General features: G+C 51.9%; 1 protein-coding gene and 1 long non-coding RNA gene across 4 annotated transcripts; one reads left to right on the top strand and one right to left on the bottom strand.

The window, feature by feature from the left end:
- Positions 1 to 19,210: 19,210 nt before the first annotated feature.
- PDGFRA (platelet derived growth factor receptor alpha) lies at positions 19,211 to 63,243 on the bottom strand. Of its 3 annotated transcripts, none has more exons than XM_068137702.1 (23): positions 62,968 to 63,243; positions 53,476 to 53,536; positions 51,683 to 51,997; positions 49,255 to 49,518; positions 48,309 to 48,439; positions 47,157 to 47,328; positions 46,879 to 47,068; positions 45,799 to 45,914; positions 45,213 to 45,339; positions 43,563 to 43,756; positions 42,499 to 42,593; positions 42,264 to 42,396; positions 33,880 to 33,984; positions 32,491 to 32,601; positions 31,688 to 31,841; positions 30,747 to 30,913; positions 29,229 to 29,344; positions 27,484 to 27,606; positions 26,154 to 26,265; positions 23,925 to 24,024; positions 23,286 to 23,391; positions 22,133 to 22,368; positions 19,211 to 21,207 (listed from the first exon to the last, which is right to left on the bottom strand). In XM_068137702.1, exons 2-23 carry the CDS (start codon positions 53,522 to 53,524, stop codon positions 21,060 to 21,062), a joined length of 3,264 nt encoding a protein of 1,087 aa, XP_067993803.1. In that variant the 5' UTR covers positions 53,525 to 53,536; positions 62,968 to 63,243; the 3' UTR covers positions 19,211 to 21,059. The 3 variants fall into 3 exon arrangements, with proteins under 3 accessions (XP_067993803.1, XP_067993802.1, XP_067993804.1); XM_068137701.1 differs by having other exon boundaries at positions 62,975 to 63,242; XM_068137703.1 differs by having other exon boundaries at positions 29,229 to 29,317; positions 62,975 to 63,242.
- A 172-nt stretch (positions 63,244 to 63,415) lies between these two features.
- Positions 63,416 to 64,369, top strand: LOC137440920 (uncharacterized). The gene is made up of 2 exons (XR_010987253.1): positions 63,416 to 63,784; positions 63,878 to 64,369. It is a non-coding gene; the product is annotated as an uncharacterized lncRNA (long non-coding RNA).
- The last annotated feature ends 5,012 nt before the right edge of the window (positions 64,370 to 69,381 follow it).

Raw genomic sequence — 69,381 nt, 5'->3', positions numbered from 1 at the left:
TTCACCTCTCTGGAAAACCTGAACACAGCAGCATGGGATGGAGTGGTGTGGGGGGCTTGGAGAGGGTCACCTCCAAGGTGAGGGAATGGAGCAAAAGTAGAAGTGGGAAGATTGAGATTGGATGTGAGGAAGAAGTTGTTCCCCAGGAGGGTGGTGAGAGACTGGCACAGGCTGCCCAGGGAGGTGGTGGCAGCCTCCTGCCTGGAGGTGTTTGCAGCCAGGCTGGATGTGGCTGTGAGCAACCTGCTGTGGTGTGAGGTGTCCCTGCCCATGGCAGGGGGGTTGGGACTGGCTGAGCCTTGAGGTCCTTTCCAAGCCTGACAGTTCTATGGTTCTGTGATTCTGAGATCTCCTCATGATATCTACCCAGGCTCAGCTTATGCCCTCTAACAGGGGAGCTAAGGAGCTCCTCCTCAGTTTCCTCAATGTTTTTAATGCCAGCTTCTGTGACATCACTCCCAGTGGCTGCCACAGCCTCCCTCCTGACTGCAGCAGGGCTCAAGGGCCAGCACTTCCCTGAGACCGTGCTTGGAGAGGTGCCCAAAGCCAGGCTGGGCATACCTGAGTGCAGGCATATCCAAGGCACAGGATGGTGGAAACCAGGAGAAATGCCTGAGACACAGCAATCCAGAAAGAGAGGAAGGCAAACAGGAGGGATGAATCACACAGTCACAGAATACATCTGCTTGGAAGAAACCTCCAAGCTCATCCAGTCCAGCCCTCAACCCAGCACTGAAGGGTCAGCACTAAACCATGTCCCTAAGCACCAGCTCCACAGGCTGCTTGGATACCCCCAGGAGTGGTGACTCCAGCCCTGCCCTGGGCAGAACATTCCAATGGCTGAGGATCCTCTCTGTGAAGAAATATTTCCTAGCATCCAGCCTGCACCTCCCCTGGGGCAGCTTGGAACCCTTTCCTCTAGAGTCTTGTTGCTCAACAACAAGAAGAGGTTGCCCCCTCCTCACTCCAAGCTCCCTTCAGGTAGTTGTAGACAGCAATGAGGTCTCCCCACTGCCTCCCATTCACTCAATGAACAGCAGCACAGTGTCTGCCCTTCACACCCTGCACATGAGAGGATGTGACTTGCTGAGGAGAGATCCTGGGCCAGATCAGAGCCAAGCCAACAAGTGACTTCCATAGTAAGCTTACAGTTAAAGGATGTGATGCCAAAACACCCTGAAATGAGGACAGATATTACAGGATAGTTTTAATAACAGATCCCAAACTTCCTGAGGTTGTTTATACCTTCCTTCAGACTGATGAAAAGCTTTGTCTTCCACGTGGCCTGGTGTGAAACACCTTCTAGCCAGTGCCAAAAGATCTGGGGGGGGGGGGGGGGGGGGGGCACAGCACATCCTTTCCCAGCCAAGGACAGAGGAATGGCTTATGGAGCTCGAGACAAAAACCAGTCACCTCCTTACAAGGTTTGGGGCTCATTGCAAAGCCTTCCCTTCTTTCAATTAACCTCTCAAACAGGAGATTGTTTGTTCTTTTCAGAGTCATTTGACTGTGTGGATGTTCTTCTGCCCTTTGTTTCTTTCTCAGGCTTTAGAAAGTCCCTGGGGATTGCATGGAAGAGCTGTGAAACATCAGAGGAAAATCATTAGCCTGGCCAGAAAGAGGGCCAGCTCCACTCCTGCACCCCTGAGGGATGCTCATTCTGCCCTGTGCTCAGCACTGGTGAGGCCACACCTTGAGTCCTGTGTCCAGGTCTGGGCTACTCAACTCAAGAAAGATGTTGAGATGCTGGAACATGACCAGAGAAGGGCAACAAGGCTGGGGAGGGGTCTGGAGCACAGCCCTGTGAGGAGAGGCTGAGGGAGCTGGGGTTGCTTAGCCTGGAGAAGAGGAGGCTCAGGGGAGACCTTCTTGCTCTCTCCAACTCCCTGCAGGGAGGTTGTAGCCAGGTGGGGGTTGGTCTCTTCTCCCAGGCACCCAGCACCAGAGCAAGAGGACACAGTCTCAAGCTGTGCCAGGGGAGGTTCAGGCTGGATGTGAGGAAGAAATTCTTCCCAGCAAGAGAGATTGGCCCTGGGGATGTGCTGCCTGGGAAGGTGGTGGAGTCCCCATCCCTGGAGGTGTTTAAGAGGAGACTGGATGAGGCACTTGATGCCATGGTTTGGTTGATCAGATGGTGCTGGGTGATAGGTTGGACTTGGTGATCTCAAAGGTCTTTTCCACCTTGGTTCATTCTGTATTCTGTATTCCCATGCAAACCCCACTGAGGATGGCACAAAGGAGAAGAGCTACAACCACCACTCAGCCTCAAAAGTCAGTCCAGATTGAAACTAGCAACTAATGAAGGCCTTGTGTGGTGAGCCATATGAACAGAGATGGTGTTTGCAGTACAGATCCTTGAAGACAGCTGTCCACATTTCAGAAATTACTTCCAAACTGGCACTGCTTGGCACTCTGAGGAGAGGGAGAGAGAAAACAACACACCATTTAAAAGAATGCTCTCAGTCTCAAAACATATTTGTGTCTGAACTATATTTAACCACTGTGGCCCACAAGATTCTGAAGGCAAGACTCATTTCTGCAGTCGTGTTGTTGATTGTGGCAGCCTCTAGAGCTCCAGAATCCATTAAAGCATCATAGAATCAATAAGGAGAATACAGAATGCAGAATTAACCAGGCTGGAAAAGATCTCAGAGATCATCCAGTCCAACCTGTCACCCAACACCATCTGATCAACTAAACCATGGCACCAAGTGCTTCATCCAGGCTCTTCCTAAACACCTCCAGGGATGGTGACTCCACCACCTCCCTGGGCAGCACATCCCAAGGGCCAATCTCTCTTGCTGGGAAGAACTTTCTCCTCACCTCCAGCCTAAACCTCCCCTGGCACAGCTTGAGGCTGTGTCCTCTTGTTCTGCTGCTGGGTGCCTGGGAGAAGAGACCAACCCCCACCTGGCTACAACCTCCCTTCAGGGAGGTGTAGAGAGCAAGAAGGTCTCCCCTGAGCCTCCTCCTCTCCAGGCTAAGCAACCCCAGCTCCCTCAGCCTCTCCTCCCAGGGCTGTGCTCCAGACCCCTCCCCAGCTTTGTTGCCCTTCTCTGGACACCTTCCAGCAGCTCAACATCTTTCCTAAACTAAGGGCCCAGAACTGGACACAGGACTCAAGGTGTGGCTGCACCAGTGCAGAGCCCAGGACAGAATGACCTCCCTGCTCCTGCTGGCCACACTGTTCCTGATGCAGGCCAGGATGCCATTGGCCTTCTTGTCCACCTGGACACACTGCTGGCTCATGTTCAGCTGCTGTCAACCAGCACCCCCAGGAAGTTAGGGTTGGGTGGTTGGTTGGACTTGATGGTCTTGGTGGTCTCTTCCAGCCTGGTTGATTCTGGGATTATCAGCACTAATAAATGTTTAATCTTTGCATGCAAAGTGCAACAGCTTTGGCCAGAAAGGCTCTGCACCTGCATGCTCTGCTCGAGCAGGCTTTGAATAGAGTAGGGTAGGGTAGGGTAGGGTAGGATAGGATAGGATAGGATAGGATAGGATAGGATAGGATAGGATAGGATAGGATAGGATAGGATAGGATAGGATAGGATAGGATAGGATAGGTTGGGATGGGATGGGATGGGATGGGATGGGATGGGATGGGATGGAATAGAATAGACCAGACCAGACCAGGTTGGAAAAGACCTCAGAGATCATCCAGTCCAACCTATCAGCCAGCACCATCTGATCAACTAAGCCATGGCACCAAGTGCCTCATCCAGGCTCTTCCTAAACAGAACCTCCCAAGGCACAAGTTTGTGCTTCAGGCAGCTTGCACCTTCAGCCCAAGCCATGAGCAGTGCCAGATCCAGCAGAGCCACCTTGTTCTCAGGCTGGAAGGTTGATCAAAAGCAGAGGCAAGCCTCCCAGCCAGGCTCACCAGGCAGCCTCGCTGCGGAGCGTGGCCCCACCGGCGGTGCCAGCGCCTCACAACAGCTGCTCTCTTCAGCTGTCAGCATGAATCCCTTAGACAGCAGCAGGAAACAAAGCATGAAACTGGGGACAGGGAATTCTTTAGTGACAGAAATGGCAATGACAGGTGTCATCCTCAAGCTACTTTTGTCTCACTTTAGGGAGCAAGCAGGTAGCGTTTTGACAGCACGCCTGTAGCAGATGAAGGTAGAGGATCCCATGGTAGGATGTGGCCTTCCTAGAGGACTCAGGCCCCATCCCTGGAGACATTCAAGATGCCCTCAGCATCTTTGTGGCTCTGTGCTGGACTCTTTCAAGCAGTTCCCTGAGGCCCTTCTTGACCTGAGGGCCCCAGAACTGGACACAATATTCCAGATGTGGCCTCAGCAGGGCAGAGCAGAGAGGGAGGAGAACCTCTCTCGACCTCCTCAACACAGCCCTTCTAATCCACCCCAGATGCCATTGGCCTTCTTGGCCACCAGAGCACATTGCTGGCTGATGGTCAGCCTCCCAGGACCCCCAGGTCCCTTTCCTCTTCGCTGCTCTCCAGCAGGTCAGCCCCCAACCTATCCTGCTCCATGGGGTTGTTCTTTCCCAGGTGCCAGACTCTACCCTTGCTCTCCTGCTCCCTTAGGATTCCCTCATTACCTGGCATCCTTTGCTTTCATTACTCCATCCAAACCAAGTTCTGCACCATGAGGGTGGTTGAGCAATGCAACAGGTTGCCCAGGAAGGTAGTTGAGGTCCCATCCCTGGAGATATTCAAAGTGAGGCTTAACAGGGCTCTGGGTAACCTGTTCTAGTTGAGGATGTCCCTGCTGAGTGCAGAGGGGTTGCCCTGGATGAGCTTTGGAGGTCCCTTCCAACTCAGACCATTCTGTGATTCAAAGACTGCTTCCACACCCACAGACAGGGTAGGTGTAGGAAGAAAAGGACAAACATCAGACCCCCTTCCCCCCTGCAGCTGTGCCTTCACATACACAGCCAAATCCTGCTAGGAAATGACAAGCAGCAGCTAAAGGAAATGGACTTCAGAGATGTGAAATGCTCCTTGCTGCCTAGGAATGGCTGAGCTGAAAAAGGCAGCATCCAGCCCAGGCCAGAGCCTGCACCTGACACCTGTGACTGTGTACACAGAGCCTCCTGAACCTGCAGGAGACAAAGAGCAGACGAGAGGCTCAGCTTGGTGAGGGAATGTGGATATTTATGTTGGGACAGGCTAATGGCTGCAGCCAAGCCAGAGCAGAATCCTGGCCTCTGGGACAAAGGCAAGGGAAAAAAGGCAGATAAATAGAGTTTAATCATGGCTTTCTGGCAGGGCTGCTGCATGGATGTGAGCACTTGGGGCTGCAGGCAGTCACCTGTCGAGTGTAGCCCTTGGACTTCAAGGTTTATTCAAGTTGCTGCTCATGATTAGTTGTTAGTTAATTAAACAATAATCAAGAGGTGCATTCTATTCTAGAAATTATATGATCCTTTTATGTGATAAAATATAGAGTTATACAAAGTGCTCCATCACTGAGATCTAAATAGACATGCAGAGATAAAAAAGCAGATTAGATATACAAATCTATATCAAATCTGTAATAGGAGGTCATGCAATTAACATAATAAAACATCATTAAATAGAAACAGTAGACCAGAATATACAACAATATAATGTAAGGGAATAGACTATAATGTAATATATAATGTGAGGTAATTGACACCGTCCCCCACAGCCCCTGGCCTGGACAGCAGCTCTCTGAGCTGGGTTAGGAACTGGCTGGAGGCTGAGCCCAGAGAGTGGTGGTGAATGGTGCCACAGCCAGCTGGCAGCCAGGCACCAGTGGTGTGCCCCAGGGAGCAGTGCTGGACCCCATCCTCTTTAACATCTTCATTGATGATCTGGGTGAGGGCATTGAGTCAGTCATCAGCAAATCTGCAGATGACACCAAGTCAGGAGCAGATGTTGGTCAGTTAGAGGGTAGGAGAGCTCTGCAGAGGGACCTCGACAGACTGGACAGATGGGCAGAGGCCAACAGGATGGCATTCAACAAGTCCAAGTGCCAGGGGCTGCACTTTGGCCACAGCAACCCCAGGCAGAGCTACAGGCTGGGGTCAGAGTGGCTGAGAGCTGCCAAACAGAGAGGGACCTGGGGGTGCTGGTGGACAGCTGCCTAAACATGAGACAGCAGTGTGCCCAGGTGGCCAAGAAGGCCAAGGGCATCCTGGCCTGCATCAGGAACAGTGTGGCCAGCAGGAGCAGGGAGGTCATTGTGCCCTGTGCTCAGCACTGCTTAGGCCACACCCTGAGTCCTGTGTCCAGTTCTGGGCTCCCCTATTCAAGAAAGATGTTGAGCTGCTGGAACATACTGTTAAGTATGGCTTAGCCTTTAATTAAAGAATTATTCCTATGCTAATTCCATGTTATGAATTATATGCTAGTTCATCTATTCTAGTATATAGGCTAGAACATGCATAATGCATTGTGTTATAAGTGACACAAATGTATTCTGTTGTATAGCATTAGATGTTCTATCATGGTGCATTAATGACATTCTGTTGTGGTGCATTAATGATATTCTATGACATTACAATATTTACTGGGTTTCTTTACTGGATTTGCTATATTTACTACATAATATGCCAGGCTCAAGCCTTGCCCTTGTTGGATTTCCTTCCATTCCTCCCTGCCCAACTCTCAGCCTGCCTAAGTCTCGCTGAACACAACCTTCTGCACCATGAGGGTGGTGGAACACTGGGACAGGTTGCCCAGGGAGGTGGTTGAGGCTCCATCCCTGGAGATATTCAAGGTGAGGCTGGAGAGGGCTCTGGGCAGCCTGATCTGGTTGGGGATGTCCCTGATGAGTGCAGGGGGGGGTTTACTGGATGATTTTTGGACATCCCTTCCAACCCAGACCATTCTGTGATTCAATGATCCTGTGATTGTGTGATCTAGTCCAACCCCAGGAGAGGTGTGCTGGGCAGGGGGATCCACTTCAGGAGCAAGGAGGCAGAAGTGGATGTCAAGAATCAAGCAAGCTGCTGCAGTGTGAGGTGTCCCTGCCCACGGCTGTCGGGGTTGGAACTGGCTGATCCTTGAGCTCCCTTCCAGCCCTGACAGTTCTGTGATGCGATGATCTCAAGCCCAAAGCTTGAAGCTTCCTACATTCTCCACAGTGAGCATGGCATTTTCAGGAGAGAATTTGAATACCAAATCGGTTTGGAGGAGGGGGAGGGGGGAAAGAAAGTTATTTTCTTTCTTTGGCAGCTCAGGACAGGTTTGGGCTGCTCAGTTTTTGACAGTAAGGCAAACTATCTTCTCACCATTTTTTTTTCCTCCTTCTTCTCCTCTTACAGAATGCTGACATTTTCAGATGCATTTCCTCTCTGCATGCAGCCTCTCCTGAACACTTTCAACAACACTTTCTCGTGGTATTTCGTTCTGAGGGTTCCTCACTGCCAGGGGAACAGCCAGGGATCCAGGGAGGAGCTGTGGAAATGCATTAGCTATGCAGACAGACACACTGGAGCAGCCTGGAGCAGCACTGGACCCCTTCAGCCCTGGGCTTTGGTAGCAGCTGCTGCCAGCCAAGTCTGAAGTGAGTCAGGGATCACAAAATCACAGAAACATTCAGGCTGGAAAGGATCCTCAGGATCACCAAGGCCAACCATCAACCCTACTCTACAAGGCTCACCCCTAAACCAGAGCCCCAAGCACCACCTCCAAACACATCCAGGCTTGGGGACTCCACCACCTCCCTGTTGCAGAGCTCCCAGCTTTGCCTCTCGTGGTAGGGGGGAGGTTGAAATGGGTGGGTGGGAGGAAAAAGAGCCCTTTGAACAAACTGTGCAGTTTCAGCAGGACAGCAGAGGGAGAAGCAGGATTTGCCATGCCCCAGCATGCTCTTGCTACCAGCCCAGAGCTGTAATAGAGCATGGACAGCCCCTTGTGCTGGCAGCCAGAAGCCCAAACCTCCATGTCCCTACATGAAGTTATGTCTGGGATTGGTGTAGAGATTGGTATGGAGCTGGGATTGGTCCTCTGCCCATTCCTGCTTTTTCATGCATCAAAGCCAAGCACAGGAAGCTCTGACCCATGCCCTTGGAGGATTGGCAGTGGCACCCTCCTGCTCTGCTCAGAGCAACCTCACTGGGCCATCCAAAGCAGTTGGGGAAGGCATGAGAAGTTCTTGGGAGAGAGAGAGAGAGAGAGGCAAAACACTCAGGTTTAACTGAATTCACCTACAGTTTCTTACTGGATAGAGATGTTATACCTACAGGCAGCTTTCCTCCCTCAGGCCAGTCCACCTCCACTGCATTCCATCCAGAGGAACTCCTGTGTCAGATCCACAGCAGCAGAGATGCTGGGATCAGCAATGCTGTGTCCAGCAGCAGCAGGGAGGGGATTGTCCCCTGGCACTCAGCTCTGCTCAGGCCACACCTGGAGTGCTGTGCCCAGTTCTGGGCAGCTCAACACAAGAGAGATGTGGAGGTGCTGGAGCCAGGGCAGAGCAGGGCAAGGAAGCTGGGAAGGGCCTGGAGAAGAAATCTGAAGGAGAGCAACTGAAGGAGCTGGGGCTGGTTAGTGTGAAAGAGAGGAGGCTGAGGGGAGACCTCCTGGCTGTCTACAGCTCCCTGAAAGGAGGCTGTGGAGAGGCTGCTGCTGGTCTCTTCTCCCAGGTAATTAGTGACAGAACAAGAGGCAATGGCCTCAGGCTGTGACTGGGTAGGGTTAGACTGCACAGTAGGAAGAAGTTTTTCCCATCCAGAGTGGTCAGGGATTGGACTGTGCTGGGCAGGGAGGTGGTGGAGTCCCCAAGCCTGGCTGTGTTTGAAGGTGGTTTGGCTGTGGTGCTTGGGGCTCTGGTTCAGGGGTGAGCCTTGCAGAGTAGGGCTCATGGTTGGCCTTGGTGACCCTGAGAGGCTTTTCCAACCTGAACATTTCTGTGTGATTCTGTGTGTGTGGAAGGCAGCTCCAGAATCCGGGCAGAGAGGGACTGCAACATGTTGATGCCATCCTACTGCCCTGCCCACCCAGCCCATCAGGCTAGAAGTGATGGCTAAGGGGCTTCTGAGCTCCTCTTGAGCAAATACTGTGGGAAGAGAAGGCTTGGTTTGGGGCATGCCCAGAGTGTTGAAGTGATAACTCTTGTCTTGCATGTAAGCAGCTTCACAACCTGATATTTACTGAAGGATTCACAGAGAGGAGAAGGCTGCTTTGGTTTGGGTTTTTTTTCCTCCCAGGTGACAGGCTCATGTTGAAATAGGAATTCATTTGGGAAAGCCCTCTGGTCTGTGCCACACAGCAGGCCAGGCTGGATGATGGCAGTAGGATTCTTTTTTCCACATATAAGCAAAGATTGAATTTAAATCACAGAAAACATCCAGTTGGAAGAGACCTCCAAGCTCACCCAGGCCAACCCTCGACCCAGCACTGCAGGGTCAGCACCAAACCATGTCCCTAAGCAGCACACAGTGCTTGAGCACCCCCAGGGATGGTGACTCCAGCACTGCCCTGGGCAGCCTCTTCCTATGTTTGAGAACCCTCTCAGTGCAGAAATATTTCCTAGCATCCAGCCTGAACCTCCCCTGGGACAGCTTGGAGCCTTCTCCTCTGCTCCTGTCCCTTGACACCCAGGAGCAGAGGCTGCCCCCTCCTCACTCCAGCCTCCCTTCAGGGAGCTGTAGACAGCAAGGAGATCTCCCTCAGCCTCTTCTCCAGCCTGGGCACCCCCTGCTCCCTCAGCCCCTCCTCTAGCTCAGGTTCTCCAGGCCCTTCCCCAGCCTCATTGCCCTGCTCTGGACAGGCTCCAGCCCCTCAATGTCCTTCCTGGAGTGAGGGGTCCAGAGCTGAACACAGCACTCGAGCTGCGACCTTCCCAGTGCTGAGCACAGGGGGATGGTCACCTCCTGGCCCTGCTGCCCACCCTGTTTCTGACCCAAGCCAGGATGCCTTTGGCTTCCTTGGCCACCTGGGCACTGCTGGCTCATGTTCAGTCAGCTATCAGCCACTACCCCCAGGTCCCTCTCCAAGCTGCAGCTTTCCGACCACACCTCCCCAGGTCTGTAGCTTACCACGGGGTGGTTGCGACCCAGGTGCAGGACCTGGCACTTGGCCTTGTTGAACTTGACACAATTAGCCTTGGCCCATGGGTCTGAGCTGTCCAGATCCTGCTGCAAAGCCTCCCTGCCCTCTACACAGCCACCCAGCTTGGTCTCATCTGCAAAAAAACAATCACAGCACTGTCAGGGTTGGAAGGGGGCTCAAGGCTCAGCCAGTCCCAACCCCCCTGCCATGGGCAGGGACACCTCACACTACAGCAGGTTGCTCACAGCCACAACATTTCCCTAGCTCCCACATCAATACAGCAGCAATTTCACTTCCCACAGCACCCAGCACTTTGCATCTCAAGCAGACTGTGAGCAAAACAAAAACTCAGGCTCTGAAAGCAATCAGTCAATGAGCTCACCAATGCACTTGGTCTGAACACAAACACACCCAAACAGGCTTGCTGCTGGGAAGCCACTCCATGGCAGTGCTGCTGCTGGTAGCACACAGGTGCTTGGCTTTGCCTTCAGCAAGGAGGCTCTGGTTTCAAAGCCTTACCTTCAGCAAGGTGCTTCCAATTTCAAATGCCCTGAAGCAAGCATTTCTAAGGCTTGGGCATCAGGTGGCACATGCTGCTGCTGGCAGTGCAGTGGCTGCAACCTGCAGAATCACAGGCTCACAGGATGTCAGGGGTTGGAAGGGACCCAAAGAGATCATCCAGTCCAACCCCCCTGCCAGAGCAGCACCACAGAATCCAGCACAGGTCACACAGGAACACATCCAGATGGGGCTGGAAAGGCTCCACGGAAGGAGACTCCACAACCTCTCTGGGCAGCCTGCTCCAGGGCTCTGGGAGCCTCACAGGGAAGAAGTTCCTCCTCATGTTGAGGTGGAACCTCCTGTGCTGGAGTTTCCATCCATTGCTCCTTGTCCTATCCCAGGGAGCAGCTGAGCAGAGCCTGTGCCCTGCCTCCTGACCCCCAGCCTCAGATAAACATTTATTAAATCCCCTCTCAGTCTTCTCTCCTCCAGGCTAAGAAGCCCCAGGTCCCTCAGCCCCTGCTCACCAGGCAGTGCTCCAGTCCCCTCAGAAGATGTCTTTGCTGAGGCCACTTGGTAGAGCTGGAAATTACAGCTCAATTTTTGGGTCCCCAAGCCTTGCCTCCAGTCCTGGCACAGTCCTGGGTCAGCTGCTCTGCTAAATCCCATGGCCCTTCGGACAAAGCTGGCAGCACTGCTGTGGGGAAATGATAAGGCAGGTGATGCTCCTGCTGGCAAGGAGCAGCAGGGCTCATGGCAAGGTGGATACAGCAATGCCTGGCACATCAAATTGCAGCAGGGGCTGGAGCAGCTCTGCTGTGAGCACAGGCTGAGGGAGCTGGGGCTGTGCAGCCTGCAGAAGAGAAGACTCCGGGGGGACCTCAGAGCTGCCTGCCAGGACCTGAAGGGATCCTGCAGGAAGGCTGCAGAGGGACTTCTCCTCAGGGTGTCTGCAGACAGGCCAAGGGGGAATGGTTTGAAGCTGAGGCAGAGCAGGGTTAGAGTGGAGCTGAGGAAGAAGTTGTTGAGCAGGAGGCTGCTGAGACTCTGGCCCAGGCTGCCCAGGGAGGCTGTGGCTGCCTCCTGCCTGGGGGTGCTGAAGGCCAGGCTGGATGAGGCCCTGAGCAGCTGAGTGTAGCTGAGAGATGTCCCTGGGCATGGTGTGGAGGTTGGAGGAGCTGAGCTCTGAGCTGCCTTCCAGCCTGAGCCATTCCAGGATTCTATGATTTGGAGCAGCTTACAGACTTGAGCCACCCCTCAAGCCAGCACATCTCCTGGGGTTTGGAGTTTGGGGATCTAACCACATGCATCAGACTGGTCCCAACTTATACATGTGGGAGGTTTTTAATAGCACAAAGGGAGATGAATCCAGCCCTCAGCTCAGGAGTGCTCCTGGCTCCTCATCTAACATCAGCACAACACTGAAGCTACAAAAGAATGAGTACAAAGGAGATGGATGTGGTCTCAGCTGAGCCTGGGGAATCTAAGGTCTCGCTCCTCACCATGTTTAAAGTCATGTTTTCATCCTAAACCCCTCCCTCTCTCCTCTAGGGAAGTTTTCTGAGGTAGAAGGCAGAGTGTCCTTCAGCTCCATCAAGGATTCCATGGCAGTTACCAGTGGATTTCCCAGCTTGGAGGAACTTGGGCTGTGTGCTCTCACACAAAGTGGGCAAGGCTGGCCCAGGAAATTCCCAGGCAACCTCCCTGGAGCTGATTCAGTTTTCCCTTTGGTAAGAGCAGACTTGAGCACATCTATTTCATCCTTAAGGAGGGGTGTCAATCACAAGGCTCATCCTATGGAAAGCTATGGCTAGCAGAACAGGATCAAAGTGCTTCCAACGAATACACCTGGAGCTGATGGACATCCTCCTGTGGGAGGGCATTGAGTGTCTCTTTACCTCCTGTTGGAGAGCATTGAGTGTTCCTTTACCTCCTGGTGGAGGGCATTGAGTGCTCCTTTACCTCCTGTGGGAGGGCATTGAGTGTCCCTTTACCTCCTGTGGGAGGGCACTGAGTGTCCCTTTACCTCCTGTTGGAGGGCACTGAGTGTCCCTTTACCTCCTGTTGGAGGGCACTGAGTGTCCCTTTACCTCCTGTTGGAGGGCACTGAGTGTCCCTTTACCTCCTGTGGGAGGGCATTGAGTGCTCCTTTACCTCCTAGTGGAGGGCATTGAGTGTCCCTTTACCTCCTGTGGGAGGGCATTGAGTGTCCCTTTACCTCCTGTGGGAGGGCATTGAGTGTCCCTTTACCTCCTGCGGGAGGGCATTGAGTGTTCCTTTACCTCCTGTTGGAGGGCATTGAGTGTTCCTTTACCTCCTGCAGCTGTAAGGTCTCCAGGTGCTCTGCCTCTGCAGTGGCAGCACAGCTGCCCTGCTGTGGAAACAAAACCCCAGAAGGGAGGAGGAAAAGGACAACTCTCTGACAGATTTTTGTCTGATGCTTCCATCTTGTGGCCAGCTCAGAAAGGAAAACCTTTGCCTCCCAGTTTCGGAGGAGGCATTAAGAAACACCAAGAAAATGTGTCCTAAATCCTTGTCTCCAGTCATGTGGGCAGGGATGAGGGGGGTTGGGAGTTAGGTGAGTTTGCCCTTGGAAACCAATCAAACATCAGTGCCAGCAGAGGAAGTGCTGCTGGTGCCTCCTCTGCTGCCCACTGTGCTTTGACTTCACTCAAGCTGTGTTGAGGGGTTCAGGACAGAGATGGGGCTGAGCTGGCAAGGTCACAGCTCCACAGATTGCATTGGGCTGGAAGGGAGCCTCAAAGGTCATCTTGTCACCCCCCCTGCAGTGAGCAGGGACACCTCCAGCTGGGTCAGGCTGCCCAGGGCCGTGTGAAGTGCTGAGCCCAGCCCTGCCCCTTGCTGCAGGCATTGGTGGTGGGACTCCCAGGGTGTCTGGACTCTGCTTCAGCTGCCAGCTTCACAGAGCAGCCCAGGTCCATGAGGTGACTTTCCCTCTTAGTTCCTGAGTGTATGAAAGTCTTTCCTGTGACCTTTCCCAGCACACAGCTCCTGCACCCACAATCTCCAGCAACGGGGGCAAGGTGAGGGGACACAACTGTCTTGCTGAGACAGTTGCAAGGTTCTCAGAGCCACTGAGGGCATCTTAGGGTGGCTGCACAGCTTGCTTTTGACTGATGAGCCTGCTGCTCCCCTTTGCAACACTCATAGCAATGCAGGAGCTCAGTCAAAGATCTGTTTGCATGCACTCACACGTGTGCTCATACACTTGTGCCCATGCAAATCTGGAGTCTCTTGCATGGGGCCCTTGTGGAAAGCAATTCCCTACATTTTCCTTCCCATCCCAGCCAGGAACCCCATCTCTGCTGCTGTGGGCACAGCACAGCTCTTCTCTCCTGGGTAGACTGCTGCTGCCACCAGTCACAACCACAGAATCACAGAAGCATTCAGGTTGGAACAGTCCCTCATAATCACCAAGTCCAACCCAGAACCCCACTCTGCAAGGCTCACCCCTAAACCATAGTCCCAAGCACCACATCCAAACCACCTTCAAACACATCCTCTATCTCCCTGCCCAGCACATTCCAAGCCCTGACCACTCTTGCTGGGAAAAACTTCTTCCTACTGTCCAGTCTAACCCTACCCAGTCACAGCTTGAGGCCATTGCCTCTTGTTCTGTCACTAATTACCTGGGAGAAGAGACCAGCAGCAGCCTCTCCACAGCCTCCTTTCAGGGAGCTGCAGACAGCCAGGAGGTCTCCCCTCAGCCTCCTCTCTTTCACACTAACCAGCCCCAGCTCCTTCAGTTGCTCTCCATCAGATTTCTTCTCCAGGCCCTTCCCAGCTTCCTTGCCCTGCTCTGCCCTGGCTCCAGCACCTCCACATCTCTCTGGTGTTGAGCTGCCCAGAACTGGGCACAGCACTCCAGGTGTGGCCTGAGCAGAGCTGAGTGCCAGGGGACAATCCCCTCCCTGCTGCTGCTGGACACAGCATTGCTGATCCCAGCCAGGATGTCAGTGCCCTCCTGTGGTGTATGTCTGGCCTTGAGACAGGGAGCAAGACACTGTGGAGGACTCCTGTGGACACTTGGGCTGTGGTTAGCAGTGGGTTAGGCTTTTGCCCAGCATAGATCTACTCCTACAACAGTGTGAACACACTCTCTGAGCTCTCCAACATGATCACAGAGCTGTCCCCTGCACACAGGAGACTGCATTCCTGCTCTGCAAAGGGCAAGAAGGCAATGGAGAGCTGAATCTCCATCCTCCCCATCTCCAAGTGCTGCAAGAGATTTTTGGTACCACCACCTTTGACCATGCAGAGCAGGAATGGGGAGTCCAGCAGTCCTCATGTCTCACACAGCTGCTGAACCTCCAGAAGAGCAGGAGCACAGCCAAGCAGGACAGAGAGGAGGACACAAGCATTGCTATGCTGCTTTCCCAACCCCCTGGGTGGGGGCAGAGAGTGCTGTGTCTCCTTGTGGAGGTGTAGCTCCTCTTTGGCAAGAATGCAAAGGAGAGGAAGCTCCTGGAATATTGCATCCAGTTCTGGGCTCCCCACTTCAGGAGGGACAGGGATCTGCTCTAAAGAGTCCAACAGAGAGGTACCAGGATGCTGAAGGGACTGCAGCACCACCCTGTGAAGAGAGGCTGAGAGCCCTGGGGCTGTGCAGGCTGGAGAGGAGAAGACTGAGGGATCTGATCAATGTCTATCAATACCTGAGGGCTGGGGGTCAGGAGGGAGGGGACAGGCTCTGCTCAGCTGCACCCTGGGATAGGACACGGGGCAATAGATGTAAGCTGCAGCACAGGAGGTTCCAGCTCAGCATGAGGAGGAACTTCTTCCCTGTGAGGGTCCCAGAGCCCTGGAGCAGGCTGCCCAGAGAGGTTGTGGAGACGTTCAAGACCATTCTGGATGTGTTCCTGTGTGACCTGTGCTGGATTCTGTGGTCCTGCTCTGGCAGGGGGTCGGACTGGGTGATCTCTTTGGGTCCCTTCCATCCCCTAACACCCTGTGAGCCTCTCAACTTGCTCTAACTCTTACCCAGAGCAAAGGCCCCCGCATATCTTTCTTCAACAAGTAGTTTTGAACTCCATGTTGTGCCTACCACCACTCCTGCCTTTTCCTCAACCATTTCACACCAAGCCTCCCTCTTGGAAACATTTCCCTTTTTCCCCCTCTTCTTTTTCTTTTTTTCTTTGTTTTTTTTTTAATATAATTTTTTTACTTTTTTTTTTAAACTTTTTTCCTTCGTTTACTTCGTTTTTATTACTTTCTTGGTTACTTCTTTTTTTAACTTCCTTTTTTTTTACTCATTTTTTATTACTTTTTTTAACTTCTTTTTTTACTTTTTTTTAAAATTTCTGTTATTTTTATTACTTTTTTTTAACCTTTTTTATTTCTTTTATTTTTTTACTTCTTTTTTTAACCTTTTTTACTTCTTTTATTGGTACTGTTTTAACATTCTTTTTTACTCTTTTTCTTTTTTACCCCTTTTCTTTTTTACCTCTTTCCTTTTTTACTCCTTTTTTTACTCCCTTTCTTTTTTACTTCTTTTCTTTTTTGCTCCTTTTCTTTTTTACTCCTTTTTTTACTCCTTTTCTTCCCCTTTTCTTTTCCCTCCTTTTCTTTTCCCCCCTTTTCTTTTTCCCCTTTTTCCCCCTTTTCTTTCCCCTTTTCTTTTTCCCCCTTTTCTTCCCCCCTTTTCTTTTCCCCCTTTTCTTTCTCCCCTTTTCTTTTCCCTTCTCTTTTTCCCCCTTCTCTTTTTCCCCCTTCTCTTTTTCCCCCCTTCTCTTTTTCCCCCTTCTCTTTCCCCCCTTCTCTTTTCCCCCCCTTTTCTTCCCCCATCTTTCCCCCCCTTTTCTTTTTCCCCTTCTCTTTTTTGTCCTTCTCTATTTCCCCCCTTCTCTTCCCCCTCTTTTCTTCCCCCCCTTTTCTTTTCCCCCTTTTTCTTTCCCCTCTTTTCTTTTCCCCCCTTTTCCTTTTCTCCCCTTTTCTTTTCCCCCTTTTCTTTTCCCCCTTCTCTTCCCCCCCTTTTCTTTTCCCCCCCTTCTCTTTTTCCCCCTTCTTTTTTGTCCTTCTCTATTTCCCCCCTTCTCTTCCCCCTCTTTTCTTCCCCCCCTTTTCTTTTCCCCCTTTTTCTTTCCCCTCTTTTCTTTTCCCCCCTTTTCCTTTTCTCCCCTTTTCTTCTCCCCCTTCTCTTTTTCCCCCTTCTCTATTTCCCCCCTTCTCTTCCCCCCCCTTTTCTTTTCCCCCTTTTCTTTTTCCCCCTTTTCTTTTCCCCCTTTTCTTCCCCCCCCCTTTTCTTTTTTTCCCCTTTTCTTTTCACTTCATTGTTTTCTTTCTTTCTTTCTTTTTTTTTTTTATTATTATCATCCATTTTTATTATTCTAAAATATAACTTTTGGACATTCAAAGTGCAACAGTTAACGTGCCTGTGGAATATATCACAGTAAAACAAAACAAAACCGACGACAACAATAACAACAACAGCAACAACAACAAAAGAAAGACCCCCAACCCCCCCACCCCACCCCAATTATAAACAGAAGGCAGTGATATAGCTGTCATAAATGTTTTGGCAGTATTCTAGAAGTCTATATAAAAATACTTATATACATATTGATGTATAACATCACCATATCTCACGTCCTTCCTCGTGTAATTAGGACCTTTTTGTACAAGTTGCAGCCCACCCCCCGCTCCCCTCCCTCCCTCCCCCCCCACCCTGCCATGAGGAACCGGTTGGCCGTTCCAAATCTCAATGAGAACAAAAGCCTTAGCGCTGATTGTCGTTCTACACTTGCCGTAGTGAAAGGGTTGGGAATATCTCTTCCAGTGGCTTCTCAAAAATTAAGCCATAAAAGCAAACCAAACAAACAAAACCCCAAGGCTGTAATACTGATCACGTCGCAGGGCTAAACCAATCGTCCTCTCTCACGTTCCTCCCTCTCTAAGAAACCCTTTTTCTCTGCCTCTCATTCCAGTTGCCAGGCCAGCTTCTCTGATTGCAAGCCTGCAGTGAGCTGGGTTTGGCTAGACCCCCCCCGCCAGTTCTTGTGCACGGTGCTCCTGCCTTGAAGCATCACCGTGCACCGGAGAGCGAGCCACGTCCACCGGTAGGGTCTAGCCCCGAGATGCTCTGCGAGATACAGAATGAAACCAGGGAGGGGAAGGGGAGACCGCAGGAAAGTGTCCTTAAATTCCAGTAAGTGGCAGAATAAACCATGCTGGGGCTACTCTTCCAAACCCTGAAGAACACGAGGCCATGTGCAAAGAAAAATATGCAGGTGACCTTCCTCGCCTGATGTGAACGTGCAGCCGTCGCGCTTACACCTGCGAACCGAGGCGTGTGTGGTCTCAAGTGGCCATCCGGAAAGCTGGGACGTCCCAGAGAGAATTTGCATTTCCTCGAGTCGTAGTTCATAGCTGGAGGGAGACTCGGCATTGTCTCCTTTGTCCCGGCTCTGTCCAGAGTCTTTGTGTTTCACAGTTGTCACCGCACGGAGCCCAGCGAGGGGGGCCCGGCTCAAAGCACAGCTCCCGGCAAGACTCCCGGGAGTCTTCAGCGGGTGACTTTAGGAAGCGGGGGATGCTGCCATCACTCCTGGCTCCTTCTGATTGTCAGCCTCCACCAGGGTTGAAGACACAGGTGCCTTGCCCCAGGTCCTTGTCACACCTTGCAGGTGGCCACAGCCAGGTGACATTTTGATAAGGCAGACCCAGGATGATTTTCCTGTGGCGCTGACAAGAACACATTTGCTTTCCTCTGCTCCCCAGCCAGTGAAGTCGAGGGGACTCGGGTAGCTTTCCTTAGGGCTGTTTGAGTTAAACCATAGTTTGACACTGCTGGTCCTGTTTCATTCTTTTTTTCTCTTCTTTTGTGCTTCCTAGGACAAATACTGCAACAGAGGGATGAGTTTGCACTGCATTTGCATGGGCTGTGGCTCAGCACACCCTTGGAGGCACTCATCAAGCTGAGTTAAGGTTGAGTCGGGAAGTTGAGCACCAGGAAGGATGGGACCCTTGGCAGGGATGTACCTTTCTTTCACGTGGAAGTCTTCCAAAGCATTATACCTCAACACCACACTGTCCAGGGACAGCAGGAACCACAACACTTTCTTTGCATCAAATGGTGTCCAAAACCAAACCAAAACAACCGCTCTTGCAGGCTCATTTTCATGCACCTCCTGCCAAAGAGAAAGGACTTTTGGGAAGCAGTTACCACTTGTAGTCACAGATAGTAGTCAGAGTTTTCTCTTCCTGTTTATACCTGAAAGCTAAGAGCACAACATTGGCTGCAGCACTAGCTCTGCTTGTTTAAACTTGAGCTTCCAGGCTGGGAGAGACGCCTTGGATTCAACTATCAAATGGATTCTTCCTCACAGCTCACCCCAAGGATGAGATTTCCTTTGAGTAGCCAGGAGTGGGGGGATTTGCTGGGGCTTCAGCTTGAACCTGCCCTTCTCCAGCATTTTGAAGAGCTGCCAAGTAATTCTTCACTCAAAAGAGGAGGAAAAACAAATTCCATCATTTCTGGACCTCACTTCAGCAGAGGGCAAAACCAAAAATTGCTTCTAGGCTGGCTGAGCAGCAAAGCTGATGGTAGAGCCCCCCAAAAATCTTCACTCCTTTCTTTATTGATTTCTTTCTATCTGAGCAGCAAAGCTGATGATAGAGCCCCCAAAAATCTTCCTTTCTTTATTGATTTCCTTCTATCTGATTAACAACACTGATGATAGAACCCCCAAAAATCTTCATTCCTTTCTTTCTTGATTTCCTTCTATCTGATCAGCAAAACTGATGATAGAGCCCCCCCAAATCCTCATTTATTTATTTCCTTCTATCTGATTAACAAAGCTGATAATAGAACCCCAACAATCTTCATTCCTTTGTTTATTTGTTTTCTTCTATCTGGTTAGCAAAACTGATGACAGAACCCCAAAAAAAATCTTCATTTGTTTATTTATTTCCTTCTATCTGATGATAGAGCCCCAAAAATCTTCATTCCTTTATTGATTTCCTTCTATCTGATCAGCAAAGCTGATGATAGAACCCCCCAAATCTTCCTTTCTTTATTGATTTCCTTCTATCTGATCAGCAAAGCTGATTATAGACCCCCCCAAGATCTTCCTTTCTTTATTGATTTCCTTCTATTTGATTAGCAAAGCTGATGATAGAAACCCCCAAATCTTCCTTTCTTTATTGATTTCCTTCTATCTGATCAGCAAAGCTGATGATAGAACCCCCAAAATCTTCCTTTCTTTATTGATTTCCTTCTATCTGATTAGCAAAGCTGATGATAGAACCCCCAAAATCTTCCTTTCTTTATTGATTTCCTTCTATCTGATCAGCAAAGCTGATGATAGAACCCCCAAAATCTTCCTTACTTTATTTCCCTCTGATTAGCCAAACTGATGATAGAACCCCCAAAATCTTCCTTCATTTATTTCCCTCTGATTAGCAAAGCTGATGACAGAACCCCCCCCCCAAAAACCTCTTCCCTTTGTTTCTCCTTTTATTTCCTTACTTCTTTTCTCCACATGAAAGTAAATTTTTACCTAAGCAGAGCTGTGCAGAGCTGCCCACCCACCCCCCAAAAAAATAAAGGGGAAAAAAAAACTAAATCAAAAGAGAATTGGTTCATGAAAGATATTTTCAGGTCAGAATTCTTGGGGGGGAGGGAGGTTGTTTGGGTTTGGTTTTGGTTTGTTTTCCTCCTACTTCAAAACAAAATCAGTTTCTTGAGGCTGTGCTTTTGCTGAAGGACAATGAACTGTCAAACACATACACTTAGTGTTACTGAAAGCAGTAGTAGTAGGATTATCTTGAACACAGCTACCTCCTAGAGTTAATAAAGGCTCCTCTAACACCTATGATAGACTGGGGTTTAATCATTATTATCATCATCATCATCATCAGTATTATTATTATTATTATTATTCCCCTTTACTTGTATTAATGGTAAAAGAAAATAAGTAACATGTTTTGTAGTACCAGTTGGTCCCTTGTGGTTCTAGACCTTTCATTAAGGTTGGTTGGGTTTTTTTGTGGTCCAAAAGTGGTTTTTTTTAATGCATCTTCATCACTTCACATCAGAGTTCAACAGCAGCTGACGTTGAGATCGAGGGAGGAGGCGCACGGGATCCAGGAGCGAGCTCTCTTCTCTCCCACCCGTGGCCTGAGTCCGATGTGCACCTCGAAAGATCCTTGAGCAGAGAGTTATTTACATAATTACAAGGGTGAAGTATTGCTGCAGTGGAATTCCATCCTTCCAAGTCATTAGAATGCCCTTGAAACACAAAGCTGCTTCCCTTTGTGGCCTTTTTTTCCCCCTCCGTCCTCCCACCAGTTCGAGCGGCAAAAGAAGGCTGAGATGCTACCGAAGGGCTGCAAGAAGCAACACGAACAAAAGCCGTCTTCCGCCTGTCTCTTCTCATTCCCACTGGGGCTGAGTCCTCTGCCCAGCACCCTGAGTTCCTCTGTACAAATCCACCTCCTCTTCACATCCTTGACACTGCCATAAAGTGGTTTATTTTGTCTCTGTGGAACAGAAGTCTGCAGACCCCGCAGTGAGCTTCTCCGTGAGCAGAGCTGGAAGGTGTCCGTGAGCTTACAGGAAGCTGTCCTCCACCAGGTCTGAGGAGTCAATCCCAATGTCATCCATCATGTCAATGTCCTCAATGGTCTCATCCTCTCTCTTAATGAAAGTAGAGCTACTGGAACCAGTTTCAATGGCGCTCTCTTCAGATGTCTGGGAACTGGAAGAGAGACAAACATCTCAAAGATGAAATACAGAATTAACCAGGCTGGAAAAGCATCGAGTCCAACCTATCACCCAGCAACATCTAACCAACTCAACCATGGCACCAAGTGACTCAGCCAGGCTCTTCTAAAACACCTCCAGTGATGGGGACTCCACCACCTCCCTGGGCAGCACATTCCAATGGCCAGTCTCTCTTGCTGGGAAGAATTTCATCCCAACATCCAGCCCAAACCTCCCCTGGCACAGTTTGAGACTGTGGCCTCTTGTTCTGGTGCTGGGTGCCTGGGAGAAGAGACCACCCCCCGCCTGGCTAAAACCTCCCTTCAGGGAGTTGCAGACAGCAATAAGGTTTCCCCTGAGCCTTGTTCCCTTATTTTCACCTGACCTCCCCAGATGTATCTGCAGGAGGCTCCAAGAAAGCTGGGGAGGGACTTTTGAGGGTGTCAGGGAGGGATAGGAGTGGGGGGGATGGAGCAAAGCTAGAAGTGGGGAGATTCAGATTGGATGTCAGGAAGAAGTTCTTCTCCATGAGGGTGGTGAGAGACTGGCACAGGTTGCCCAGGGAGGTGGTGGCAGCCTCCTGCCTGGAGGTGTTTGCAGCCAGGCTGGATGTGGCTGTGAGCAACCTGCTGTGGTGTGAGGTGTCCCTGCCCATGGCAGGGGGTTGGGACTGGCTGAGCCTTGAGGTCCCTTCCAGCCCTGACAGTTCTGTGATTCTATGATCCTGAATGTTTCTGTGATCTCTGACTCTCCTGTGGCCAGCCATACCACCATATTTACATGAGACCTTAGCAAGAGAGCTGAGGAGCAGAGTTAAGGAACCCATGTGGAGTTAGGGTGCTCAAAAAGTGTTCATGGGCAATGCCAACCACGACCCCAAACTGTGCCCAAGGGCCACACGGCCTTTAAACCAGACCCACCTGTGCCTGTTCCTTTTGCCAAGCTCATCCTCAGACACAGGGTCGATGTCAGGCAGGGGGATGATGTACCCACTGTCAGCACTCAGCCTCTGCTCATCAAATCCACTCTCCCTGTCCTTCAGCTTGTCCTCGTTCTTGTAGGTGACCCCGATGTAGGTGTTGTCGCACTCCCCTCTCATGCGTGTGACAGCTGGGTGGTCGCTTTTCAGGAAGTCCAGGTGGATCTTCTCATAGCTCTGGAAACAGACATTTGAAAGCCCTCATTAGATGCTGATCACTGAGGCTGCCTTCCTTCAGGTGGGGTTGGAACTGGATGGTCTTTAAGGTCCCTTCCAACCGAAACCATTCCGTGAATAACATAGTTGCCTCTAAAATTGTACATAGAGGGGGGAAACAGAACAGAGCAGAGCAGAACAGAAGAGAACAAAACAGAGCAGAACAAAACAGAGCAGAGCAGAACAAAACAGAACAGAGCAGAGCAGAACAGAACAGAGCAGAACAGAACAGAGCAGAACAGAACAGAACAGAGCAGAAAAGAGCAGAAAAGAGCAGAACAGAACAGAGCAGAACAAAACAGAGCAGAGCAGAACAGAACAGAACAGAGCAGAAAAGAGCAGAAAAGAGCAGAACAAAACAGAGCAGAACAAAACAGAGCAGAACAAAACAGAACAGAGCAGAGCAGAACAGAGCAGAGCAGAACAGAACAGAGCAGAACAGAGCAGAGCAGAACAGAACAGAGCAGAAAAGAGCAGAACAGAACAGAGCAGAACAAAACAGAGCAGAGCAGAACAAAACAGAGCAGAGCAGAACAAAACAGAACAGAGCAGAGCAGAACAGAGCAGAGCAGAGCAGAACAGAACAGAACAGAGCAGAGCAGAACAGAGCAGAACAGAGAACAGAGCAGAACAGAGCAGAGCAGAACAGAGCAGAGCAGAACAGAGAACAGAGCAGAACAGAGAACAGAGCAGAACAGAGCAGAGCAGAACAGAACAGAGCAGAACAGAGCAGAGCAGAACAGAACAGAACAGAACAGAGCAGAACAAAACAGAGCAGAGCAGAACAATGCAAAACCAAACCAAACCATGACCAAACCAAGACCAAACCAAACCAAACCAACACCACCAAACCCCCCAGAAAATTCCAAAGAGCAAACCTTTTTGTACTCTCCAGGCAACAAGCTCTCCACAATTTCACTCAGATGGTAAAAAGAAGGTCTTTTCTCTGGTTCACTGTTCCAGCACTTCACCATGATCTCATACCTGCAGGAAAGATGGAAATCAGTTTAACCAACTGGAAACAGAATGAGGTTTCACAAGAGCAAGACCCTGTGCTTTGGTCACAACAACCCCAAGCAACGCTGCAGGCTTGGGGCAGAGTGGCTGGGAAGCAGCCTGGTGGAAAAGGATCTGGGGGTGCTGGTGACCAGGTGGCTGAGCATGAGCCAGCAGTGTGCCCAAGTGGCCAAGAAAGCCAACAGCATCTGGGTCAGGATCAAAACCAGTGTTCAGCAGGAGTAGGGCAGTACTGGTGCCCCTGTGCTTGGCTCTGGTGAGGCCAAAGCTTGAGTACTGGGTTCAAGTCTGGGTGCCACCGCATGGGAAAGCCACTGCGGTGCTGGAGAGTGTCCAGCGAAGAGCAGCGAGGCTGGGGAGGGGCTTGGAGGGCATCATATGAGGAGGGTCTGAGGGAACTGGGGGTGTTCAGTCTGGAGAAGAGAAGGCTGAGGGGAGAAGCTGAAGCCAAAGCCAAAGCCATGTGGGAAGCAGCGTGGGAAAGCCAAGTGCAGCCTCACACTTCATTGGTAGCGTGGTCAGGCTTGGCCATCCGGTATCCGCTCTTGATCTTATTGTAGAAAGTGGAATCAACCATCATGCCAGGATATGGGGTGCCTCCTGTGGGGGGAAGAGAAGGAAAAATGCTGCTCTGTACTTGACTAGCCATGCAGAATTCCCAAGCTCTGCCTTGCTCTTCATGTCCACAGGTGCTACCATCACCCTTCGATCTGCCTCCAGGGTTAATCTTTCCCAGCCAACGTTTCACGTCAGAGCTGTTCCCCTGGCCACGTGAAGCTGTGATGTGAGGTGCTGGCTAGGAAAGGCTGAAGTAGGTAGTGTTTAAAAAGGGGGAAACAAAAGAAATGAAATAAATCCCCTGACAGTGTTTCTAAAATGCACTGACTGGGCACAGAGGGTGGGTGGTAGCTGGGACCAGATGATCAGCCTGCACTTGACAGCTCTGTTCTGTCCCTGATTTTGTGCCACCTAAGGCACATCACTTGTCCTTGGCACCTGCACAACAGCTGAGTGAGGTGGCCTGAGTTACTCATCTCATCTTGGCTTCAAGGGCAAAGCCTTAGTGTGATGCAGTGCCCTCCATAACCCAGGCCTTCCCACTGGGGCAGCTGGCTTTAGACAGCAGCTAGCAGGTCAGATGTGTGGGTTGTAGAGAAATGTGGACTTGCCCCCTGAGCTGGCACTGTTAAGTGATCATCTGAGGCCACAGCATACAAGACACCACTGCACTCATGCTCAGTTGTCACTCATGTGTGAAAGGCTCACTCAAGGTGAAGTCAGTGTGGCAGCAGGCTGTCAAAGCTGACTGCTGAGGTTATGTTTTGCTTTCTGAGGAAGACCAGGTGGAGCAGGCATGCTACAGCATTACTCCAGAAACCTCAGCTCTTTCAAAAGCAGGATCTTCACCTAAAACTGGCCCTTCAAAACCTGCCTTACAGATAGGGCAGTGAGCACAAGCTTAGCTGTGCCTCAGTTCCCAAGTGCCAATCCAGTGCCTCCCAGGGTTGCTGGGGGTATGGATATGTACAGGATCCTGTGATGCTTGTAGATTACAGCAATCAATACCATGAAGAGTAGTGCAACTATATGATAAGTTCTAGCAAATGACATTAAAGTTGGGATTGCCATGGGGCAGTGGTAAACCCCACAGAAGCATGATTAATTCTGCTGAGATCAAATCTGGGCAACGCACTGCTGGAGAAGCAGCCCAGCCACCAGCCCAGGAGCAGCATTAATGAGGCTGAGCAAAGAGCCAGGCTGCTCCCAGCTGGGAGCTGTACATCCTCTGGGAAAAAAAGGGGGAAAGGGGGGGAAGAAAGGGGGGGAAAAGGGGAGACAGGGGGGAAATGGGAAGACAGGGGGAAAAGGAAAAAAAGGGGGGAGAGGGGAGGAAGGGAAAACAGGGGGGGAAGAGGGAAAAGAGGGGAGGAAGGGGAAAACAGGGAAAGAAGAAAGAAGAGAAGAAAGAAGAAGAGTAGAGAAGAAGAAGAAGAAGAATAGAGAAGAAGAAGAAGAATAGAGAAGAAGAAGAAGAAAGAAGAGAAGAAGAAAAGAAGAAGAAAAGAAGAAAGAAGAAAGAAGAGTAGGGAAGAAGAGAGGAGAAGAAGAAAGAAGAGAAGAAGAAAGAAGAGAAGAAGAAAAGAAGAAAGAAGAAAAGAAGAAAGAAGAAAGAAGAGTAGAGAAGAAGAAGAGTAGAGAAGAAAGAAGAGAAGAAGAAAAGAAGAAAGAAGAAAGAAGAAAGAAGAAAGAAGAAAAGAAGAAAGAAGAAAGAAGAAAAGAAGAAAGAAGAAAGAAGAAAGAAGAAAGAAGAAGAAAAGAAGAAGAAAGAAGAAAAGAAGAAGAAAGAAGAAAAGAAGAAGAAAGAAGAAAAGAAGAAGAAAGAAGAAAAGAAGAAGAAAGAAGAAAAGAAGAAGAAAGAAGAAGAAAGAAGAAAAGAAGAAGAAAGAAGAACAAAGAAGAAAAGAACAAAGAAAAGAAGAAAGAGGAAAAGAAGACAGCAGAACAAACCCAAGAAGAAGTATGTTTCAAAAAAGAGAAGAGATCTCTGAGAGAGGATGGACATTTCTCTTCACACCTACCCCAGGCATCTGAAAACCCCTACAACAGAGTAAGTAGCAGTTGATTTCACAGCTCTATTTTTACAGCAGGATTTGAAAATCTTCCTGTGGAACAGCTTGAGCTAGGAAAGCTTAGTCACCAGCACAGGAGAAAATGTTCACACTACTTACCCAGAGAAAAGATTTCCCAGAGCAGAATGCCATAGGACCAGACATCGCTCAGCGTTGTGTACAGGTTGTCAAAAATGCTTTCAGGTGCCATCCACTTCACTGGCAGGAAAGTCTGTAGCCAAAAACAAAGGAAGGAAAGGAGAAAGGAAAGGAATGAAAGAAGGAAGGAAAGGGAGGAAAGGAGAAAGGAAAGGAAGGAAAGGAGAAAGGAAAAGAAGGAAAGGAGAAAGGAAAAGAAGGAAAGGAGAAAGGAAAGGAAGGAAAGGAGAAAGGAAAGGAAGGAAAGGAGAAAGGAAAGGAAGGAAAGGAGAAAGGAAAGGAAGGAAAGGAGAAAGGAAAGGAAGGAAAGGAGAAAGGAAAGGAAGGAAAGGAGAAAGGAAAGGAAAGAAAGGAGAAAGGAAAGGAAGGAAAGGAGAAAGGAAAGGAAAGGAAGGAAAGGAAGGAAAGGAGAAAGGAAAGGAAGGAAAGGAGAAAGGAAAGGAAGGAAAGGAGAAAGGAAAGGAAGGAAAGGAGAAAGGAAAGGAAAGGAAAGGAAAGGAAGGAAAGGAAGGGGAGAAACAATGAAGGAAAAGGAAAGGAAAGGAAAAGGGAAAAGGGAAAAGGGAAAAGGAAAAAGGAAAAAGGAAAAAGGAAAAAGGAAAAAAGGAAAAAGGAAAAAGGAAAAAGGAAAAAGGAAAAAGGAAAAAGGAAAAAGGAAAAAGGAAAAAGGAAAAAGGAAAAAGGAAAAAGGAAAAAGGAAAAAGGAAAAAGGAAAAAGGAAAAAGGAAAAAGGAAAAAGGAAAAGAGACCAAACCACACAGATTAGTCATTAAAGAAGTGCTTCTCAGTAGTTTTGTGCTAGTCAGCATTGCATGCACTACACAGCAGAGATTGTGCTGGGATGGGAGGAGATGTGAGCTAGAGGCCAATTTAGACTTGAAGAGCCATGGTGCCAAATCAAAACACCACAGCTCACATGGGAAGGAAGATGTGCTGGATGGGAGGAAGAAATTCCTCCCAGCAAGAGAGATTGGCCCTTGGGATGTGCTGCCCAGGGAGGTGGTGGAGTCAGCATCCCTGGAGGTGTTTAGGAAGAGCCTGGATGAGGCCCTTGGTGCCATGGTTTATTTGATCAGGTGGTGCTGGGTGGTAGGTTGGACTTGGTGATCTCCAAGGTCTTTTCCAGCCTGGTCAATTCTGTATTCTGTGATTTGCAGAAGGAACATTTCCCTTCTCGGGAGTGTTCATCCCAGAGGGTCAGTTAGGGAAGGGAGAGAACATCAAGCAGCATTTCCAGCTGAGACTTCTCATTTGGGTTGCAGCAGAGCTGAGGAGGTGAAGAGGTACCTACACTGCCCTTGGAGACATAGTTGGAGTCGTGCATGATGTCCCTGGCCAGCCCGAAGTCGCAGATCTTCACAATCTTGCCTTGAGCCAGGAGCACATTGCGAGCTGCCAAGTCACGGTGCACACACTGCAGGGAGAGAAGGAAAGCTGGTCAAGGAGCTGCTAATCCCACCTGGGCCATTTCCCTGACAAAAAAAACCTCTGTTGGCCTTCTAGACATGGTTTTGACAAGCCCTTCTGCTGAGCAGGCACCTGCATTGCTGCAAGAACAGGCAGCAGGGCTGAGACCCAGCAAGGGCTCCTGCAGACACACTGCGGAGGGGAGAAGACAAAGGCGCTGCCACCACTCCCCTTCCACCCATCATGGAGAAGAAATCTGAGGAAGAGCAACTGAAGGAGCTGGGGATGGTGAGTTTGGAAAAGAGAAGGCTGAGGGGAGACCTCCTGGCTGTCTACAGCTACCTGAAAGGAGGTTGTGGAGAGGCTGCTGCTGGTCTCTTCTCACAGTGATAGACCAAGAGGCAATGGCCCCAAGCTACAGCTGGGTGGGTTTAGACCTGGACATCAGGAAACATTTTTTCACAGGCATTGGAATGTGCTGGTCAGGGAGGTGGTGGAGTCCCCAAGGCTGGCTGTGTTTGAAGGTGGTTTGGATGTGGTGCTTGGGGCTATGGTTTAGGGGTGAGCCTTGCAGAGCAGGGTTCATGGTTGGACTTGGTGATCCTGAGGCACTTTTCCAAGCTGAATGTTCCTGTGATTCTATGTACTAATGATATGTCTGTGCTTCTGACCATGCTGGTCTGTTGCTGTAGGGACCTTCCAGCCAGACCCTGCCTAATCCACCACCATCTCTGGCACCCTGACTCCATGAATTCTGTGGGCTGCATGAGGAGAAGAGGGCTGGGGTTGGTGGTTGGACTGGCTGACCATTGGAGGTGCCTTCCAACCCAGACCATTCAATGGTTCTGTGATGATTCAGCCCAGAAGGCAAATCACATCCTGGTCTACATCAGGTGACTCTGTCACGTTACTCAGCTCTGGTGAGACCTCACCTGGAGTACTGTGTACAGGTCTGGACCCTCAATACAGGAAGGACATGGACCTGATGGAGGGGGTCCAGAGGAGGGCCATGAAAATGATCAGAGGGTTGGAGCAGCTCTGTTATGAAGCCAGGCTGAGGGAGCTGGGGGTGTTCAGCCTGGAGAAGAGAAGGCTCCAGGGAGACCTAATAGAGACCTTCCAGTACCTGAAGGGGGCTACTTCTAAGAAGGCTGGAGAGAGACTGTTTGCAAAGGCCTGCAGGGACAGGACCAGGGGCAATGGCTTCAAACTAGAGCAGAGCAGATTGAGATTGGATGTGAGGAACAAGTTCTGCACCATGAGGGTGGTGGAAAACTGGAACAGGTTGCCCAGGAGGTAGTTGAGGCTCCATCCCTTGAGATATTAAAGGGGAGGCTGGACAGGGCTCTGGACTCTAGTTGGGGATGTCCGTGCTGAGTGCAGAGGGGTTGGACTGGATGAGCTTTGGAGGTCCCTTCCAGCCTGGACCATTCTCTGATTCTATGATTCCACAATTCTGTGACTCTCTGATTCTGTGATTCTCTGCCTGCTGCTTTTATTTCTCCACCCATGGTGATCTCAGTTGCCAGGTGAGTGAGAAAGCTGCCTACAACCCCCCACAAGAATATGCTACTGATATCAGCTGCTAATGAAGAGGCTTTTGCTCTTTCTTCCATTTTTCTTACTTACATTTTTCGAAGCCAAGAATTCCATTCCCCGTGCAACCTGGTAGGTGAAGCTCAGCAAATCCAGCAGGCTGAGGCCCTCTGAACTGTCATCTGAAAGAAGGTTTTTGACTTCTGATTCTATTGGAAAAGAGAGAGGGGGAGGGGGGGAAGGTGTTTGTGCTGTGGAGTGTGCAAGCAGCATCCATTTCCCCTCCCCACCATGATTCTGAGCTGATGCTTATGAGGTGTTGGGTGACAGGTTGGACTTGAGGATCCCTGAGGTCTTTTCCAACCTTATTGACTCTATGGTTCTATGATTTCAGCAGAGTTCCCATGACCAAAGCAGACTTTTCCTGACATTTAACCACTTTTACCATCTGCAGCAGTCACTGACACATGCTGCTGCCTAAACACACCCAGGATTAAGTAGAGAGTTTAGGGTTTCTCTTGTCTGTGCTTTGTTGGGTTGGGGTTTTTTTTTTCCCCCTGTGAGGGGAGGCTGAGGGAGCTGGGGTTGCTTAGCCTGGAGAAGAGGAGGCTCAGGGGAGGCCTTCTCGCTCTCTACAACTCCCTGAAGGGAGGTTGCAGCCAGGTGGGGGTTGGCCTCTTCTCCCAGGCAAGCAGCACCAGAACAAGGGGACACAGTCTCAAGCTGTGCCAGGGGAGGTTTAGGCTGGAGGTGAGGAGAAAGCTCTTCCCAGCAAGAGAGATTGGCTATTGCTGCCCAGGGAGGTGGTGGAGTCACCATCCCTGGAGGTGTTCAAAATAGGATTGGATGTGGCACTTGGAGCCAGGGTTTAGTCATCAGGAGGTGTTAGGTATTAGGTAATAGGTTGGACTGGGTGATCTCTGAGGTCTTTTCCAACCTGGTTGAGTTGATTCTATGGAAAGGTGAAGTCAAAAAGGTTCACTGAAGTGTTACTCAGGTTTCTTACACCACTCAGTGTGTGGTACAAAAAAGCCCCCAAAACATTTATTTAGAGGTAGTGCCTTCATTAGGTTTTTGCTCCTTTGCTCCTGCTGAGCACTGCTATGTATCCCAGCAAGAATTCTCTGGGGCTAATCCAACACCAGCAACAGAAGGAAAGTAAGTCAGGAATTTTATGGCAATGTGCAGTTCTCATTTCCTTTTCTGAAGGATGTCAGCAAAAACTCAGTCAAAACTCAGTGATTCATTTAGCCCCAAGTGTCCCAGAGCACAGTATGAGGACGTTATGGCCTTGGACTTGCTTCTATTGGGGATGGTGGTTGGGCTAGGTGACCTTTGGAGGTGCCTTCCAACCCAGACCACTCTATGGTTCTATGATGATTCAGCCCAGAAGGTCAATCACATCCTGGGCTCCACCAACTGCTCCCCTGCTGCTCCCATCCCCAGAGCACAGTGAAGGACACAAGCACAAGCTTTTAGCTCTAGCTTATGCTCCTGAGTGTGCAGAGCACAGCTGAGTGGTTTACATCCATGCAGAAGTCACAAATGATTTGTGCTCTGAGGCAAGAATTCATGGTGTGGATGTATGCAGAAGGGACAGTTCTGTCCTACCTGACATAGATTTCTTCTTATATGAAGCTGGTCGATCATAGACAGATCTCTGGATGTCAGAGTATTTAGATCCTTCCTTCCTCTCCAGCATGGGCACATACTGGGTGGTGTCAGCTTGTTTCATGTCCATGTACTCTCCAGTGTTTTCAAAGGACAGTATCACATAGCTGGAGTTGGGAAAAGACACAGAGACATCAGCTAGGGGTGCCCAGGTGCCTGCCCTGGCACAGCATCCTGCAGATCTAACACCTCCCTTGTGGTCTTCCTGCAGAGGAGTTGGCTTCTTGCTAAGGATTGCACAAAAAGAACAGAGCCATGTCTCATTGCACGTTGGTACCACTGCAGCTAGACACAAGTGCTTCAAGTCTACCCTTTTGTCACTAATCAGCTGTGTGAACATCAGCTCTGGAGCCCTCAACACAGGAAGCACATGGCTCTGATGGAGCAAGTCCAGAGAAGGGCCATGAAAATCATCAGGGGCTTGGAGCACCTCTGCTACCAGGACAGACTGAGGGAGCTGGGGGTGCTCAGCCTGGAGAGGAGAAGGCTCTGAGGAGACCTAATTGTGATCTTCCAGTATCTGCAGGGGGCTACAAGAAAGCTGGGAAGGGACTTTTGAGGGTGTCAGGGAGTGATAGGACTGGGGGGGAATGGAGCAAAACTAGAAATGGGGAGATTCAGAATGGATGTGAGGAAGAAGTTGTTCCCCATGAGGGTGGTGAGAGCCTGGCACAGGCTGCCCAGGGAGGTGGTGGAAGCCTCCTGCCTGGAGGTGTTTGCAGCCAGGCTGGATGTGGCTGTGAGCAACCTGCTGTGGTGTGAGGTGTCCCTGCCTGTGGCAGGGGGTTGGGACTGGCTGAGCCTTGAGGTTCCTTCCAGCCCTGACAATTCTGTGGCTCTATGAAGTCATACTTTCTGTACTTTAATCCCTTTTTCCCCACCTTCTGGTGCTTTCATCAGCTGGGTTCATCCCAAAGATATCCAAATCCTTCTTTGGCTTCTCAGGATGACGGGTCAGGAAGGTGTCTCTGTTCTTGTGCAGGTAGTTCACCAAGTCACCATAAAAGCAGTACTCAGTGATGATGTAAATAGGACCTGGTGAAAGAAAGCAAAACAGTGAACAGTGCACTAGGGAAGAAAGAAACAAAAGACACAAAAATAGCAGAAAACAATGCAAAACATTAACATTGTGTGTGGAAATACATTTGTATTGACAGGGGAGGTGCAGGCTGGAGGTCAGGAAGAAATTCTTCCCAGAGAGATTGGCCACTGGGATGTGCTGCCCAGGGAGGTGGTGGAGTCACCATCACTGGAGGTGTTTAAGAAGAGCCTGGATGAGGCACTTTGTGCCATGGTTTAGTTGAGCAGATGGTGCTGGGTGAGAGGTTGGACTGGATGATCTCAAAGGTCTTTTCCAACCTGGTTAATTCTATTCTATTCTATTCTATTCTATTCTATTCTATTCTATTCTATTCTATTCTATTCTATTCTATTCTATTCTATTCCATTCCATTCCATTCCATTCCATTCCATTCCATTCCATCCCATTCCATCCCATTCCATTCCATCCCATTCCATTCCATCCCATCCCATCCCAACAAGTTAAGGCTCCAACTGCTACCCACTATCAAACCTTTGGCTCATTTGTGCTCCTTGTTAAACCCTTGGCTTGAAATGTCCTCTGCTTTGTTAAACAGTGACTGAGGGCTCCCCAGCAAACCTGCCTTGGCTCAGCCCAACCCACCTGCTTTTGTACAGGCTCCCAGAAGGTTCACAATGTTCAGGTGGGGCCCAAGGTGTGTCATTATCTTCAGTTCAGACATGAGGGCCTGTTTTTCACTGGATCTAGCTGTAGCTGTTGAAACACAAAACAAGGAAAAGCCACTCAGGGAGAGCAATCACCTTTTTCACACCAGCAAACTGCTGCCTCCTTGCTTGCCTCATTAAAGCATCACTACCATGGTGTCTTGAGGGAGACAATGCCCTTCACTTGACAAAGGGCTTCTCTTAAGACTTGGAAAGGAGTCACAAAGCACTACAGGACTCACTTGATGCAGCTCAAGAGCTGCCCCAGTCTCTCTGTCCCTCTCCTGGGGTACAAGTGGATTGCCCAAGTGGTACAGAGACACTTTACAAGCTGCTCATTACTGCTCATTGCTCTCTACAGCTACTTGAAGGGAGGTTGTAGGCAGCTGGGGGTTGGTCTCTTCTCCCAGGCAAGCAGCCCCAGAACAAGAGGACACAGTCTCAAGCTGTGCCAGGGGAGGTTCAGGCTGGATGTTAGGAAGAAGTTCTTCATAGAGAGAGAGACTGGCCATTGGGATGTGCTGCCCAGGGAGGTGGTGGAGTCACCATCCCTGGAGATCTTCAAGAAAAGCCTGGATGAGTCATTTAGTGCCATGGTTTAGTTGATTGGATAGGGCTGGGTGAGAGGTTGGACTGGATGAGCTTGGAGGTGTCTTCCAATCTGGTTGATTCTATGAACCTACCCAAGCAATGCCTTAACAACCCTGTGGGCAGATGCTCTGCACAGACAGGGACCCAAGCAATTCTCAAACAACCCTGTGGGCAGATGCTCTGCACAGACAGGGACCCAAGCAATGCTCAGACAGCCCTGTGGGCAGATGCTCTGCACAGACAGGGACCCAAGCAGTGCTCAAACAACCCTGTGGGCAGATGCTCTGCACAGACAGGGACCCAAGCAATGCTCAGACAGCCCTGTGGGCAGATGCTCTGCCCAGAGAGGGACCCAAGCAGTGCTCAAACAACCCTGTGGGCAGGTGCTCTGCACAGACAGGGACCCAAGCAATGCTCAGACAGCCCTGTGGGCAGGTGCTCTGCACAGAGAGGGACCCAAGCAGTGCTCAAACAACCCTGTGGGCAGGTGCTCTGCACAGACAGGGACCCAAGCAATGCTCAGACAGCCCTGTGGGCAGATGCTCTGCACAGACAGGGACCCAAGCAATGCTCAGACAGCCCTGTGGGCAGATGCTCTGCCCAGAGAGGGACCCAAGCAGTGCTCAGACAGCCCTGTGGGCAGATGCTCTGCCCAGAGAGGGACCCAAGCAATGCTCAGACAGCCCTGTGGGCAGATGCTCTGCCCAGAGAGGGAAAGGGAGCTGCAGCAACTTACGTTTCAGCATCTTCACAGCGACTTTCATCACGGGCTGTGAGCGACTCAGTCCATAGGCAGTGCCTTCCACTACTTTTCCAAAAGCACCAGAGCCAAGGATTCGACCTGGACACAAGGGAGAGCATTCTTTGTTTCAGAAAGCCTCAGCAGTTCACCTCATTTCCCACTTCCATTGCACTAAAGTGGTGTGGGCAGAGCACCCTCACTTAGCCAGCCTGCTGGCATTGCTGTTGTCACTGTTGGCAGCCAAGCAAATCAAAAGTGAAAGGCTGTCATTAAATGCAACTCCTGAACAAAAGCAAGCGAGCCAGCAGCAGGAGCACATCTGCAGATGGGAGCAAAACTCCTTCAGATTCATCCCTACTGTGCCCTGCCACCCTCACTTCATCCTTTCTTGCCTCTGATTCTCCTCCATTTAAGCTGAGCTCTCTGCCTCAGTCAGTGCCTGACCACAGCACAGTTGTGTCCTTCACTGGCAGGGGGCTTGGACTGGATGATCTTTCCAGGTCCCTTCCAGCCCCTAACACACTGTGGTTCTGTGGTTAAACAGCTGAACTGGGCTCTGTAGCTGGAGTTTCAGGCTGCTGGATCAGTGCTGGCTGCTTCTAGCAGTAAGCTAAAGCTGAAGCACATCAGCAGCTCCTTTAGAAACAGGCAGGCAGGAGCAGCAGTGATCTGCAGCAAGCTGCAGTCCATGTTGAGCACACATGAGGGGAAGCTCCTCTGAAGTTTCATGGACAAGTGTGCTTCATATGCTGGGAGGAATTCTCTTGCACTTTTCCAAGTGCTGTAACAAAATGACTGATGTTGATACATATTTTACTCTTCCCACAAATCCACTTAGGCAAAAAATTGGGATCATCATATCCTGTCTCCTGATATGGATACAGAGCCCTGTGAGGAGTGGCTGAAGGAGCTGGGGGTGTTCAGCCTGGAGAAGAGGAGGCTCAGGGGAGACCTTCTTGCTCTCTACAACTACCTGAAAGGTTGCAGCCAGGTGGGGGTTGGTCTCTTCTCCCAGGCAACCAGCACCAGAACAAGAGGACACAGTCTCAAGCTGTGCCAGGGGAGGATCAGGCTGGATGTGAGGAAGAAATTCTTCCCAGCAAGAGAGATTGGCCACTGGGATGTGCTGCCCAGGGAGGTGGTGGAGTCCCCATCCCTGGAGGTGTTTAGGAAGAGCCTGGCTGTGGCACTTGGTGCCATGGTCTGGTTGATCAGCTAGGGCTGGGTGATCACTTGGACTTGATGACTTTGGAGGTCTCTTCCAACCTGGCTGATTCTGTGTGAGATTTTAGAGAACACACACTCCAAAACACTGACTCCAGAACACTCAGCCTCCAAACCCCTCTGACTGACTCCAGAACACTCAGCCTCCAAACCCCTCTGCTTCATAGTTTCCAGCCTGAAGAGCAAGTTCATCCAGGCAATGCTTACTCAGTGAACAAACCTCTCCATGAGCTCCAGATGTCAGGAGTGTTTCCTATCCATGAGCAGCTCTCTATTTCATTTCATGTTCCCTGCCAGCTTCCCAGCACAGAGAGAGCAAGGGGTGGCTTTTGCTCTGCAGGTACACAGCACTGTGTCTTTGGCATTAGGCTGCAGTTTGAACTTGGCACCTTTTACCCTCCTGAAGGTGTTTTCTGGCAGGCAGTGCCAGATGTTTCTGTTGTCCTCTAGCTACAGCTCCTGCTTTTATCACACACATGTTTTCCAAAGGAGAACTCCAGCCAAAGCATAGCTGCCCCATTAACCAGCACAGGGAACAGCTGAAGGATGCTCAGCTGAGCTACCACTACAGGACCTCTCCGGGGCTGTGACAGCAGAGTTTGTCACGCACAGAAACTGTCTGATTCCTTTTCAAGATTCCTGAGCTCCAAAGGTTATTCTTCCCAATCAGGATGTGAGAAAGCTTCCCACTAAATCTCAGGCTAATTCAAACAACCTGAGCCTGAAATTTGGCCCCTGAAACTCGTCAGACCAAAGGTCTGGGAGCCATATGGCAGGATGCAGCCCCTCAGAACGCGATGGCGTTTGCTGCTGATGCTCCTTGATCTTCCTGTCTTCACAAGCCAGCTCCTCCCCACACCACACTGCTGGCTGAGCACGAGGTGCACATCTCCCTCTCCACCACCTCTCCATCACTGAGCCAGGGGGCATGTGGGGGTGGTGAGAGTGTTTCCAGAGTGCTGGGGAGCGATTGCTTCTCTTGCCTGGTTTCAATCCTCTCTACAGACAAAGCCCAAGCCCCATGTGGTTTACACCTGACACTGGGAGCCAGGTATAGGAGCTGACTGATCAAGAGCTGGAGGCTTCTGTAATGCCATCCCACTCCTGATGTGGAGGCCAGCAGTGGAGCCCAGAATTACAGCTTGCATTTACTTTTCTCAGTATAAAGGCACTGCTGTGATCTGCTGGCTGGGAGAGCAGCTCTGCTTCTCCTCCATGGAGGGGAACATGCAGACACAGAGGTGCTGGGAGAGCAGCTCTGCTTCTCCTCCATGGAGGGGAACACAGACATAGAGGTGCTGGGAGAGCAGCTCTGCTTCTCCTCCATGGAGGGAACATGCAGACACAGAGGTGATGGGAGAGCAGCTCTGCTTCTCCTCCATGGAGGGGAACATGCAGACACAGAGGTGCTGGGAGAGCAGCTCTGCTTCTCCTCCATGGAGGGGAACACAGACATAGAGGTGCTGGGAGAGCAGCTCTGCTTCTCCTCCATGGAGGGAACATGCAGACACAGAGGTGATGGGAGAGCAGCTCTGCTTCTCCTCCATGGAGGGGAACATGCAGACACAGAGGTGCTGGGAGAGCAGCTCTGCTTCTCCTCCATGGAGGGGAACACAGACATAGAGGTGCTGGGAGAGCAGCTCTGCTTCTCCTCCATGGAGGGAACATGCAGACACAGAGGTGATGGGAGAGCAGCTCTGCTTCTCCTCCATGGAGGGGAACATGCAGACACAGAGGTGCTGGGAGAGCAGCTCTGCTTCTCCTCCATGGAGGGGAACACACAGAAACAGAGGTGCTGGGAGAGCAGCTCTGCTTCTCCTCCATGGAGGGAACATACAGACACAGAGGTGCTGGGAGAGCAGCTCTGCTTCTCCTCCATGGAGGGAACATACAGACACAGAGGTGCTGGGAGAGCAGCTCTGCTTCTCCTCCATGGAGGGAACATGCAGATCCAGCAGCAGGCCAAGGCTCCCCAGACTAGCAGAGGTACAGAGCCTGAGGGTGAGAGCCATTTCAGCCTTCCTACTCATCCACAGAGCTTATCTGCTGAGCGTGGCAGAGAGGTGTTCTGCTGGAGGGGACACCAAGACAAAGGCGAAGGCTGTGAGTTTGTTCCAGGCACAACTGGATTCCTCTTTGGCTAAAACTGGAATGGGGATGGCCTGCCTGCCCCAGATTAAGTGATAGCTCTGTATCAAAAGCCAAACAAGTGGCAAGCTTCATAAGCTACATCCAGTTCTAGGCACGTGAGAAATCAGGTGCCACTTCCCTAAGTGCTGGGTGACCTGAGCCTGAGCCTGCCTTCTGAAAATGGGGATGGGTCTGACTCTGAGGCAGGGCAGAATTTCATTTTGTGAGGGCCCCCAGAACAAATGGGTGGCTTGCTGAGAGGCAATGGGAGCAATCCTGCCACCTCTCTCCAGCCACACCAGGATCCTGAGAAACCTAAGCACTCGGGCCACTAGCTCCTCTAAAGGCCCTGCCCTCTGCCACCTCAGCCAAAAGAGGAGGTCCAGGTCCTGCTGGGACCTTGCCACTTCTCAGCACAGCCAGGGGAAGGCAGTGGCATTCCAGCAGCTCACTGTGTTATCCCATTTCTCATTCTGTCACACATCTCCCAGCCTTGGCCAGCTGCTGAGCACTTAAACCAGCAGCAGCCGCCGCAGGCTGTGGAGGGGGGCAGAAATCCCTTTCTTCTGCAGTCTAACCCAAATTTATCAATTGAAGCTCCAGCCAGCCAGTGTTCAGAGCTGGCATTTAACACAGTGCTGCACTCCAGGCACTACTAACTAGCAAAACAATCAAATGCCAGCTGGCTGACACAGCTAGGATGAGAAATGCTCATCTGGCTGAGCCAAAACAGGTTCATACCCTGCTCCAGAGCCTCCCTGAGCTACAGGTGTAAGAGCTTTGCTGTCATCTGGGGTGCAGCAAGAAAAGTGAGGCCAGTAGGGCTAGGGAGGTTCTCCTCCCCCTCTACTCTGAGACCACAGCTGCAATCCTGTGTCCAGGTTTGGGCTCCCCAGTTCAAGAGACAGAGACCTGCTGGAGAGTGTCCAAAGGAGAGCCAGGAGGATGCTTAGGGGACTTGAGCATCTCCCCTGGGAAGAGAGACTGAGAGCCCTGGGGCTGTTTAGTGTGGAGAAGAGAAGGCTGAGAGGGATCTGATCAATGTCTATCAGTAGCTGAGGGGTGGGGGGCAAGTGGAGGGGGCCAAGCTCTTCTCAGTGGTGCACAGCAATAAGAGAAGGAACAACAGGGTCAAGCTGGAACATAGAAGGTTTCAGCTCAACATGAAGGAAACTTCATGACAGTGAGGGTGGCAGAGCCCTGGAGCAGGCTGCCCAGAGAGGTTGTGGAGTCTCCAACCCCACCTGGATGCATTCCTGTGTGGACTCCCCTGGATGCTCCTGCTCTGGCAGGGGGTTGGACTGGGTGATCTCTGGAGGTCCCTTCCAACCTCTCCTGTACTGTGAGGCTGTGATCTCCCACTTTGCTAAGAGTAAACCTGCACAAATCAGAATTGCCAGCCCCAGAAACAAAAGAGGTCCCCATCAGCAAGTGTTTGAGATGATAAAAGTACCAGCAGGTCAGGAAGAGCCCTTGTGTGGTCTAGGCTGCTGAAAAAGACAAATGGCTTTAGCTCTCAAAGCACTGAGTGGCCTGGATACACTGGGAACAGGCACCGAGTGGCCTGGAATCATAGGATCAATAAGGCTGGAAAAGACCTTAGGGATCAAGTCCAACCTAATACCTAATACCTAACACCTCCTGACAACTAAACCATGGCTCCAAGTGCCACATCCAAGCCTTTCTTGAACACCTCCAGGGATGATGACTCCAACACCTCCCTGGGCAGCATATCCCAGTGGCCAAGCTCTCTTGCTGGGAAGAATTTCTTCCTCACCTCCAGCCTAAACCTCCCCTGGCACAGCTTGAGACTGTGTCCTCTTGTTCTGGTGCTGGTTGCCTGGGAGATGCCTGGTTGCCTGATGGTGCTGGATGCACTGGGAACAGGCACTGAGTGGCCTGGATGCACCAGGGATAGGCACTGAGTGGCCTGGATGCACTGGTAACAGGCACTGAGTGGCCTGGATGCACCAGGGATAGGCACTGAGTGGCCTGGATGCAGTGGGAGCAGGCACTGAGTGGCCTGGATGCACCAGGGATAGGCACTGAGTGGCCTGGATGCAGTGGGAACAGGCACTGAGTGGCCTGGGTGCACTGGGAGCAGGCACTGAGTGGCCTGGATGCACAGGGATAGGCACTGAGTGGCCTGGATGCACAGGGATAGGCACTGAGTGGCCTGGATGCACTGGTAACAGGCACTGAGTGGCCTGGATGCACCAGGGATAGGCACTGAGTGGCCTGGATGCAGTGGGAGCAGGCACTGAGTGGCCTGGATGCACCAGGGATAGGCACTGAGTGGCCTGGATGCAGTGGGAACAGGCACTGAGTGGCCTGGGTGCACTGGGAGCAGGCACTGAGTGGCCTGGATGCACAGGGATAGGCACTGAGTGGCCTGGATGCACCAGGGATAGGCACTGAGTGGCCTGGATGCAGTGGGAGCAGGCACTGAGTGGCCTGGATGCACCAGGGATAGGCACTGAGTGGCCTGGATGCACCAGGGATAGGCACTGAGTGGCCTGGATGCAGTGGGAGCAGGCACTGAGTGGCCTGGATGCACCAGGGATAGGCACTGAGTGGCCTGGATGCACAGGGAGCAGGCACTGAGTGGCCTGGATGCACCAGGAACAGGCACTGAGTGGCCTGGATGCACCAGGGATAGGCACTGAGTGGCCTGGATGCACAGGGAGCAGGCACTGAGTGGCCTGGATGCAGTGGGAGCAGGCACTGAGTGGCCTGGATGCAGTGGGAACAGGCACTGAGTGGCCTGGATGCACAGGGAGCAGGCACTGAGTGGCCTGGATGCAGTGGGAACAGGCAGGCATTGAAGCAGGCTGCTGCTCATGAGTCAGAAGGAGACAAAGTCACAGTGGTGGTCTGCTAACAGCTCAGATCTGACAAATCCTATTTAGGCATGTAATTAAAGTCTGGGTTGTAATAAAATAATGCCATTAAGCATCCACCCTCCTCTAGGTTTTAATTAGCAACATGAATTCCATTAAAGGATCTCATTCCTGGAGCAGAACCTTTTGTTAGGGGTTGGGGGTGGTGTTTTGGTTTGGGGTATTTTGTGCTGCTGCTTTCAAGAATTACCATCAGTCCTCTCTCTGGTGATGGGGAAAGAGAACTGCACCCAGGGAGGACCTGCCTTAAAAATACATCAATCCAAACCCAACCTTCTTTCACCTTCTTGTCCTGTAGTTTGTGATACAGCTTGGTGCACTCTGTGTGTTTAAAGCACTGATGCCCAGTGCAGGAGTAACAAAGGAAGGAAGGAGCAGAGGAAGAAAGAGAGGCAGCAGCCACAAAAATAAGCCCTGCAGTTAGTCAGCACTGAGCCATCCACAGCCTGGACTGGTAAGATGAAAAATAGTTGTAACAAAACTGCTTGCAGATTTCCTTTGGCCCCTGCACATGAGGGACACACATGTCCCCATTTAGGGACATGGCTTAGTGTTAGGGACATGGTTTAGTGGTGACCATTCCCTGCTGGGGCAAGGGTGGGACTGGATGAGCTTGGAGGTCTCTTCCAACCAGGTCTATTCTGTCATTCTGTAGATCATGGAATGGTTTGGGTTGGAAGGGACCTCCAAAGCTCATCCAGCCCAACCCCCTCTGCACTCAGCAAGGACATCCTCAACTAGATAGAGTAGAGTAGAGTAGAGTAGAGTAAGGATAGGATAGGATAGGATAGGATAGGATAGGATAGGATAGGATAGGATAGGATAGGATAGGATAGGATAGGATAGGATAGGATAGAATAGAATAGAATAGAATAGAATAGAATAGAATAGAATAGAATAGAATAGAATAGAATAGAATAGAATTAACCAGGTTGGAAAAGACCTTTGAGATCACCGAGTCCAACCTATCACCCAACACCATCTAATCAACTAACCCATGGCACCAAGCACCCCATCCAGTCTTCTCCTAAACACCTCCAAAGATGATGACTCCACCACCTCCCTAGGCAGCCCATCAGGTTGCCCAGAGCCCTGTCCAGCCTCACCTTGAATATCTCCAGGGATGGGGCCACAACCACCTCCCTGGGCAACCTGCTCCAGTGTTCCACCACCCTCATGGTGTAGAACTTGTTCCTAAAATAAGTATCTTGCAAATGAAAACTGCTGGTGGGTGCCCTAATAGAAGTGAGTGCTGAAGAGGTCATTTAATGCTGGGAGAGGCCCCATAAGCCATGTGGAGCTGGACACTGTCCACAGGGCATGTGGAGAGGAGCTGAAACAGAGGCATGAGAGACACTAAGAGAAGGAGCTCAAGGCTGGCACTGCTGTACGAGAAGAGGAAGATGTGAAAGGAGAGCTGAGGAGAACAGAGATGTGGAGAGGCTCTGAACTTCGTGGTCCTAACTCATACAGCCTGGACCAGGAACAGTGTGCCCAGCAGGAGCAGGGAGGTCATTCTGCCCTGTGCTCAGCACTGCTCAGGCCACCCTTGAGTCCTGTGTCCAGTTCTGGGCTCCTCCATTCAAGAAAGATGTTGAGATGCTGGAAGGTGTCCAGAGAAGGGCAACAAAGCTGGGGAGGGGTCTGGAGCACAGCCCTGTAAGGAGAGGCTGAGGGAGCTGGGGTTGCTTAGCCTGGAGAAGAGGAGGCTCAGGGGAGACCTTCTTGCTCTCTACAGCTCCCTGAAGGGAGGTTGTAGCCAGGTGGGGGTTGGGCTCTTCTCCCAGGTAGCCAGCACCAGAACAAGAGGACATAGTCTCAAGCGGTGCCAGGGGAGGTTCAGGCTGGATGTGAGGAAGAAATTCTTCCCAGCAAGAGAGATTGGCCATTGGGATGTGCTGCCCAGGGAGGTGGTGGAGTCACCATCCCTAGAGGTGTTTAGGAAGAGCCTGGATGGGGTGCTTGGTGCCATGGTTTAGCTGATGAGATGGTGCTGGGTGATAGGGTGGACTGGATGCTCTCAAAGGTCTTTTCCAGCCTGGTCAATTCTGTAGTCTGTATATCACAAATTCCAGGAGCAGAGCCCTCAGAACTGTTCTCAACTGTCCCTTAAGGGAAACTTACCAAGCACTAACCCATCTCGAGGGAACTCCCATCTGGAGTCATAAGGCAGCTGCATTGGGTCCACATAGATGTACTCATGGCCATCAGGGCTGATGGACTCGATGACTCTCCACCTGATCTCGTACCTTGGCTTCTGCAAAGCACATTGGATGCCAAAGCAGCCATTAGTCCTGTGCCTGCCTGCAGAGCAGAGCCAAACCCAGCAAGGCTCAGCACCCCACCTCCCCCCTCTTACCTGTTTCCATATGATGACCAGCACAATCAGTGAGATGATCACAATCACCAACAGCACCAAGACTGCAGCAGCCACTGTTAGCTCTGATCTCAAGGCTGTGGAGTAAAAAGGCAGAGAGTGTTTTCCTCCTGGGCCACAAGGAACATGGCACACCTGAGGCACTGTGGTGGTTTTAGGCTGTGCCTTTAAAATTTGGGACAGATTTTGAGCAGAAAAGCAGAGCAACATAAACTAAATCACTCTTGGGTGTAAAAAGGGAAAGAAAAGATCATTCTGAACACATTCCCTGGGTAAATATCTACAACAAGAGGAGCTGTGCCATAACAACTCTTCCCTGTTCCTCTTCTCTTCTGATCTCTGGCTGTTGTGCTTTGCTCAGGAGAGATAACCTGTGTGCTTTTGGCTGGCCTTGGCTAAGTCTAACTTCTCTGCCCCTTTCCCTTGTCCCTTTTGTAGAGGGGGGTGAGGGAAGGCAGGGAGGGAGAAGCTCATAGCTTCCCCTGGTCCTTGGCCAGGGGGGCTCCTTGTGCTCTTATTCATTGTAAATATCTGTCTAATGTTGTAACTGCTGGATATGTTGTACACATTCATTGCATTCCATTGTGGAGTGCAGGTTTTGCTTGTAAATGCAGCTTCATTTGCTTCTCACTCAGGTGGTCTGGCAAAGTTAATGTTGGGGGGTGGAAACTTCAACCCACCACAGACATCCACCTCCCCTACTGCTGTGTTTCCCACGTCCTGCAGACTGGACAGGAGCAGCCCCTGAGGGCTTTGCAAGCCCCAGAGCTGCTTTGCCTTCCTGTTTCACAACCAGATGCAGAGGTTGGTCTAGAACATCCCAAAGGCAGTGGTCATAACATGGCAAAACGAATCACAGGGAGCACCCTGAAGAGTTGCAGACCCTCCTCCTCCTCAGATGTCCCAGGGGGTGTGTGTGGGGAAACTCAATTGATCTTAACCTTTTTTATCTGCAGCAATTTTAATCTGTATCTCTTAAGACTGAGTTGGGTGTGCTAGGCTCAGACTGGCTGCTGTGGTTGGACAGAAGAAGAAAGCAAACTCACTGGGAGCCACAAGCTTCAGTTCCCGAGTGACAGCGCCCAGGTCGTTCCTCGCCACGCACCGCACAGTCAGGGTTTCCTCTACCTTCTGGAAGGTCACCTGGCTTTCCACCATGTTCTTCTCATCCAGGTGGGCTTCCATGTGTATGTCAGAGATGTTGTTGGTCAAAAGAGTCCATGAGGAGTCATTGCTGCATCTACAAAGAAGGATAATAAGGGGAATGGGTGCTGGATGCAGGTATGGATAAAGAATCACAGAACTGTCAGGGTTGGAAGGGACCTCAAGGCTCAGCCAGTCCCAACCCCCTGCCATGGGCAGGGACACCTCACACTACAGCAGCTTGCTCACAGCCACATCCAGCCTGGCTGCAAACACCTCCAGGGATGAAGCTGCCACCACCTTCCTGGGAAACCTGTGCCAGGATCTCACCACCCTCATGGGGAAGAATTTCTTCATCTACTTCTTCAGATCCTTACTCAAACTGAGGCTGAAGTCTACAGAGTTTGCTGGCTGAAGACAAAGCTTTCACCAGAGAAACTCCTGAGCTGATGCATTGCTGCTGCTGCAGGATGCACTGACAGGAAGGGCCCTGCCAATCTCTCTCGAAATATGAGCAACATAGCTCTGCAGAGAAACCAAAACTCACCCAGAGCTTACTGACCTTTGATGAGAAATACAGGGGAGGGTTAACTGACAGAGTACAGAATTAACCAGGTTGGAAAAGACCTTTGAGAGCATCCAGTCCAACCTATCACCCAGCACCATCTGATCAACTAAGCCATGGCACCAAGAACCCCATCCAGGCTCTTCCTAAACACCTCCAGGGATGGGCACTCCACCACCTCCCTGGGCAGCACATCCCAGTGGCCAATCTCTCTTTCTGGGAAGAATTTCTTCCTCATATCCAGCCTGAACCTCCCCTGGCACAGCTTGAGACTGTGTCCTCTTGTTCTGGTGCTGGGTGCCTGGGAGAAGAGACCAATCCCCACCTGGCTACAACTTCCCTTCAGGGAGTTGGAGAGAGCAATGAGGTCTCCCCTGAGCCTCCTCTTCTCCAGGCTAAGCAACCCCAGCTCCCTCAGCCTCTCCTCACAGGGCTGTGCTCCAGACCCCTCCCCAGCTTTGCTGCCTTTCTCTGGACACCTTCCAGCATCTCAACATCTTTCCTAAACTGAGTGGCCCAGAACTGGACACAGGACTCAAGGTGTGGCCTGAGCAGTGCTGAGCACAGGGCAGAATGACCTCCCTGCTCCTGCTGGCCACACTGCTCCTGATGCAGGCCAGGATGTTGTTTGCCTTCTTGGCCACCTGGGCACACTGCTGGCTCCTGTTCAGCTGCTGTCACTCAGCACCCCCAGGTCCCTTTCTGCCTGGCTGCTCTCAGCCACTCTGACCCCAGCCTGTAGCACTGCCTGGGGTTGTTGTGGCCAATGTGTAGAACCTGGCACTTGGATGTGTTCAGTCTCCTGCCCTTGGACTCTGCTCATCTGCCCAGCCTGGCAAGGTCCCTCTGCAGAGCCATCCTACCCTCTAACAGATCCACACCTGCCCCCAGCTTGGTGTCATCTGCACAGTGACACTCTGTCCATGCAAAGCTAATCAAGGGCACGACAAGCCATGTCTTAGACAAGGAAGTCAGCCTCCCCTCTTACTTTTTCATGTCCTTGCAAACCAGCCATTCCACGTCCGGAAGCGGCGTGCCCTCTGCCAAGCACCGCACCGTCTGCCCGCCTGCAGAGCCGTGGTGATCATCCACGAGGTCTAAGATCAGGGCTGGAACTGGGAAGGAGTCAGGATTTTGTTAAAAAAAAAAGGGTATTCAGCAAGGTCTATGAAAAACAAAAGCAGTCTGAATTTTCCCAGCTAGGACTGGTGTTGTCTGGCTCAGTAACAGACCCAGACTCCTCCAGGAGGTCCTTCTCTCTTCTAGGACGGAGCAGAGCGCAAGCTGCAGCTATGGAAAGGAAGTGCTGTAGCTGTGCCACGTCCTCATGTCATACTAAAGGAGCTGGGGTCCTTGCTGTCAGCTGGAACAACTTAGGCAGGAGGATAAAGTTTCTTTTTGGCTCCAGGCCAGTGAAGAAGTGAAAGCCAGGACCAGGGTAGGAGAGCTCCGAGGACTCGGCACGCACACACTCCTCCAGACACCACAGCTCGTGCCTTTCTGATTTCACCAATGTGGGAGTGAATCAAGCCTTTGCTCTGTGCCTTGGTGGGCAAGGCTTTGGAGCTCCTTACCTTGTATTAGTAAGGAGAAGGTGTATCTTTTGCTCTCATCCTCATTTTCAGCAACCAAAGTGTAGTCTCCACTGTCCTCTTCCTTGGCCCGGATCAGCTTCAATACACTCTGAAACCTGCAGAAATGAGAGGCTTGTGTTGGCAGTTCCAAAACATGCAATCTGGGGCTGGGGAGATTACAGTGTAGTGAAATTTAGCATTTCTAGCATGCATTTAGCTGAAGTCATTACTCAAGTGGTCAAAAGCTACCAGCACACAGCTGAGAAACAAGTGAGCAGAGCTCTGCTCTGCAGGGATCTGACAAAACCTCTGATACAGCTGGAAATAGCTAAAAAGTGTGGGTGTGGAGAGCTGCTGGGGGGACTGAAGAGGCTGAGTGCTCTGAAACCAAGATGTCCATGGTTTGGAGAGGTTGGTGTTGTGAAGAGAACAAGAAGAGGCAGATGAGGCACTGCCCTTCAGAGGAGAAAACAAAGGATTTCATTTTGGTTGTCACTGAGGAAGAAGCAACAAAGTGAGGTGGAGAGAGCAGGAGCAGTGCCCAGGATTTTTGGGGGAGCAAAACTCCAAGTCAGCATGGGTCAGAAGGGCAGGTGTGGACCTGTTAGAGGTTAGGAGGGCTCTGCAGAGGGACCTTGCCAGGCTGGACAGATAGGCAGAGTCCAACAGGATGGCATTGAACAAGTCCAAGCACCAGGTGCTGCACTTTGGCCACAACAACCCCAGGCAGTGCTACAGGCTGGGGTCAGAGTGGCTGAGAGCAGCCAGGCAGAGAGGGACCTGGGGGTACTGGTTGATAGCAGGCTGAACATGAGCCAGCAGTGTGCCCAGGTGGCCAAGAAGGCCAATAGCATCCTGGCCTGCATCAGGAATACTGTGGCCAGCAGGAGCAGGGAAGTCTTTGTGCCCTGTACTCAGCACTGCTGAGGCCACACCTTGAGTCCTGTGTCCAGTTCTGGGCCCCTCAGTTTGGGAAGGACATTGAGAGACTTGAAGGTGTCCAGAGAAGGGCAACAAAGCTGGGGAGGGGTCTGGAGCAGAGCCCTGGGAGGAGAGGCTGAGGGAGCTGGGGGTGTGTACCTCGTTTCCTGGACTCTGTTGGAGCTAGTAACAATCTCAGTCAGGTTTTCAATCAGGGTCACATTATCCTTCAACCAGTACATCCTGGGTGCTGGGTATGCCTGCACATCCACCACAAAGTTTTTCACTTCGTGCAGATCCACAGCTTCCAGGGGGCTGAACTGAGGCTCCAGGTGAACAAAGCCTTTGTCTGGAAAAGAAGCAGCCTCATGTAAACAACACTGAGGGGGTTGGAAGCATGGCATTTTCCAACAGGGCCACTAACAGTCAGGCCATACCATGAACTGTGATCACCACTTTCTTGTTTTCCTTGACCTCCTTGGTTGCGTGCCGAGCGGTGCATTCGTAATCCCCCGTGTCCTTCACCGACGCCTCGGGAATGGTCAAGGTGTAAACCAGCTTCTGTGAGGGGACTTTGATGTCATCAAGCTTTATCAGACCTTTTTCTTTCTGTAGGTTGGAGGAGAGAAAACAGAAGGGTGAGGAGAGGAGAGGAGCGAGGGAGAGGAGCGAGGGAGAGGAGCGAGGGAGAGGAGCGAGGGAGAGGAGCGAGGGAGAGGAGCGAGGGAGAGGAGCGAGGGAGAGGAGCGAGGGAGAGGAGCGAGGGAGAGGAGCGAGGGAAAGGAAAAGAAGAGGAAGAGGAAGAGGAAGAGGAAGAGGAAGAGGAAGAGGAAGAGGAAGAGGAAGAGGAAGAGGAAGAGGTTTAAGTAATTGAGCTGAAAGCACACTGGTGAGGATCTTTACCATGAGGGTGGTGGAACACTGGAAGAGGTTGCCCAGGGAGGTGGTGGCAGCCTCATCCCTGGAGGTGTTTGCAGCCAAGCTGGATGTGGCTGTGAGCAACCTGCTGTGGTGTGAGGTGTCCCTGCCCATGGCAGGGGGGTTGGAACTGTCTGAGCCTTGAGGTCCCTTCCAACCCTGACAATTCTGTGACTCTATGCAGATGCCCAACACACTCCTAGACCTTTCTGTTTCCACAACATTTCTATCTTTTGGAATCAGCACAAGACCTGAGAGGCAGCATTCCTCCCTCAGAGGATGGACTTACGGTCATACCTCCCCTGGGGGTGTTCAAGGCCAGGCTGGATGAGGCCTTGAGCAGCTGAGTCTAGTTGAGAGGTGTCCCTGGGCATGGTGGGGAGGTTGGAGGAGATGAGCTCTGAGCTCCCTTCCAACCTGAGCCAGTCTGGGATTCTGTGATTCTGATTCTTGTCATGCTTTGCATACTTCCTAACAGCAAACTATAGCTACTGGTACTGACCTTTTCTTGTATTAACCTCAAAGCAAAAGAAATGACTTTGTTTTCCTCTCCTCACTCAGGGAGAAGCAGAATATTTCCCAGCCTCACCTTCTTCCCCAGGAAGGAACTGCAAATATTCATACCAAATAAAGCAAGAACAACAAAAAACAAGAGAGAGAGAGATATTTACCACTTTCCCAGGATAATTCCACTGTAAATTGACCACCTCATTGTCAAAGACCACACAGGTTACCACGATGGTCTCCCCTGTTTTGTACACAGTTTTAATAGCTTCAATTTCAACTGGCAGCTGGGAAGTAGCTGAGAGGAGAGAGAGGAACAGAGTCAGTGTTGAGAATTTCAAGGGGAGGCTTCTGCTTCACTTCTTTGTTATTCTATTCCATTTCTACTTCTACTTGTGAGGAAAGAGCTGGGCTGAACATTATCAAGCAGCTGAACAGGAGCCAGCAGTGTGCCCAGGTGGCCAAGAAAGCCAAAGGCATCCTGGCTGGGATCAGCAATGCTGTGTCCAGCAGCAGCAGGGAGGGGATTGTCCCCTGGCACTCAGCTCTGCTCAGGCCACACCTGCAGTGCTGTGGCCAGTTCTGGGCAGCTCAACACAAGAGAGATGTGGAGGTGCTGCAGCCAGGGCAGAGCAGGGCAAGGAAGCTGGGAAGGGCCTGGAGAAGAAATCTGATGGAGAGCAACTGAAGGAGCTGGGGCTGGTTAGTGTGGAACAGAGGAGGGTGAGGGGAGACCTCCTGGCTGTCTACAGCTCCCTGAAAGGAGGCTGTGGAGAGGCTGCTGCTGGTCTCTTCTCACAGAGTGACAGAACAAGAGGGAACAGCCTCAAGCTGCCACTGGGTAGGTTTAAACTGGACAGTAGGAAACATTTTTCAGGGCAATAGTGGTCAGGGATTGGACTGTGCTGGGCAGGGAGGTGGTGGAGTCCCCAAGGCTGGATGTGTTTGAAGGTGGTTTGGATGTGGTGCTTGGGGCTATGGTTTAGGGGTGAGCCTTGTAGGGTAGGGCTCATGGTTAGACTTGGTGGTCCTGAGGGGCTTTTCCAACCTGAGTGTTTCTGTGATTAACACTTATTCTATTTCCTTTCAATGAACACACACACCATTAAATACCTCTTAAAATATAGATGAGGAACTCATCAGACTTGAACTCCACGCCTCTAACCGTTGTTTTGCACGTGTAGGAGCCTGCAGGGAAATTCCCTATGAAGCCTTGCTTGCTGTCATAGAAAGCAAAGACAGCCTTGTCCAAACTGTTCATCAAGGTCACTTGAGCATTTGGGTCACTTGTCCTACAAGGGATGATGGTAGGGTCACCCTCTTCCACTAGGATGAACTGGTCTTCTGGTATAGAAGGAACAAAAGGCATGGCTGGGTCTGTGAAACAAACACACAAACAGAACAAGAGGTGATTTGACACTGTCTTACACCGTCCTGTGGCCTTCCAGTCTCTGAAGGGGGCTGCAAGAAAGCTGGGGAGGGACTTTTGAGGGTGTCAGGGAGTGATAGGACAGGGGGGAATGGATCCAAGCTGCAGGAGGGGAGATTTAGGTTAGACCTTAGGAAGAAGCTCTTCCCCATGAGGTGGTGAGAGCCTGGCACAGGGTTCACTTGGTGCAGCTCAAGAGCTGCCCCAAGTCTGTCTGTCCCTCTCCAGGGGTACAGTGGATTGCCCAGGTGGTACAGAGACACTTCAGGAGCTGCTCAGTTCCACACAAGCAAGCCCCTCGTGGTTCCTCCAGAATCACTGCATCGGATTCTCAGCTCTCATCACCTGGGAAATCTTTGGTGACCTTAGATTCTCACGCCAGAGCTGCCTGTGTCTTCCCTTTCAATTGGCCAGAAACATTCAGGGCTGTTTTGCCCAGGGAGGTGGTGGAAGCCTCATGCCTGGAGGTGTTTGCAGCCAGGCTAGATGTGGCTGTGAGCAACTTGCTGTAGTGTGAGGTGTCCCTGCCCATGGCAGGAGGTTGGAACTGGCTGAGCCTTGAGCTCCCTTCCAACCCTGACAATTCTGTGATCCTATGAAATCAGCTTCAAGTTTTCATGCTGAGCATCCCTGAAGCCACATTCCATCAAAAATAGTCCAAGGCACTTATCCTCATGCATTTCTCCCATGTCCAACATTACAGTTGGGAGGCACATTTAATTATGGTCACAGTGTGTGGTTTTCAAAACACAGTGTTTAAGTGGGGAAAGAACAAAACAAAACCAACCCAAAAGGCAAACAAACACCTGGTACTTTCATTTCTTCTAAAGCCAGCACAATGCCTGCCAGCTTCCCTAGCAGCCAATCCACAGCCTGAGCTTAAACCATGACTGCACACAAAGCCAACTTCACAAAGCACAGCCCTCAAATTATCTCCCTTTGGCCATTTGGAATAAACAAATAATCCCTGCCAGCCTGAAGCTTCTGTGCAAAGCTGTGTGTAATAAAATTGCATCAATAGCCATCCAAATCCCTCCAACAATAGGCTTTCTGCTGCACTGGCAGGCTCTTTGTAGCAGCATTCCAAACACAGCTCTCCATCCCAAGGATGCTGCCAGCTCCATGTATTCATTTCCCCCCCCCCCCCTGTAATTTAAAACAGGAACAGGATTCACCTACTTCTGGTTTTCAGTGAAAATAGGATGCTGTGGGAAGCCTCCACACCACCCTCCTTGGCTGAAGTGGGTCTGCTGCCACCCATTGCCCTTCTAATTCATTGCAGGAAACACGATTGGAAAGACAAAAGTTTATGTAGTGGGAAACAGAAACCCTGCCTGTAATTTGGAGACAAGGCTGTGATCCTGCCCTCGATGACATCTTGGTGGTTAGAGAGTGGAAAAAATTACAGGGTGGCTCTGCCCTGCTGAGCTGGGAGGCTTCTGACAACAAAACCAAAGAGCCTGCTGGAAGAAATCTTCCACCTCTTGTCTTGATATTCCTTCGCTGAGGGCAGTCACAAGGCTGCTCAACACCACCAGCACCTTCTGATGATTGGATTAGAGCTGTCTGGAAGCCAAGAAACACCTGCACAAGGCTGTTTAACACCACCAGCACCTTCTGAAGGGGGCTACAAGAAAGCTGGGGAGGGACTTTTGAGGGTGTCAGGGAGTGACAGGACTGGAGGGGATGGAGCAAAACTAGAAATGGGGAGATTCAGCTTGGATGCTAGGGAGAAGTTGTTCCCCATGAGGGTGGTGAGAGCCTGGTGCAGGTTGCCCAGGGAGGTGGTGGCAGCCTCCTGCCTGGAGGTGTTTGCAGCCAGGCTGGATGTGGCTGTGAGCAACCTGCTGTAGTGTGAGGTGTCCCTGCCCATGGCAGGGGGGCTTGGAACTGGCTGATCCCTGAGGTCCCTTCCAACCCTGACAATTCTGTGCTTCTATATCCCTAGATTCAGAAGTGCTGCTCTTGATTTACAGGTTAGGAAACAGCCCTTGGGGGTCGTTTCCCTGCCTCTGGTAGCCAATTGTCACCAACCAGACAGCTCTTCTGAACATCCACCGTTCAACTCTCCCATCCAGCCCTCGGGGTAAGGCTGTGGCACCCCTTGCTTACCAGGCACGTAGATGTAGATGTCCTTCCCTTCCACTTCCCCATCCTCCACTTGAGTGTGGTTGTAGTAGCACACATACAAGCCCGTGTGAGCCGCCGAGGCGTTTTCTACTTCAAGCACCGTCACGAAGAGGCCACTATTGTTTTCTTCATGCCTAATGTCTATCCTGTGACTTCCCTCGCTCACTGGGTACTGCCAGCTCACTTCGCTGTCTCCAGAGCACTTGAGTGTGAAATTGGAGCTGAGCTGCACCACCATTTCGTTCCTGTCGGGAACAATAGTCGGCAGAGGAAGCTGGCAGAGCGCTAGGAACGGTCCTGCAGGAAGACATGAATAAAGAGCGTGTGAACACACAGAACGGCCTCAGAAGAAAGCGGCGTGGCTCCGGAGTAGCTGCTCTGCAGACCACTTCAGACACGCCGCCGGAGCAGGCAATCGGCCCTCGTTGAAAGCCTGAGCTTTGCCCCAGCGACGGCAAACAGCTTCCCTTTGAAACGCGAGCGGCGGCCGCTTGCCGACCTGTGTTTGTCCAAACAAGAGGTGAAAGACAGAGGTGAGGTTAGAGGGGGTTCCCAATCCACACCTCAGCCTCCCAGCCCCAGATGCGGGGTGCGGAGCAGTGGATCCCGCAGCCTGGCTGCTGGGCTGTGGGCATCTGAAGAGTTCCTTACAGCGCTGGTCGGGAGGCCAGCAGCTCTGCCTGCCTTCCAGTGTGCTCACGACTGAAAGCTAGAAACCACTTCCCGAGACCAACAGCTGCATTCCACATCTGGCTTCCATTCCTGCAAAGGCCCAGAGCAAGAGGCTTGGACCAACAATTTCTGCATCAGGTCTACAAAAAATTGTGCATGGGGGCAAGGAGGCTGGGGAGGGGTCTGGAGCACAGCCCTGGGAGGAGAGGCTGAGGGAGCTGGGGTTGCTTAGCCTGGAGAAGAGGAGGCTCAGGGCAGACCTCATTGCTCTCTACAACTACCTGAAAGGAGGTTGTAGCCAGGAGGGGGTTGGTCTCTTCTCCCAGGCACCCAGCACCAGAACAAGAGGACACAGTCTCAAGCTGTGCCAGGAGAGGTTCAGGCTGGATGTTAGGAAGAAATTCTTCCCAGAGATTGGCCACTGGAATGTGCTGCCCAGGGAGGTGGTGGAGTCACCATCCCTGGAGGCATTCATAAAGGGATTGGATGTGGCACTTGGAGCCATGGTTTAGTTGTCAGGAGGAGCTAGGTATTAGGTAATAGGTTGGACTCGATGGTCTCTGAGGTCTTTTCCAACCTGGCTGATGGTTCTGTGATTCTATATTTGGCAGCCTGTGGCAAGCCCTGCCCTGCCCTCCCCTCCCAGCACCATTCGCTCGGCAGATGTCGGGAGGCTCGGCGGCAGCCCTGGCCAGCCTGGGGAGGTGGTGCAGCCTGGGGAGGTGGTGGTGCAGCGTGGGAGGATGTGGGCAGCCCACACAGGCAGCCTGGCCTGCACCATGCTGCTGCAGAAACCCCAGTGGGGCAGGGCTGGGAGAGTGGGAGGAAGGGAGGGAGGCTCACTTTCCCTGCACGGGCAGACAAACAGGGCAGGAGGTTACAGCAGCTGTGGGGGAGTCAGAGCAGCCAGCACAGGCTAAAGGCAAGAGTGCTGCCTTCTTGGAAGTTCTTGCCTTTGCCTACTGAGGGGCAGGGACAAAATGAGTCTCTAGCCAGCTGGCAGCCACTTGGCATTTGTTATTGTTGGCAGGATGGAAGCAAGCTGAGCTATGGATTTATGAAGGAATGGGGATGGAGAGGCTGAGAGGAGTGAGGGACATTACCTGTGAGAAAACAGCCCAGGATCAGGAGCGTCCGTGGGGAAATACCCATAGCTACCAACCCCTGGAACAGAAGGGAGGCAAGAGGCAGACAGTTAATGGTCTGACAACAGTATGAAGGTCTGCAGGATTGCTCTAGCAGGACAGTAACAGCCCAGCGACCCCAGCTGACTCCCACAGCCCCTTCAAACTCACACCACAGACCACTCACCCAGCACGAGGAGTGCAGCTAAGACCCCATCACCCCTTCTCCCCACTGGCAGGGTAAGAAGCCAAGTCCTGGTGCATCCCAACAAGCAGCTTCAGTGCTCACTGCAGCCCCCAGGACTGAGCCCTCAGAAGCAGCTCTGTGCAGAGGCAGTGCCCTCATAGGTGTGGGGGGAGGATCCAACAGCCTCATGCACTAAGTTCTGATCTTCTAGCTGCAAGCAGCTTCCATGGCAAGCAACAGCATAATTTAAAACTCCTTTTCTTACCCACAGCCAGGCCTGAGCGAGGCTCTTGCTCTGCCATTGTCCACATGTGTGTGTGTGTGTATATATAGCTTCCTAAGGACAATGCAGTACAATGGTGTTTACTGCTTATTTAGCAAGAACCCCCTTGATCAAGAGATGTGCTATTTAAAACACATGATGACATCTTCTAGTGCAATAAATCCATGGCAGACTGTAGGCCAGCAGAGCCTCCCTACTCTGGAGACTTTCAAGACCCATCTGGATGTGTTCCTGTGTGAGCTGTGCTGGATTCTGTGGTCCTGCTCTGGCTGGGGGGTTGGACTGGGTGATCTACAAAGGTCCCTTCCAACCCCTAACATAGAATCATAGAAGCACAGAAGTGTTAGGGGTGGAAGTGACCTCAAGGCTCAGCCAGTTCCAACCCCCCTGCCATGGGCAGGGACACCTCACACCACAGCAGGTTGCTCACAGCCACATCCAGCCTGGCTACAAACACCTCCAGGGATGAGGCTTCCACCACCTCCCTGGGCAACCTGTGCCAGGCTCTCACCACCCTCATGGGGAACAACTTCTTCCTGTGATCCCATGATCCACAGAGCATTTCTGCTCCCCCCAGCAGTGTGGGCAGTCATGGATCACAGGCCATGATTTCAGCATTCAAACACATACTCCTAAGGCATCCATCCTGCAGGGGCAACCATGGCAAGGAGATCGTGGCAGCTTTAGGCTGTGCCTAGGAAATTTTTTCCACAGATCTTGAACAGAAAGTGACAGAATGTGAACAAATTACTACTGGGTGGCAAAAGGAGAAAAATGATAAGGTCTGATTAATGCCATTGGAGAGGTGTAAGCCAACTTTCTCTCTCATCTTGACTCCTTCACTCTAGCAGGTATTAGCTTCTGGCTTTCTGCTGAGCTTGGCTGCATTGCTTTGCTGTGGCTGAGTATTAGCAAACAGCTCCCTCTGCTTCTCTTCTCTTGTCCCACATACAGGGGAGAGGGAAAGGAGCAAGGAGGGAGAAGCTGTTGGTAGCCCCCTGGCTTTGTCCAGGGGGGGTTCCTGTGCTGTTTGTAAGTTGCAAATCTGTGTAAATGTTGTCCATTTTGTACATATTCAACACATCTCACGTTTTAGATTGCAGTTCCAGAGCCCTGGAGCAGGCTGCCCAGGGGGGGTGTGGAGTCCTCCCTCTCTGGAGATACTCACAACCTGCCTGGATGTGTTCCTGTGTGACATGGTGCAGGTGATGGATGAGGCACTCAGTGCCATGGTTGAGTTGATGAGATGGTGTTGGGTGACAGGTTGGACTCGATGATCTCAAGGGTGATAGGTTGGACTCGATGATCTCAAAGGTCTCTTCCAACCTGGTTAATTCTGTATCCTGCTCTGGCAGGGAGGGGAGGGTTAGACTGGATGAGCTTTCAAGGTCCCTTCCAGCCCCTGGAATTCTCTCTGTGATTACTTCTGCCTGTAAACAGAGCTTCATTTGCTTTCCAACCGAGCTGGTCTGGCAATTTTTGGCCGGGGTGGGGATGGGGGGAGGCAGAATTTCAACCCACCCCAAGCATCTATGCAATTACTGTGCCACCTAACGATGTTTCTGCTTCAACACCCCCCCCAGCAGCCTGCTAGCTGATTTCCAGGGCAGAAGCTCCTACAACACCTGCTCCCATGGGAATCAATGGGGGTTTTGTTGGTGACTTTCACAGCAGCAGGACTTGGCCCAAAGCCGAGACAGATAACAAAAAGACGGCACGGAAGAACCTCTAATCTGAACCAGGGACCAAGGGATGGAATAAAGGATGATGTGTCAAGACAGGGACTGCTTTTCAAAGGTTCTGGAGAGTTCCTATTCACCCCCTGGTATTCAGCTGCTGATGCTGAGATAGAAAAGCACGTAGCTGCATTAGCTGCTAGCAATAGGCCTGTGCTGGCTGGGGGGTTCACAGGATGTTAGGGGTTGGAAGGGACCCCCAAAGATCATTGAATCCACCCCCCCCCCGACAGAGCAGGACCAGAGAATCCAGCACAGGTCACACAGGAACACATCCAGATGGGGCTGGGAAGGCTCCAGAGAAGGAGACTCCACAACCTCTCTGGGCAGCCTGCTCCAGGGCTCTGGGACCCTCACATTGAAGAATTTCCTCCTCATGTTGAGGTGGAACCTCCTGTGCTGCAGTTTCTATCCATTGCCCCTTGACTACAGCATGCCCAGGAGTGTTCTGAGGCTAGTCCCACTCTCCTCCTGCAGCCTGTGGAGCAGACAGCTCACCTTTGCACAACAGAAAGGGTTTGGCACTTAAATCAAACATACAGGTCTCAGAAGCAGGATTAAAAGACTCACAAACGACAAGCCTCAAAACCATGTGGAAACAACTTCAGGAACTCAGCTGGCAGCACTCCAGCAGGCACAAGGCGTTTTGCCTAGCTCCTCAATTAGCAATAATTGCCATTTGTTTAGGTGTTTGCCTCCCATTGATAACAGACTCTCAGATAACAAAGAAGTCTCTCAGTTTCAGCCTCCCTGCTCATTTTTATCACGTTCATATCCTCGATCTCCACACCCCACACACCCCCACCCCACACCCCCCCCCGGTAAAGCAACTCACTGTAAATCTTTAGAGACTTAGCATGGTTTGCTTAATTGATCTGATTCCTCACCTCCCAAGACCCACTAGACAGTGTTATCCCACTGTCTGCGAGGTTTCCTTCTGCCTTTTCTCTCTCTGAAAGGGCAGATCTCTGCTCCCTTTCCCCTTGTTTTTCCAGGCTATTCAGTGCAAGTGGTGCAGCACAGAAGGAGAGAAAACAAAGCCAGCTCATCTCCAGTACACCAGCCTGCAGCAGCGCCGCTGAGCTGTGACTTGCGCCCTTGCAGAGCTCTGTGGGTGCGAGGGGGGACGACTCTGCTGCTCGCTGTGGGCACAGGTGATGGCATTTCCCAAGCGACTCTTTGAATCTGCTGCCTTGCTCGGGCTGCCACAGAAGTCAGTAAGAGTTCCTCGGTCGACTGTTGCAGTCTTAAAACACCAAGGACTTCACTAAATTTGCATTTCCCGCCCGGCTCTCCTTTCACAACCCGGAGCTTTGATCTTCCCTCAGCGAGCCGTTAATCTCATCAAGACCTAGAGCAACACCTCCTCTCTGTGCAAGGCAGAATGGTGTAGAAAGGATTCACCTTCATCTCTATCCAAAGTGTATTTGGGCTGGATTTAGCTACATCATGCACCTGGCTTAAGCTTGCTGGAGGTCCTGTGACCTGGAGTGGAGGCTTAACACAGCTACAAATCCACATTTCTGGGCAAAAGAGACTTTCCTCATGGGATTCACCTTCATCCCTATCTAAAGTGTATTTGAACTGGTTTTAGGTACAGCATGCATCTGATTAAGGCTTGCTGGAGGTCCTATGACCAGCAGATCCTGGAAGCAAGGTTTAGCACGGGTACAAATCCACATTTCTGAGCAAAAGAGATTTTCCTCATAGGATTCACCTTCTTCTCTATCTAAACTGTATTTGAGCTGGTTTTAGGTGCATCATGCATCTGACTTAAGCTTGCAAGGATTCACCTTCTTCCCTATCCCAAATGCATTTGAGCTGGTTTTAGGTGCATCATGCATCTGACTTAAGCTTGCAAGGATTCACCTTCATCCCTATCCCAAATGCATTTGAGCTGGTTTTAGGTGCATCATGCATCTGACTTAAGCTTGCAAGGATTCACCTTCTTCCCTATCCCAGATGCATTTGAGCTGGTTTTAGGTGCATCATGCATCTGACATAAGCTTGCAAGGATTCACCTTCTTCCCTATCCCAAATGCATTTGAGCTGCTTTTAGGTGCATCATGCATCTGACATAAGCTTGCAAGGATTCACCTTCTTCCCTATCCCAAATGCATTTGAGCTGCTTTTAGGTGCATCATGCATCTGACTTTAGCTTGCAAGGATTCACTTTCATCCCTATCTCAAATGTATTTGAGCTGGTTTTAGGTGCATCATGCATCTGACATAAGCTTTGCTGGAGGTCCTGTGACCTGGAATTGAGGTTTAACACAGGTCCAAATCCCCATTTCTGGGCAAAAGAGACTTTCCTCATTCCCAGCACCCCAAGCAGGCACACCTATCATGGTTTTGATTATTCATGCTCACCTAATTTCTTGTACGCACTCATTTGTCTTTTATTTCTAACCTTCCTTGTGGAAAATCAGCCCTCTTTGTCCCAAACCACCCAAACCTCAGCCCTGAATAAATACACCAGGTTCAGTTCTTAACACTGCTCCATCAAACTACAGTGTCACAGAATCACCAAGGTTGGAAGAGACCTCAAAGATCATCAAGTCCAACCTGTCACCACCGACCTCATGACTAGACCATGGCACCAAGTGCCACGTCCAATCCCCTCTTGAACACCTCTACAGATGGTTTGACTTCACTGGAGCCAACAGATTGATGCCAGGTGAAGCCCAGTGTTGACAGCACACATGCAACACATTCAACCCAACCTTAATTCCTCACCTATCTTACACTTTGCTAGCAAAAACAGTAACGTGGGACTAAATAAGTGATGCCATGAAGGGCTTGCCAACCCCTCTGCAGGGAAGGCTGATGGCCCAAGGTGCCACAGTCATTGCATCTACTTTAACCACTGGGGTTTGAAAGGAGCTGGTTGAAATCCTGGTACCTCGCTTGTGTGCTTCAGTGATTAAAACAACCAAAGCCCAGACAAATACCATCTGAAGGACTGTTATCAGTGAGGAGTCAATCTTCCAAATACTCACTGCCAAGCTCGGGCTCCCTACCAAGAAAGGTCTCATTGACTGCACCACAGAAGGCGAAATAGAATCAACATCCAGAAAGCATCTGACAGAAACATGCACTCTGAAAATGATGCTAATCTTTGGTGATTTTCTACACGACCCAGACAGAGAGAACGGTAGAGGACCAAGAGGAGCCGACAGTATGTATATAATTCTTTTCGCACTGCTGCAAACCAAACAAAGGCCGCGTTCAAGACAGACCTCCCCATCTAGCAGAGGACTGGAAACTACCCGACCGATTTCCTGGCAGCCGCCCGGTCGCTGCAGTTCACCCTTTCGGCCACAGGATGGCAATGTTGATCCACACGAAAGGCAGCGAAGCCTGGCGCAGGAGGGCGGCCGCGCTAACCCCCACCGCAGGAGACGCAATCTGAGCTGCCTCCCCTACACCAACTTAAAACTCGCATCTCTTATCTTTTAATTTCACGCGAATTCGGCGGCTTAAAAATAAACAAATAAAGCCCAACTGGTCCCTATTCCTCGGTATTTACACAAGTGGTAGGACAGTAGTTGGATTACAGCTCTTGGCACGTCTTGATGTGATTATCCTTGTTATGAGAGGGCTGGGTAATTTCAGTGGTGATTTTGTCAGAGTGGCAGTCTGTCCTTCTGGGAAGACTGAATGTTTCCAGGAAGAGCTAAGGCCAGCCCGAGTAAAAGAGGGGAGCATTTCCTCCTTGTGGTATATGTCACTGGCTGGATGAAACACTTCCAACAGGACGCCCTGAAACTTCTCTCGGTTATCAATTCCGAAGCTTCAAACTCAGTTCTCCACGACAGCAGAGCTGCCCTTCAGTGCACAGCTGGCTCTGAAGGTTCCACTGGGGAAAGGCTCCAACAACAGCAACAGACAATTTCTCCAGTGATTAAGATTTGCATAGATATCCTCCGACAACAAAGCTTGGTCCAGGTCCCCTTCACCAGCGCTTGCACCCAGCACAGCCTGTGTGCAGGAGGCACTGTGCATCAAGACTAGCCCAGAGCTTCGGGCTCTGCAGGACACATGGTGATGGCTGCTACCTGATGAGCCTGACTAGCCCAAATTCTTCAGCCTAACCCTCAAGGGCAGACTCCACTGGTCTAGGGAGCTACAGGCTGGGGGGCATTTTGCAAAGTCTGTATTTCCCTGTTGATTCAGAGAGGATTTTTCCAGTCCCTCTCAACAAGCAGATTGATACTTCCAAGGACTACCTCTCAGTTAGGTTCTCAGGATCAAATCAAAGAATCCTCCAGATCCCAACTCAGAAGCACTGCGTGGAAAGACCAATAACCCATCTCTGCTCGGAGGCCAAGCTCTCGCAGGCTTCCCTTGGGTGCTCACGCAAAGCTTTGTTGGCTGCAAAGAGATGAGTCAAGCAGGAGAGCAAGGCAAGAGGGAGAGAAAGGATTTGTCTGCTTGCTTGCTTGCTTTTTCTGGCTTATCAGAATTCTTGCCACTATCAGGGAGAAGAAAGAGGGGAAAAAATAACCTCTCAGAAGTCATTCCTTGGTCTTTAAAACGAGCAAAGCAAGCATTTGGAGACCAATTGGTGTGTCTGGGAACACCCAGCAACGTCTGGGGTGTGCCAAACCTCTTTTCTCTGCCACACAGACACCGTGTCCAAATCCTAGCTCCATACCAAACTCTTGCAGAGAGATTTTGTTAAACTATTTCTTTCTTCCTGCTTTCTTGACACCTAATATATTGCTCTCATAGCCACATAGAGACTCAAGGAGCAAATAACAGCAAAGATGTGCACACACACACACACCCCCGTGCCCAGTGGCAGCCAGATTTGCACAACTCCTGGCCCTCGGTGCCTGGAAAGAAGTACCACAACAAGGGGGCTCGTTTTAAAGCAGTGGGAGAGTTGGTCTGCTTGTGGACTCCTTAAGTCCCAGTGCTTTGTGCAGTCTCTTTTTTTCCTTGAAGCTTTTTTTTCCCCCTCCCCTTCAAGTCCTGAGGTTGGCTAAACCACCGTTTAGGTCAGCGTCTTTCTAAAATGCTCTTTGTTGACCAGAAGCTAAAACCAAAGTCCCTTGCTGGGAGATCTTTCCCTGGCGTTTGTAAACCCAGAGGTAAAAGGCAGACCTCCACAGTCCAGATTTTGATCAGCCGAGGACGACAGAGGAAGCTTTGATGCTTGTCTCCTTGCTTTGATCCCATCTCTTGCCCCATCCACGGGCACAGAATTAAGATAGCCTAGGTGGGACCCCAGCTGGGCTATGTCTCGGCCCTGAGAGACGCCGAGGACAGCACAAGCCGCCCTTCTTTCCCGGTGCGCCCCGTCGGGGAGACAGCGAGCCGCCTACAGCCAGCCGGGGCTGGGGCTGGAGCTGGGGAGGGGTTGACGTTCACACTCTCCAGCTTCCATCAGGCTGCAGGCGCTTGCCAGACGCTGCCTGCCAGCGGGGAACCCGGGCGGCAGCCCCCGGGGAGTGGGAAAGCGGCGCTGCCGCGGCTGCCCCTCTGGCCGCGGCTCCACGGCGGGGCCCGACGGCGGGAGCTGCTGCGGATCAAAGGCAGCCCGGGACGCCGAGCAGAGGCAGAGAGATGGCAACTCCCAGACACATCGCTGTTTGTCTGGGAAACAATAGGAAAGCCTTTGCCAAGCCAGAGCGATTGTTTTTGTTCGATTTTGATGTTTCGGTTGTTTTGGTGTTTTTTTTTTAATAGGCGATAGCTAGGAAGGAGAAAATCAATGCAGAGGAGACGGAAAGGGGCAGAGCGAAGCCCTGTTTCCCTCCTGGGCTGGCTAATTCTGCTGGCTTTGCAGCCCGGGGCTTCTTCTCCAGTCCTCTCCGTCAGGCGAGGCACAGACCCCGTGGTCGTGGGGTCGGGACGAGGGTGGGAGTCTCGGGCGGGGAACAGACATGGTGCCCCGGCTTAGAGCTGTGGGACCACGGGGTAACGACTTGACGGATCCGTCAGTCCCCACACAGGCCGAGGCGATGCTCTGTCTGCCCGCGGAGCGCAGCCTCCGGTCCCGGAGGAGCGCCAGAGAGCTGGGACGTTTGCAAGAGACGCACCGAAAATGCTGTCGAGGGGCGCTGGAAACGAGCCCCCGGCGCGGGCTGGGGCCAGGGCATCGCCCCCGCTTCTGCCCCACAGCCGCCTCCCCGCCGGGACTCGGGCAAGCCCTGGGGCTGGCAGCTGTGCCCCCGGGGCTGCTGATGCTGCTGCCTCTGCCTCGCTCGGTCTGTCGCTGCTGGCTCCAGCAAAAGCTGTCCAAGTCCTGTTCTCTGGAACGGCTCCTGAGCTGCGGGTTCCGCGTCCAAAAATGTTGAGCAATGCCGCGGAGAGCCAAAAAGCCATTTCCTTCTTGCTCCTAGGACTTCTCCAGGGGACACCAGCCTGGTAGGGGCTGGCAAGTTTGCAGCCGTCTACGCTTGACAAAATCCAAAGGGTGGCCGCGAAGACTCCGCGCTCCCCCGGGGCAGGAGGAGGTGGGCTCCAGCGGTCCGGCGGGACGTGCGGCAGGGCTGTCGTTCCCGTTGCGAGAGGGGCTGTAAGCTGGAAAGGCTCCAGGTACTAGTCCTGCCTAAACTCAGCATCTTCCATTTGGCTGAGACGTGTAAAAGACGGGGCACTTAGGGATGGAGATCGGGTTGCCCTGGGGGGGTCTTGTGCGTGCTCCCGCCCGCAACCTCGGAGCATTTTAGGCTACCCGGTCAGGGGGAGCGAGGTAGGAAGGGGGATCTGAAGAGGGGAAGGTGGTGAAAAACAAAGGATGGGGGAAGGGACGGGAGAGCAGCGGGGGTGAAGGAGGCAAGGGATGTGAGAAGAGGGGGAGCCGATAACTTTGTCGGTGCGCGTCCCCCCCGGGCGGGCACCGTCGCTGCCCGCAGAGCCCCGGCGGGTCGCTCCCGCCCCCGCGGCAGGAATGCGGCGCGGTGGCCCCGCCGGCCCAATGTGTTTGTCATTAGTGCTGCCCGCGCTGCTCGCCGCCGCGCCCCGACGGCCCGCGGAGCGCCGGCTCACGGCTCCCCGCTCCCTTCCGCGGGGACTGCCAGCTCCAGCCGGCCCCGCCGGCCGCGTCCCGAGGGAAAGAGCCCCGCCGCCCAGATCAGAGCATCGCGAAAGAAAAACTAAAATAGAAGAAAACCAAAAATCCCAAATCAACAACAATTCAAAGGGGGGAAAAAAAAAAAAAAAAAAAACAACCCAAGGGAGAGAGAGAAAGAGAAAAAAGAAGATGGAGAAAAAATGGGGGGAAAAAATAAAAATATGGGGAAACTGCCTCCTACCTCTTACCTTCCCCTTTATAATCCGCAGCCCCAGTCCTGCAGATTGTAAAATATCCAAAATATGTCCACGTCTTTTGTGACTTTCCCCACTCAGCCGCGCTCTTTCCCTCCCGCTCGTCCTCCCTCCCGATCCGACTGTAATGGTCTCACAAACCGCGTCCCGTAATTGATTCAATGTTATAGTCCATCCTTCCAAAACTAATCATTTGCTTTAAGTAAATAGCTGTCAGGAAATGAAGCCCCCCTCCGGCCCCTTCAGAATAAGAGCAGCGCTGGCTCGCCCGGCGCCCCCAGCCCCGCGGCCGGAGGCGGGCGCGCCGGCGGGAGGCTCTTACGCAGGCAGGGGGGCCAGTCTCTGCCTCCAGATTTCACCAGCCTTGCAGGGGAGGGGGGAGGCTAGCCATATGGCAGGGGCGAGGGGGAGGAAAGGGGGAAGAGGGGAGTTTTGCACTGCAGGGGGAGAAAATTAAAAAATAAAAAAGGGGAAAAAAAAAAAAAAAAAGAAACAACCAAAAAAAAACTTTCCTGAAAACTCCGAACGCTCCCAATTTCATGAATGAGCCTTCCCTCCTCGCACCGTCCGAGGCGGTGGGTCGGGTGCTGGGCTCGGTGTCCACGAACACAGCCTGAGTTTATGGATGGGGAGTTTGATCTGGAAACGAATTTGCGGCTTCCTCGTGTCCTTTGTACACCACTGAGCTTGGGCTTGGGCTAGAGAGCTGGATGGACGGCCGTGAGCCAGCCAGGAGCAGGAGGCACTGAGAGAGAGGGGGAAAGACGAATCACTAACAGTTATGAATGAAAGGCACAACGAAAGGTAACTTTCGCCAGCAGCCAGAACCCCCAGACCCCGCTGCTCCGACGGGACCGGGAAAGCTCTTCTTTTTCTCTCTGCCTTCGCTTTGCCCAGGACAAACAAACCCCGGGACCAGCCACCCCGGGGGGCACAGCGAGGACCGGAGGTGCCCGCGGAGGCGAAGGCAGCGCACGTCCGAGTCCGTTCTATTTGAACACGCTTCAGACCCCCGCTTTGATCCCCGCCGGGGAATCAGCACCGAGTATCTCTGCTTTGTTGGCCCCCGCTATCTGCCGGCGATAAGGGGTGGCCGGGAGAGCTGCCCTCGCAGCCTTTTCTGCTGCGGAGAGAGGCGAGAGGAGCTGGCGGGGCGATGCGGCGGCCGCGGGAGAGGGGGCACTGCAACCCCAGGAAAGGAGCGGTGCGGGAGGACCCTGCCCGCTGCCAGTCTGCCAGCCCCCCGACCACCTCTCAAAGAGGTCACTGGCCCCAGAGGTGCGCCCTGGGGGTTCTCCCCCTTCCTCCTATCCCCAGTTCGGCCCTTCTACCCTGCACCTCTTATTTTTTTCCTTTTGGTATGAAACAAAAGTTTGTTCTCAGAGTCAAGCGCCAGGATTCGGCGGTTTTTTTTCTCTTTCCTAAGCGAAGCAGAATTAAGCCTCTGAAGCGAAGATGCCCCGAAGAAAGCGGCGGCAGAAACGAGAGCGAACCCCCGCGAAAAGCGCACGCCCAGGCTGAGGCGCCCCTGGCTGGGCTCACGGGGTCCCCGGCGGTGCTCCCGGCCCCTTGCGCGCCCTCCTCTAGAGCATCCTCGGCTCGGCTGAGTGCACAACCTCGCTATTGCTTCCACATGTTCCTCCAGGAAATCATCGGAGTCAGATCTGTGAGCAGCCCCTGGTCGGAATGCTAACAGGATACCGTAATGCTTGTGAATAAACAACAGGCTCCCAGCGAGTCCAAAGCACGGCAAAACAACCCCCACGACAACCCAGGAGATTGAAAAAAGAACCAAAGCCCACCACGCCCTCTAACTCTCTACCTGGGAGGGCAGGGAGCGCACCCAGCAGCCCGAACCCCCTTAACTGGTAGAGGGGAAAAGTCCTATCGCGACTTGGGTAGGAGATGCGGGCTCTCGGAGGTTTAAGACCACGAAGATGCGCGGCAGCTACGGCTTGTGAGCTCCGAGGTGATCCCGCGGGGCTCGGGCCGTGATTTACCGGCGTGAACCTAATCTGGTTTAAGGCGGTGGAGGTAACGGCCGGAGCGGCACCGTCGGGACGGCACGTACCGCCAGAGAGACTCTTGCAAAAAACAAGAGAGGAGCAAAAGGGAAAGGGAGGAGGCGCCTTCTGTTTGCAATTACCTGCCTCATTTGAATAATGCCTTTGTCACGATCATTATCGAGCGGTCGTTAACGGCTTCCACGTGGGATCTCACAAGACCCAGCGAAAAATAAAAGCTGCAAACTGGGGAGGGGCGGCCAGCGAAGCCTGGCCAGGCTCGCCCTGCGAGGGGGCACCCCAACGGCCTCTGCGATGGCCGGGATGGCGATGGCCGGTCGGTCACGGACCCCCGCCAGCAGTGTGGTGACACTTTCCCCGACGTGATTCTCCCTTCCCTGCACTTAGGGCCAGCCCAAGCCTGCCGCCCCAGACTCTACTCGCACGGCCAGGGCCGGGCAGCCCCTCGGCTGATCCCCCTCCCAATTGTCGGCGGTGCCTATGGATTGGTCCCGCGCAGAGGAGATAGTAGTTAAAGTAAACCCTCCAGGAGGGCTGCCTAGCTCTAACCCCCGCCCAGTGTGGAGCTCGGGGGTCCCGTCCAGGGAGGCGCTGGGGACTTGGGGTTAGCGAAAGGACAGGCGGGGGGTTGAGGGGACTTTTACCACTGTGGCCCCCTTCTCATCCCTCCTTCCTCTCCTCCGAAGGGCTGGAGCACAAGGCATCCCGCTAGCGTGTGTTTATGCAGCAACAGATGGAGGCTGCGCATCTCAGACAAAGCTGTGGTGCCTGGGCTAGAGCAGCTCTCGCTTACTTTTGCTCCCAATCTGCCCCCACCCGGGGAGCGGGGGGGTCCCTCCTCGGGCCCGTAGTGCTGCCTGAGTCCCGGCAGCGGGCACCGACAGAGCAGCAGCTCACTCCTCTCTGGGACACTTCCAGGGAGGCTGCGAGCCGCCCCGCTCAGCATCCTTCTCCCCTGGCGGAGTCCCGGTTTGCTGCAAGGAATGAGCCCTTCCCTGAGGCTCTCTCCCAAGGGTGACCCGGGCAGAGTTCAGCTGGCTGAGGCAGCCTAATAGGTGGCTCCTGGGGCTCCGATCGGCCTCCCGCAGGGCATGGGCCGGCGAGAAGGGGGTGCCCTAGCTTGGGCCCCGCGGGAAGCCTCGCCGTGAGGCCGCAGCCTTTTGTCTCGGTGGGAAGGCAGGGCTGGGTTTGATTATCGCTACCCACGTTGCAGCGATGCTCGGTGCGAGGCTCAGCTGCAGCCTGCTCTCCGTTTTGGGGTGTTTCGTTTTGCTTTTGGAGCAGGAACCCCTGCATGGTGAAGAGCAGCTTGGAGCAGAGACCCATCAGATCCTGAGAGGGGGAGAAAGCAGAGCGGCCTCTCATCGCTTGTTGCTGTAAATCTGTGCTCGGATCTACCACGGCGGGAAGAGGAAATATCTCTGGGGGCTTCCTTAAACAGAGGACCATGGAGCCCCCGGGTCCCCGAGGAGAGGTGTGCTCCCCGCGGAGCGGCCCTGCGTGCATTTACAGCCCTACCAGGTGGCTTTTTGTTTTGTTTTCCCCCTGTCGTCCTTTCCACGCCACCAGATTCCCTTGTTCTGTTTGTTCAACCGGCTTTGGCTCCGAGTAGCAGGGATCCCGCGTCAACGGGAGAACAGGGAGCCAGACAAAAGAAATTAACTTTGCACAGCCTGCCCTCCCTAACCTTTAGTTTTGATTCCACACATAGCTGCTCAAGGTAGTCCCCCGTGCCCGCCAGTTTCCCGCTGGGGCCGCTGCTGACACAACGCTGAGCTGTTTTGCTTTCATTGTTGCATTTGGCTCTTGACGTTAAAAGATGCCAAAACAGCCCTGAAAGCCTTATTCTCTGAAAAGCAAGCCTTGTTTTTCCTTCGGCTCCCGCCCTGACTTCTCGATTGGGGCAGGATAAAGCGGCCGCTCTGGCGCAGAAGCAGCCCGAACTCGGCTCAGAAGTGAGGCGAGGCAGCACAGGAGCAAGGGGAAAGTTGTTCCTCTGCCTAACCCTTCACTGGAGCCTCGCTGCGCGCTTCTCTCCTTCCTCCCTCCCCCTCCTCCAATCCCCAGGGCGGGGATCCCCGGGGCTCCGACACCGCCCCGACAGGGCGGGAGGCTGCGAGCGCCTCCGGAGGTGCCTCTCGTCCCGTCGGGGGTACCCGGGCAGTGCCGCCGCCGCCCGTGACACTAGAGGGCAGCGGAGCCCGCGGAGCGGCGCGCCCGGCCGTGCTGTGGCACCGCCAGCCTTTGGAGTCTCTGCTGTTAATTAAGGGATCGGCCGGGTTTGGAAAGGGTGCTGAAGCGAGGCCCTCCTCCCATCCTCCAGGGTCTGAAGGCTTCGTCCCTGCAAATCCAGCCGTGCCCAGCGCAGACCCAGCAGCCTGGGGAGATGGGGTGTGCTGCAAGTACAACAGAGAAAGCAATACCTCCCATGCCACAGAGAAGCCTGCCTTCTGAAATCCAAGGGGCTCCTCTGGTGATTTAGCCCGGTTCTGATTTCTGGTCAGAACCCCCCAGACCCTTATCTTGGCCTTTGTTCTTCCCAGCTGCAGCAGTTAATAGGTTACAGCAGGACACACACGCAGCCAGACCGGGCTGCCCTGCTGCTCCCTCACATACTACTAGTACCAGCTTTGTCCCCTGGGGCTGCTGTGCTCAGGGACCCCCACCCTGAATTCTGCTCGGGGACCTGGCTGTTGCAGAGGTCACCCTTGACAAAGATGGACACGGGCCAGCCCTGGTCTACGTCACTGTCAGTCCCCGCACATGCCTGGGCTTACCCTGTCCTCCACACTTCCCTGCCACAGGCACAGAAGAGCCAAGCTAGGATGAAGATCACAAAGTGCCAAGCTCAGGAAAGACTTAAGATGTCTTTTCTCTGGCTACCCTGGATTGCTCCAGACTTAGGCAGGTCATTTCAATATTTCATCCCACAAGAGGTTTTCTTCTGATGCTTGGTGATTAGCAGCCACATCCCTTCAGGATGATTTGTTGTAGAACAGCTGGAGTTACAGCTATGAAGCTATGGATCCCTCTCCATCCTGAGTGTTTTGTGCTCCAAAATGCCATCACAACACATATACTATCCCCCTTGTTTCTGTGGCTTGGATCTTCCCCCTCCCCAAGGACAGAGAGAAGGGAGGGCCACCAATGCCTCCTAAGAGCTTGCAGAATTGGAGTTGATGTGGAGACAACGGAGGTTAGGAGTTTTACCCAAGACTTTCCCAAACCCACTGTTAGGAATTGCAAGAATCAACATCCATGCTGACACAGTCAGGAACACTCCAGGCCTGGCAAGGAATCCAGGCACTCCTCCCAGTCACTGAATCCAGGCATTTGTCTGTCTTGCCTTTCCCAGGGTTGTGCTGGAGGTACACTGGCAGGGCTGTGAACCACATTGTCACTCTTCTTGTAGAAGTAATCAAACACAGGGCTGAGCTTAGTTCCATAACCCTAACTGCCATGGAAGCACTCAAGCAGGAGCCAGTTGCACCTAGGGCTGTTCCAAGGGTGCCAGTGATTGAAGTGCAGCCTTGAGCTGGGAGGCAAGAGGGGCTGACAAACTGAAAAGCCAAGGGAAACTCTCCCTCTTCTCTGTCACTCCTACAAGAGACTATTTGGGCATTTTTCTTTTGCCTGAAACTGTCACCAAGTTTCAGTCTGTGTCTCATCTAATGCTGCAGGGAGCAGCTTTCTGCTTTCAGTTACATGTTTGCTTGCCTGTGGTTAACAGTCCTTTGGAGCACTGGGTTGTAGGCACTTGAATGGATGAAGGTGTTCACAGAGGGGAAAACAGAGAAAGTGAGATGAGAAGAATGCAGGCTTAGGTCCCTCCTCCACAGCTGTGGATGTGAAGATAACAGCCTAGGCTTAGATCAGACAAGGAAGCTCTGGCATGGCTGAAGAACAGGGGAAGCTGGCAGCACTTAGGCAGATTTAGACTGTTGGACTGCACATTGGCCTCAATGTTCTGGGGTTTAACCCAAACTGTCTTCTGAAGAAGAGTCTAACCTGGAAACTGGGCCAGATTCTGCTGTGTGCAAACCTGGTGTAACTCTTAACTCCAAGGGAAATACTCCAGATCGAATCTGGTATAATTAGGATTAAAAAACTTGGCTCTGGAAGTCTTTTCCTTGGCAATAAAGTCAGAGAAGTGCTGTGAAGAAAAATAATTCAAACCAGAGCATGGTTTCAGTGCTCCTTTCAATAACATGTGCTATAGGCACTTTGAAGGCATTTGCTCTCTATGGCAGCAGGGGTTTAAAACTTTCACTTGGCTTCCCCTAACAAAGTTAACCCTTGATGACCCAGCTGGGTTTAAGACACCTTCTTTAGGGAACCCTCTCCTTTTGCAGGGCAATGTCCAAAGAACAAACAAGC

Source organism: Melanerpes formicivorus, unplaced genomic scaffold, assembly GCF_026170545.1.
Source record: "Melanerpes formicivorus ecotype bairdi unplaced genomic scaffold, bMelFor1.0.p_v2 SCAF_4, whole genome shotgun sequence".
Taxonomy (NCBI): Eukaryota; Metazoa; Chordata; class Aves; order Piciformes; family Picidae; genus Melanerpes; species Melanerpes formicivorus.
This window is presented reverse-complemented; position numbering and strand designations above follow the sequence as displayed.

Excerpts from the sequence above, each read along its gene's own strand:
- PDGFRA (XM_068137702.1), bottom strand. The coding sequence starts at position 53,524 with ATGGGTATTTCCCCACGGACGCTCCTGATCCTGGGCTGTTTTCTCACA. Across the intron at positions 42,594-43,562 it reads ACTGAAGCTTGTGGCTCCCA|CCTTGAGATCAGAGCTAACA; the intron begins GTGAGTTTGCTT and ends TTTACTCCACAG. Across the intron at positions 24,025-26,153 it reads CTGGGAAATCTTTTCTCTGG|GAGGCACCCCATATCCTGGC; the intron begins GTAAGTAGTGTG and ends TTCCCCCCACAG.